General features: G+C 41.5%; 1 protein-coding gene and 1 pseudogene across 1 annotated transcript; one reads left to right on the top strand and one right to left on the bottom strand.

The window, feature by feature from the left end:
- Positions 1-13,544: 13,544 nt before the first annotated feature.
- Positions 13,545-23,407, top strand: LOC109730290 (synaptonemal complex protein 3-like). Its single transcript, XM_020285229.2, has 9 exons — positions 13,545-13,890; positions 14,566-14,694; positions 15,176-15,245; positions 15,416-15,450; positions 16,994-17,111; positions 17,962-18,061; positions 19,279-19,377; positions 22,970-23,074; positions 23,219-23,407. Exons 1-9 carry the CDS (start codon positions 13,545-13,547, stop codon positions 23,273-23,275), a joined length of 1,059 nt encoding a protein of 352 aa, XP_020140818.2. The 3' UTR covers positions 23,276-23,407.
- Positions 23,408-26,926: 3,519 nt separating this feature from the next.
- On the bottom strand, positions 26,927-36,032 carry LOC105877255 (tubulin gamma-2 chain-like; annotated as a pseudogene).
- Positions 36,033-55,919: the final 19,887 nt, after the last annotated feature.

Below are 55,919 nucleotides of genomic sequence, written 5' to 3'. Positions count from 1 at the left end.
GAATTGGCCCTTACAATCTGACACGCCCCCTCTTCCGCGATATAACCTGGGCCTAGAGGGAGGATATTTGAACAAGGCTTTGGCAGATTCCATGGTTCTAAGGTCCCAGACATCAGGTAAACTTGTTATATACTTAAAATTTGTCAGGACTCTGGAAAACAAAACAAAAGAATTAGTAATGCTTTAAATAAAGAGTCATTTTGTGAAAATTTAGTTTGGTCTTATGAGGTTGAGTTACCTATACTCATGGTCATATCAGTCTTTTAATTAAAGTTAAAGTCCTGGAAGTTTTTTTTGTTTTTGTCTAATGGTATATAATCTCCAAAGTTATCAGAAACCAGTATTCAAGTGGATCTGTCAGTCCTTTCCATGACCGTTACTTGAAGAAGCCAACTTTGGACTTAGCCAGAAAGAATCACTTTCTGAGATGAATCAAAGTAAAATAATAATTTTGACAAGATGGTAGAACTTGGACCAGCCATGGTTAGAGACAGTTGAAAAACCAAATTGGTTATTTCGTGACATACAGCAATTTACATAATAAACATAATTATTACTGATAACACACACCAAGACATGTCAATATTTTACAATACTAGAATATCTATTAATAACATACTTATCCAAGTACAGCCCAAAGAAAGTTAAACGCCATTTCATATTTGACAATGTTCCCTGGATGGTTTTGACACACCAAATAAATCTAATGTCTGTCTTAGACTTTTAGTGATCCTAATGTATAAAAAGCTAGTTTAAGGTCAAAAGGCTGGATTTAGAATTTAAGTTTTGGAAAGGTTGTCAAATATCAAAGGCTTAAAACATTTGTTCATATATAATCACAAACCACTATAAAATAATTTATTTAACCAAGAGAGATAGCCATCAAAAGATTCTAAAGGTGATAAAGTTATATGGGTATAAATCTTAACCCTTTTAAAGTTTAGTTTTTCTAGTTAGTCAAAACCTAATAAAGAGAGCACAGGGATTATTTGATAAAGCATAAAATCTTTGTTTCTTTTAGGTCAATTATCAAAATTAAACAAAAACCTTTTGTAGTATGTTATTTTTATATTAAAAAGGAAACAAACATGTTATAGAATCAAAATGAGTACATCATGTCATTTCATTAAGAGTAAATTAATATTGACAGAAATCTTTGTTTTAGCCAAAATGCTTTAATAAATTTTACCCCAACCTGCATGTACCACACACTATCTACAAAACATGCCTTAAAACTTTCGATTTTGTCCTAACATTCCCTTTTTCTGAATAACCAGTCATTTTAGGACAAAAAATTCCATGCAAGATCCTTTCTTTACATTACTTTTTCTGTTTAACCTTTTTTACCAAAAGTATATTTCTATATTCATTGCCTTTTTACATCTTTTTCTTACTCACAAGTGGAATTTTGTTTTATTTTCTTTCTAAATTTATTTTGACTTAACTTTTAAATAACCTCTCGATTAGAAAAAGTTATATATTTTAATAAGAACACATTCTGCTTTATAATTTTTTATTAAAAAAATCTCATTCTTTGGTACACCTTACATATAGAATTACATGCATTGACTAGAATTCTTATTTTTAGTAATTTTAAATTTTAGTGAAAGCTTGAAAAGTAGGAAGTCATGAATTGTTCATCATAAGACACTTGTCGTCATGAAGCAAGATTGCAGGTTACTGTAAAATTGTAGCCAAACTGATATTTAAAAAAAAAAAATATATATATATATATATATATGTGTGTGTGTGTGTGTGTGTGTGTATGTACGTATGTATGTATGTATTTTAAATGCAAAGATCCTATTCTTTGAGAGGAGACTCAGTTTCTCAAACAAGTATAAGACCTAATAGACAGACTGAAGTACAAGTTAATAAAAGGAGGCTGAATCTGTCTTCCTTTTCTTCCCTTCCTTTTTGCAGTTTATTAAAAGGTGAATAAAAATCTTTTGTTATTCCTATTAATATCATATGACAATCTAGTTTAAAAGAGAAAACCAAATTTCATCGTATTAGTGTATTAATGATAAAGTTAATTTAAAAAAAATCTTATAAACAAAGCCATCTAATTTTAACCAATTTGACTTTTATAAACCTATAACCTTTAACTTTTACATCCACTTAATTTTTAATGATCATTTACATATCGAATAAGTAGTTTCAAAAACCAATAAATTAAACAAAATTATCTTTTAACAAAACTAATACTTACGTCTTATAACATTTTTATTAAAAATTTTTATATAGAATTTCTTTTATCTAGAAGTTTTGTAATCTCAACTCTTAGAAATACCTAGGAAGTTAAAGTAACTTTGATCTGTTAGTCACCAACTTTATTAGCATTTTTAAATATAAAGATAAGGTATAAGCTTAAACTTATGTTTAAGAACTAATGTTTTGGCCGGGCGTGGTGGCTCACGCCTGTAATCCTAGCTCTCTGGGAGGCCGAGGCGGGCGGATTGCTCAAGGTCAGGAGTTCAAAACCAGCCTGAGCAAGAGCAAGACCCCGTCTCTACTATAAATCGAAAGAAATTAATTGGCCAACTGATATATATATAAAAAAAAAAAAAATTAGCCGGGCATGGTGGCGCATGCCTGTAGTCCCAGCTACTCGGGAGGCTGAGGCAGAAGGATCGCTCGAGCCCAGGAGTTTGAGGTTGCTGTGAGCTAGGCTGACGCCATGGCGCTCACTCTAGCCTGGACAACAAAGTGAGACTCTGTCTCAAAAAAAAAAAAAGAACTAATGTTTTAGTATTTTACCTTATAAATGATCCAGACATTTTATGATTACCTTTTTTTAACTTAATGACTTTAAGATTTTAAATTACATGAAAATTTTATTTGTATTTATTTTGTTTATATTTACCTAATTTATCTTTTATTTCAATAAGACTTGTTATTTTAAACAAATATAACATCACTTTTAAGTTTTATAAACATAGTAGACATTTTAGAACATCCCGTTTAAAGGTATTAGTTAATTAGATCCTTCCAAAACATTACATCCCAAACAAAATCTATTGACATTGTAAGGCTCAAAGTGTCTCTGGCCCCAAAAGCTTGGGAACAAAGGCCACTGTTTCCATAAAGGCTTGCTGAAAATTTACTGACATGAATATTAGTAGGATTGATAGGAGCAAGGATTAAAACTTATACATGGACACCTTTAGAAATATAACACTCAAAGATGCAGGGGAAATTGTCCATTTTTTCAATGTTTAAAGTGTGGACAGCCGTGTAGAAATATGATTGGACAAAAAGTGTGTAAGCTAATTGTAACTAACAGGCTGAGTGGCAGAATCCAACATGGCTTTTATATTTAGATTTTTTTTTTTTTTTTTTTTTTTGGTCTCTGAGTGTGTATTCTTCTTTTCTGGGTATAGGGCAAGGCCCTTTCTGGTATGGGGTTTTATAGTAAAACAAAGTAAAAACAAAGTAGGTCAGATAATTACTTTATGGCCATTTTACATAGAATAATTTTAGGTTTTATGGCTAGTTTCAGGGAAGAATTGGTACAAGAGGTAGGCAAGGTCAGAAAATTTTGCTTTTGAAGCCTTCATTTTAAGTTAGTTTTCTGAATCTCATCAACATAAGATCACCTGACTGTAGACTGAGGAAAAAAAAATCCTTAGCACCTCAAACAATGATACAAAGTGGTAACATGCTTTTTACATGAGGATCAAGATTCAGCTGTTTTTTTTTAAAAAAAAACAATCTAAATAGTCTCAAAACAATTTTGGGGGGTGTAAACTTGAGTACATGCAATATTTATAAAGAGTAAGACTGCTTTGAGAGTCTTGTGGATTTTAACCATCATTCACTTTTTATCTTAAAATAAATTACTATATAAAAATTAATAATTTAGAAATTTTTTCTAGGCAAAAACTTTGTTACAGTAACATAATGTACATATAACCGGCTAGCTTGTAAAGAGTAGGACAAAAATGGACAAGACCAAGGGAAAACTAAAGCTTCTAATTTAAGTTCTTCCAACTATAACTTCTAGGACAACTTTGAATCCTTAACAGTACTGTTAATATTAGATGATAGTGAGTTAGAAACGCCTTTTGTGTACCTGTCTACAGGCATTAAATTGGTGGAAGTAAACTATATCTATAGGTAGGATTAAAAGATCAAAACCAAAATGTTTTCATAAACCTTTGGCCATTAAGTTTGTTTTTTTGCTCTACTTAGTGTTTTATTTATTCTAATTTGCTGACACTTAGGCACATTTGCATTTTTACCTTAAAGTTAAACACACAGGTATTTTTGTTGGTAACTCAGATTTAGTGATTATCATTAGACCAAATATTAAATTTACTTTACTTATCAAAAATCACACATTATTTTGTCATTGGCTGAGTTTATATTTTTATAACCTTTATATCAAATCTTGACACCTCGAGAACTTAAAAATGTCCAGTAAAACCCAGGCAAAAACAAATGTATGCTGACAACTTAAAAGCATTTTTACTATTACTTTACTAATAACACCTTTTTATTTTTTAATAATAACACAGCTTATTTACCAAAGATTACTAAATTCACGTGAAGCATTTGGGTTTAATTTATGAGCGCTCCCTTATTTTTTAGCCAGTCCGGAACCATATAAGCACAAACACGTAATACATGGACATACACAAAACATATCTAAACATATACACTCACACACATACACACACAGTTCTAATAGATTTTACCCTAGAACTCTAGCTATGAGATGGTAACACAAACTCACCAGTCTGTAAAAGACAGCTGCATTCAAATTTCTTCTGATGAGACTGGAACTTGTTCACATGGCAAACTTCAGTTGCCCTGATAGGTAACCTAATTAGGCCTGTGGATCAAAGTTTTGGGGTAAAGCAGTTTCCATGACAGTTTGATTTTTAAAAAACTTTCCGCCCCTCTTTTTTTCTTCAGTTCAAAATGAGTTTTCAATGTTTGCATTTTAGCTAGAACTGGCTGCAGGGTCTCCAGGTAGCCTTTCAATTGTAAATACCGTAAACAATGAGTTATCTTAACATCAATAGAAAAAGTTAGCAGGTTTTAGAGTAGCCAGAAAAGAAGAGAGGGAAATAGCTTGAAACATTTTAACTCTATAGTGGTAGGTCGACCATTTCAGCTCTGAATTTTTCTTGATGTGATTTGCCCTTTTGTAAAAACTTGTGCACAAGAATTAGCTATAACCAGCTGGAGCCCTAGAAAACCTGGCATGCGTGTAATTTTTTCATTTACAAAAAATACCTGCAAGTAGAGGCCCCACAAACCAACTGGGGTGCCCAATGGGGGTCATTCTCCTTGTCTTTCTCATTTTTAAAAGGATTTCCCATTTTTCTTACAGAAAAGCCAAATGAGATTAATTTTAGGATAAAAAGACAATAGAGAAGACCCTTTAGAATGCACCTCCAAACCTAAGTTAGCATCCCAAACAACAATGCCTAGGAAAAGAACCAGCTCAGAGTAAACCAAGACCATCAACCGAAAACGGGAGGGAGGTCCGGAGCTCAGGAGGACTTACCAGTTCCCACCGGAGGAGCAGCTCGAAGCCTGGGGGCATCAATGGGCCCTTGATGGTACCTTAGCTCCGAGTTCGGGCGACTCCTTCGGGGGTCCTGAGTCTTCTCTGAGATCCTGCCGACTACGCCAAAATTGCGGACAGAAAAAAATCCAAACTCTGAAATATTTGAAAGAAGTTTATTCTGAGCCAAATTTGAGGACCATGACCCGGAGCCACTCCCAAGAAGCCTTGAGCAAGTGGACTTGCTGTGGTTAGGTTGCAGTTTGGTTTTATACATTTTAGGGAGACAGGGGTTACAGGTAAAGTCACAAATCAATACGTGAGAGGCATACATTGGTTTGGCCCAAAGAGGTGGGCCATCTCGAAGCGGGGGGCAGGGGGGTGCTTCCAGGTTATAGGTGGGTTTAAAGATTCTTTGGCTTGTAATTGGTTAAAGACATGAAGCTTTGTTTAAAGGTTTGGAATGTTTTAACTTAAGGAGCTGTTTTCAGAGATGTGTCACTGGGACATAGATATTTGTTGTGTAAATTGAGGACCTGTAGGATTGTCTTGCATACCCTTAGGCCTGTTAATGGGTTACAAAGGATGTCCCCAAGAAGGGAGGGGGACATAATAAGACCTGTCTGACCTCCTTCCTCCTGGCAGGCAGTTTAGTTTTAGGATATTCCTTTGGCCAGGAGGGGGTCCATTCAGTCAGCCAGGGGGTGGGGGGTGGGGTGGGGGGGTGGTGAGCCTTAAAATTTTATTTTAGTTCACATAAAGAAAATGCGGTCTTGCCTATTCTTGCACCTTTCTTTTGCCAGAGGAATTCATCATAAACTCTCACACATACTTTTTGGGAAAAAAAAAACAAAAGAAGGTTTACGGTTTCATCAGGTTTGCAGTGCACTGGTAGACGCACTGGGTGAGAATTCGTATGTTTAAAATTCTCTCCTTATTTTGTTCATTAATTCTATGAATTAATAGAGGTCACGTCTACTTGGGGAGTGGGGCTGCTGTGTGCACAGCGTGTGAAAGGTAACTATTACAAACTACAGAGTCATGAATTGCCCTCCATTTGCTCATAGAAACAAAGAATGAGACTTGTTTGTCAACTTCCATATGATGAGCAAACACAAGCACCAAATACAAGCACACACATGTGAATGACTGAAGCTGTGCCTCCCAAGTTCCCTGAAAGGAATCAGCAGTCACAGCCCCTGTGCTTGCAGGCACATGCCTTCAAAGCCACCTGCTACTCAGAGCAGGAGACTCTGGACATTCGGACACGGAACTATAGAACGATCATGGTTTCCTGTCAGAGCCTTGTTTTAAAAAGACTAGAGGATACACTCTCCCGTGGAAAGCCCGCTCCTACTGCAAAGTCAGGGGGCTCCTCCCGCCCAGAAGGCCAAGTTTCCCTCAAAGGCGCTGCATTACTCCCCAATCCCTATTGCCTGCCACAGGGGAGAGAGACACCCGTAACATCACGCATGGGGTTTAGGGCCACAAAGTCAAGGGTAGCCTCCTCTGTCCTGCTCTTTCCTCTTTTCCTACAGTTCCCTCAAAATTCAACCGGCAAAAGGCAGATTAAGAGGGGAAAAGGCATGCAGGTTGGTGAATGCACACGGGGACCGTTCCATGTTTTCTCCTGTTCATCTGCCTTTTATCAGTTGAGTTCTCAGCAAACCTTCCCGAGGGCCAAGGAGAAGTTTTCCCTTGGCCCCTACACCTCCTTTCCTTCTACTTACTAACCTCTAGGGAGGCGAACAAGATGTGTCTTTCAGAACCCATGGATGGCCCTCCGTTTTGCATAAGGACAAAGAGTTGCCTGGTTCACAAGGTAAGTCATTGCATTGTAGCTCATCATAGCAACAAACCTGGGTGATATCCGCAGGGAGAGGCTAACAAATCTATCGTCCAAGCCAAAGATCTTATGTTATGTACCCAACACAAGGCTGATGCAGACCTGAATGTACTGACGGGAAAAATTCAGTGGAAAAATCTGGTTAGCAGCCAATTAAGTACAAATCATATAGTTTACGTCAAATACACGTTCACCTGGACAACAACGCTATCTATCTTGTCATAGGGTAAAGGAAGACATTTAAAGGGAAGAGAGAAGTCTGGAAAGATAAATAGAAATCTCATGCCCTGGGTACACTGCAAAAAGAAGAGGCAGGAGGTTTGTCAGGATAGATGGTATTTTTCAAGTCATGTTTAAAATGCTACACGGAGGACACCTGTATTTATATGTTCACGTGCCCCAACGTATTACGGCAAAGACGCTAAGGAGATATGGAATGAAATATCGGACAGAAGGAAAGCAAAGGAAGCGAGTTTAGTGGAACCGTGCCATCCGAAATAGAATTGAGTGAGAATAGATTTGAAATGTTCTTCGAGGGATATTTTTAATTGAGCAAAGGCTATATTCATTGTTAAAGTTTGTACACCCAGGCACATAAGACATTTAGTCACTGGCAGTCTGAAAAGAGAGAGAGGAAGCCACAGTGGGGAAGTTTGCACAATAAGGGAAAGTATTGAGTGGCATATGCACACGTGCCGACCCCCAAGTGTAATGCGCCCTCTCTCTCTCTCTCTTTCTCTCACCACACACACACACACACACACACACACACACACACACCGGCCTAGGTTAATCATGTAAAACTACCAGAAACCAAAGTGAAAAGAGCACCTTCAAGGGAAAGAGAAAAACAAACGCCATTATTAAGCAGGGTCCTCTGTTGTTGTTTTTTTTTTTTTAAATAAAGGAGAAGTTGGTAAAATGATGTGGAGACCAAAAAATGGTAAAAGGGAATGACGTGCTACCGAAGAAAGTGCAACGGTGTGAAGCCGCAGGCCCTCCCAGGTGCGGAGAAAGCAAGGGACCACATGGATCCTGCGAACTCTCACACCGGGAGCAGGCCCTCAGAGCCTGGGCCTGGACTTCGGTGGAGAGGGGGCTGCCCTCTCCTCTCTAGAAAGACGTTTCTAGAGAAGGTCAGGGAAGGGACCCGTGGAACCTGAGACCCTTGGCGAAGGCGCCTGCCCAGGAGATGAGCAGCTCCTGCCGCAGTGGCAGGGTCCCAGAGGCAGCCTCCCTTGGCCCGATCTCTTCGGAGAGAGCACACCAGAAATGACCCCACCGGCGCTGGTCTTTCCACAGGGACAAGACCAAGGGCATGCTTGGAGTTTGAGGACACTCTGTCTCTCCCTACAGCAAAGACACGGCCCTATTGTGTGAAGGAACTTTGTTGGGGTGACACCGAGAGGAATAGCTGCAGAGCGGAAGGCACAGCCAGTCCTCCTCCCTCCTGACCGCCTGCCCCCTGTGAAGACCCCAGCCGGCTGACCCACACAAGGAGCCAGGTGGTGAAGGGACAGTGGGATGGGCAGGTCCCAGTCCCACAACCACTGAGCAGCACCTAGGACTAGAGTCCAGAGACGTAGATACCCTGGACATGGCACCTGCTTCTTCTGAGACGCAACAGCAGGTCCCATAGAGGCTGGGCTGCTCTTCACAAACACAGGAAACACAGACAGAGCCATGTCAGCAGCATCCACTTTCAAACACACAGCCACATGTCTCAGAGCTTTGGTGAAGGGCCTTGCACTTTCTGTTCATATAATAAAGAAGGGGCCCTTGCTGGGTTAAACTTCATTTACCCAATGGTCATTACCGTGGCTCAATAACAGGAATTTGTCTTCTAGAGAAGATGGTTCTTAGCTCACGTGTCAGCTGCCCAGATGAGCACATCACCCCCCCCCCACCCCGCATCGCTCGAGGTTACATCGGCCCTTCCAGTCCTCCCTGTCTTGTCTCTGTCTATTGACCGCTAGTGTCTCACTCCCAATGGACACATAATAACGGTTTATGAGGAGGAGGGGTAAATGAGTAAATTTACATTACTAAGGGAACGTGTGACAACCATTTCAGTTCCGAAATACTTGAGTATTGGTGCTTTACAGAGCTCAGATGACAGTCCTCTCACCAAACAGGTGTCACCTCGGGACAATGAGCTGTGGCTGGCGGATGACGTGCCACTCAACCTCCTCACCCTCCCTTTCATTAGCAGCTGCCAGCCTCACTAATAAACATGAGGGATTAGAGCCCTGAATGGCCAACTAAAAGCCATGCGCTCCCAACACACACACACACACACACACACACACACACACACACACACACACACACACACTCACACACACGGATTGATCGCAGACACCTACTAGTCCTGATGTTTCTACAGTTACTCCATCCCTCCGGTCTGAAAATATCCTTGTGAAATGTGTCTGCCACCAGGAAAGGATGGCTTACTCCGGTTGTCATGGAGACCAGAATGTCATCAAAAACGTTCTCCTTGACGTTAGCTTTCTATGGAAACCAGGAAGTACAAATGTATCCTCAGAGGCACAGTGTTGATCTCGATCTCAGTCAGTTACACCCCGCCCCATCCAAAGCATGAATGAATGAATGACGTGCCAGGGACCTTGCTCAAAATCCTCCACGGAATAGGCGTTGGGGGCAGGGGGACGGTCACAAAATGAGCCCCTTCCCTATGGGGGAAGGCAAGTAAAAGGATAACAGCATCTGTTCCCCCTCGAGACACACAGGCTCAGGATGCAGGTCCCATGAAGGATCACCCTCCACGCTGCTAGAACACACAGGGCCAGGGACATTTGTGCAGGTGGGATTAGGGACCCTTGCTCACTTCAAAATGACCTGCAGAGGAGAAAGCCTGTGAGGATAAGGCACCCGCAGGCCAGAGGAAGGCAAAGCCAAACCTCAGGCTGTGGCAGGAACAAAGGACCCTGGGTCTACACTTGGGTTGGCAGCACACAAAGGTGCCTGTGAAGAAAAATGACCCCACAAAGTACCCGTGACCTGGGACGGTAGGCGAGTAGAGATGACCTGTCACATGTGCTCGGCATGTACTGCTCAAACCACAGGCCAATGCTCAATATGCTCAGAGGCAGGTGTCTTACCACCAGGTACACAGCACACATGTCCTGTCTCACAGCCAGCCACTCCTAGCACAGAGACGGAGCTGCCCTCTGACGCAGCTCTTCCTCCTGCTGAGGAGCTAGAGCCGACCCTGCCGTGGTCAGTCCTGGGCAGTGATGCGCTCCACACGGGCCCTCGGGGGTGGTGGGGAGAGGTGCGGTTCTGATTTCCAGGGTTTTCCCATTTCCGTGGTGAAAATACTCCCCTCACGGCCGATTTCAGGTCCCCAACGTCAGGTCCCTGAGTGCTGAGTTGGCAGGGGGTACCCAGAATCAGCTCTCATGAGATGAAGCCCGAGACAGCCCAGCACAGCACGGGACCGGAGACTCCAGTCTAGAGCAAGCACAGCCATGCCAGTCCACGGGCCACAAGGAAGGGCCAAGCCAGACTCCATTTATACCTGCGCGCCAGCTGAATGAAGGGTTCCACCAGGTTCTTAGTGTGGAGGAAACACGGATACCTCTCCAGACCTACCATCTGGCCTATCTACTTCCTCAGGCAGGGCAAACAGTGGGCTGCATTCACCGAGATCTTTTCAAATCAGAGACTTTCTGAAAGACAGATGTTGGTCTGACTCTGAGCTCTGCCGCTCACCAGCCTTGTGACTTTCACAATGTGCCCCAGCGACTCTGTTCCCTAGCTTCCACTTTGGTCAAATAAACTGTTAATGGAGCTACCCTCAAAGGGTTGATTAAAGATCACCAAAGAAAACTGATCTTGAGCAGCTCCTAAATGGTCAGTTCAGGAACCCCGTTGGGGGATCAGCGAGGTCTTCCTTTCCCAACTTGGTATCTGTGAGTCCAGATGGCCTCACACACTTCATCAGTACACAAGACACATTGCAAGAGGTTGAATGAGGAAGCAGGTAGGAAAATCCAGCTCTTTCCGCTTCTGGCACACATTAAAGAGACTTGCCAAAATGTCAAACAATGTCACGCTTTTCAACATTTGCTTTGTTTTCAAAAGATAGATTTATTTTTCACATACTATATTTATACGTAAGCATCAATGGGCTAAATACTATTTTTAAGTGAAAAAATTAAAAAATTGATTGCTTAGGTTTTTTTCAAAACACTCGACGATTCCATTACATTGGTCTAACAACTGTTATGTGTCTTAAATTAAACATTGTTTATTGAAGTGAAATTCGCATAATATGAAATGAACCATTCATTTAAAGCATAGCACTCAGAGGCATTAAGGAAATTCAGAATATTGTGCAATCATCACCTCTGTCTACTTACCCAACATTTGCACCCATCCCAAAGGAAGCCCTGTGCCCACCCAGCAGTCACTCCTGAGTCCTACCTTCCCACAGTCCCCGGCAACCACCAATCTGGATACTTGGGTTGTTTCCATCTTTTGCTGTTGTGAGTAGGCATGCCAAGAACATTCGTGCACATGTATTTTTTGAGTACCTGTTTGTAATTTATTGAGGTATATAATGAGGAGTGGAATGACTTTGTCATGTGTTAACTATATACTTAACTTTTTGAGGACTCACCAATCTGCTTTCCACACTGGCTGTACTCCTTTAAATTCCCACCAGCAATGTACAAACAAGGCTTCCAATTTCTCTACATTCTCAACAACAATTATTATTTTTCTTTTTACTTTTAGAAATTATAGACATGGTAATTGAGGGTAACTACTATTCCTGATATTGATTTGCATTTCCCTAATGACTAGTGACGGTGAGCATATGAGCATGTGATCGTCAGCCATTTGTGTATCTTCTTTGGAGCAATGTGTAGTCAGATCCTTTACCCACTCTCATTGGTTTTTCTTAGTGTCCTTTGCTTTGGAATTGTCAGAGTTCTTTATATATTCTGTATACTAGACGCTCACCAGATATGTATATCACTTGCCTTCATTTCTTCCCATTCTCTAGGGTATCTTTTCTTTCTCTTGATAATGTCACTTGAGGCACAAACTGTTTTAAAATACTCAAATTGATGACGTCAGAAAGCAAGGTGGTGGCTGCCAGGGGATGGGGAGGAGGGAATGGAGACTTAGTGTTTCATGGGTACAGAGTTTCCATTAGCCAAGGTGGAAAAGTTCTGCTGAAGGTTGGTGGTGATGGTGGCACAAGAATCAGAATATACTTAGTGCTAATTAAACACACCCTTAAAAATGGTAACTTGTATTTTATCTATATCTTATTACAATAAAAAAGCACCAGAAAGCACAAGCGTAAATATTGTTATTCAGCATATATAAAGCACTTCAAAAATCTGTAAGAAAGTCATCCAAAGCAATTGAAAACACTCAAGACACTCACAAAGTTATTTCAATGCAAAGCAAAAGCAAATGGCCAATATGAAAGAACTCAATTGGAGAAACACAAAGGAAGACCCCACATAAATGTTAATTTACACTCACTAAAATGGCAGCCTTAAGAAATCTACTAAAGCAAGTGTTGGTGGTGAGTGTACCTAACAACGGGAACTCAATCTACCCTTGGGGCTGTAACTTGGAAACAATAGGGAAATAGGGAATGTTCCCCCAGCCCATGATTGAGCAACTGCACTCCATCATACTTTGTAAAGCCTTGGGAACCTATGCCAGACATTAGAGTACTCAAAGCATCATTGCTTAGAAAGGGTCTAAACTGCAAACAATCGAGACGTCCATGGGCAAAAATTGGATGCATATTTTGTGGACTGGCCCCACAACGGTACAGGATCCAGTAGGGAAAGCGAAAGCCCTATGTCTACAGGGAGCGGACATTCGCTCTCAACGAGAGCAGCCCAGGCACTGCAAGAGCCCTGCCCAGAGGTCAACAGGCCAGGAACCGCCCCATGCCAGGTGGAGGAGCCCCAGGGTGGTCCACACCAGGGCAGGGGAAGGAAAGCAGGCTCTGTAGGGGACACACTGTAGAGTCAGCCAGCAAGTGGCGGAATCCTACCTAGAACAGGAGACCATCCCAGCGAGGTCCGGACGCGTGGGACACCAAGCCATGGCGGGTAAGGGTACAGGCTCTTGTGCAGAAAGCACACAGCCATGGGAGCGGGTGACTGAGCCACCATCTTCAGGGTGATGGATGCTCCTCGAGCAGGGCCAGGGCCGGTTGGAAGGAGCCCAGAGGCAAGGCACTGGGGAGAGGCCCTTTCGCCTGCCTCACGGCCCCTAGTGTCCGTCGTCGCTGCCCAGGACCAGGACCTGCTGAGCCCTTGCTCAGGGTCCAGCTACACTGAGCAGTCCCGCAGGTGGACGGCTTCCCGGCAGGGGGCGTGGCTCTTCGCGGCTCGACCTCCCGAAGGCGTGCATGCCGGCCAATCAGCGAAGCCGGCTGCTATCGCGTGGACGCAGGCCCTTGGAGGAGCGTCGTCGCGGTACCGGGGTCGCCCTCGTCCTCTGAGGGGGCACTGTTGGCATCCGTCAGGTGAGGCGCGACTGGGTGGAGGGGCGGGGAAGGTATGCCCCGTGGCCCTTGGGGACGTGGGTGCGGAGCCCGGCAGGGCCGGAGCTGACTTCTGACAAAATGTCTCCAGTGTCGCCTGGGACCCGGATCAGGGCGAGGCCCCTGAGGGTGGGCCGGGGGAGGGCCTGAGGGTCTCCAGGTCCTCTGAGGCTCCCTCTCCCAGCCGGGAGCTGTCCCTCCTGCCTGGCTACGGTCATGACCCGACACTCGGGTCCCGTGGGGTCGCCCTGGTGTCCGAGATGGCGAGTGGGCAGTGCCCGCACCTGAGTGTCCCGAACAGGTGCAGATCGGTTCATTTCCCATCCAGAGGGCTGGAAGGATACGGAGTCACTCCATGGTCAGTGCCCCTCAGACTGACTGGCAGACAGGGCGTTCCTGGGGCCCCACTTTGGCCCAAGGGCGCGGTGAGGGGCAGGCAGAGGGGACTGAAGTGCGGAGCAGGGACGCGCTGTGTGGCCACAGCCCGGATTGGACGGGAACAGGTGCTGGCACCATCTTCCTCGTCCCCTCCTGCTGTGACAAGAGGCACAAGGGCCCGCCAGCCCCACCCTTGTTGAACCCGAAGAGCCTCGCCCTCACCCGCGGGTTCTCACTTAACCAGTCCCCGTTTCTGTAGTGTGTCTTTGTGCTCACAAGGGTCAGGAGTCATCTCTAGCGTCCGAAGACAGCCAGCCATGGCACTCCCGGGAAGGAAGCACATCGGGAGGGCTGCCAAGGACCTGCTGGAGGCTCAGGTTATGGCAGCCTATGACGTTCAGTATGGAGGTAAAAGCGCACCAAGAGGTGAGGGGCAAGGGGCGAGGGGCGAGGGCATGGTCTGTCTCATCTCTTGGCAGGCTGAGCACGTGGGTGGCCCGGGGCCCGGTCGTTGCTTTGGATTCCGCGATGCAAATGCCCCAGAGCCCTAGGTTTTTTCTAAAGCAGGTTCATGCTCCCACCCCATAACAGAGTTACAGAAGCTCTTAGCCCAGCTCTTGTGGACTGGTGCAGCCCTTGCCTCCAACGTGTCTGATAGGCAGTACACGGTTTGCTGTGCCTGTAACCCCCAAAGGCTTGCAGAAGGGCCTCGCCTCGGTGAAATGGTCTGGGACCCTGGCCTCACTTGACGCGACCTGCACCTAAATGGTTCCACCTGTAGGTCTGCTTTGCATCTCTTTGGTGGCCAAGAGCCCAGGAATTCCACCAATACCACATGCCTCCTGCGTCCTTCCTTTAAACATCTTTGTCTTTCTTGCTTTCAATGCAGCAAACAATCCAGGAATTGGTGACGGTGGAGAAAACAGCCCCTTTTCAGGCACACCTCAGCAAGATGTGCGGTAACGTGTTTAGAGTCATTTTTGTCTGGTAGTAAAGTAACTAAGGAAAATCAGCTTCCACTCATGTGGCACATGTTGTATGTAAAGCACTTGGCAGAAGACATTTCTTCTAATGCACACATGGCATTTCACTGACCAACAATGTAAAAGTGAATGTAATTTCTTCACAGGAATGAGTTACAGAATATGCTGGAGAGATTTGAAGGTATGTTTTAGGAGATATTTGTAGGTGTAGACACTTTTCATAAGCCATATAACTTTTGCAGCAGGAACTGTCAATCAGTGTGTGGCACTGCTGTTATTTACTGCCTTGTTCTCAGGTACAGGATGTTACATAAGTCTTGAGTGTGATTCAGCTCCATAGATTACTTACCCCTTTGAATTGTGGATGTGAAGAGAATGGTACTAACAATGGTACCATCACTGGTGAGAGAGATGCTTTTATTTGATGCACTGTGGAATACTGGAAGAAATTGATGAAATAATCTCTTCCACATTGTACCACATGGCGAGTCATAGATCCAGTTTTAACGGCAATGTTTCATTTCCCCGTGTCGGTTATTTCCTTTAACTTCCCAATTTCTTTTCCTTGGGTGGCAGCAGTGCCGGTGGAGACCTCTGAAATATCTGCTTATCATTATATTTACCTTAATAACCCCTGTAGTGGAGAACAAAACACAACATGGCTACCAATGGAGTGATGTATGATCAGAGTCAATGGCAAGTTTTAAATGAACATGTCAGATATCAGTTACCTTAACTGTGTTAAAGGACATAGTCTTAAGTGTCAGAGTCAATTTTTGACTCCTCTGTGTGGATAATTCATACAAACAGGCACGTTTTGATAACGTTGCTCAATTTGGTTGTGACAATGTGCTTGATTTATGAGCTGTCTTATAATTTCATTAATGTACATGATAAACTATATTTACAAAGTATTTGTAGAATGATGCAGTCCATTCATGATTACTGGAAAATAAGTATTGATGGTAGATCTGTAACAGAGAGTCAGTCATAGGCTTAGCAAAGCATTATTTGAAGTATTCAAAATGTTTATAATTTCAGTAAATTTGAGTTTTACAAAATGCAACCTTTTGATGACAATGATATGCAAAAACCTCCATGAAATGATGCGGAAACTGTTCTTGAATAAATTTTCTCATTTCCTTGTCTTTTAGTCTAATTTATTTAAAAGGGTCACTGGCTAAATTAAATTTTGTATTTATTTTTCATGAAATTATCTGTATCTTTTTGAAGCCCTGTTAATTGGAATCATTTTCTGTGTTTCATGTAACAAGTTCTAACAATCATTCATGTAACTCTGTCCTTTCAGTTGGGGAATATTTCATAAAATGTTACAAACCAGCCTTTGTAGCTGTTATCTCATGACAAAATAAAGGGGTCAGTGTCTCCCTTTTCTCACATTTTGGAAAACAGAAACTTTCGATCTTTAGCTGTATTTTCATCCTAAATTAAAAAGTGATGTGCCGTTAAGGCATGCTGAATTAAAGGAGTAGTAGCTGGAAGCTTTCACAAAAGAGAGAGAGAGAGAGAGAGAGAGAGAGAGAGAGAGAGAGAGAGAGAGAGAGAAGGAAGCAAAGTATCTTGCTTTTTGAAATCATGCCTATTGATTAATGCTAAGTGTCTTTCCAATACTGCTGAACCAACATTGCCCGAATTGACTTGAACATGTGGGAGGAGAATAGTTTCCAAGAGTATATTTCAATGGGTATCTATTTGCAATGCAGGGGACATGAACAAGGTTCTTTATGCAAAGAGAAAACGTTTCAAAATGAATACCGATGCTTCTGTCAACACCATGCAGCAGACAATTGCGCATGCTTGGAAAACCCATCAAGAGCAAAGGTAAGGTTTTTGGAAATTTAGAGCAAAACCATTTGTCTCATTTCTTAGCATTCTTCATGAGTAGAAACTACGTAAGAAACATACTACGTGTTCTATTTCGAGGATGCTCAAGTTGAAAATATATCTGGCTTGATTTTCCTCTAAGGAATTAATTCCTTTAGTCCTCTGACATCACCCCATAATGGAAATGAGATGTATTTCCTCAAGGTCAATAAAGATGACCTATTTTGCTCTTGCCAATCACAGTTGATGTGCTTACCCTAAAGAAGTTTTTATTCCTTCCATGAATGTGCTTCCTGAATTAAGAGTTAAGTGTCTCAACACTTAAGACTGTGCTCAAGCATATAAAGAAAGGTTAGTCTTATGTTGTAAATAATTTGTAAGTTTTACTGAATTAGTCTCACTACTTTTTCTGTACAAAATCATTCCTGTGACAACATGGGGAAAAATGAAGTGCTTCTGGTGAGAGATCACATGATAAATGGGTACAATATCCTCATGGAATTTATTTGTGACATCACAACCTACGTGTTATTCAGAAAGAGAAAAGGAAAAAAGAAAGCCATGTCGATAAAATACGTTTTCCTGGAAAATTTATAACACAATAAATCTTCCATGGTTTTGAAGAGCTAAGGTATGTGAGGTAGCTTCTCTCTTAGCCAGTAACAAACAAATGTTCTTGTCATGAGAGTGAATCCTCCGTTTTATATTCCCATCAGAGGACTGCAGCTGATGACATCACCTTCTCCCTTCACGGCATAAGTCGTGACGAAATAATTTTGTTTTGAAAGTGTTTTACCTTTTTGTTATTGGTAGGAAGTGTCACAGAATCCATTATTCTGTGCTGCAGGCAGAAGCTTTGTCTGGAGTATTCTCAGCGGTTGCGGGCTTTGATTCGGGAGTTGGATCTGGCTATGAAGAAACTCAAAGAAGAGGAAGAAAAACTAGCTGTTGGTATCAGGCTTAGCTTTCTAATTAATCGGTCCCTTGTCTCAAGCTGTCAGGGAGCAATAATTCATGCAAAACTTCCAGGAGAGAAGGTAGAATCCATGAGTACAGATGGACGAGGTGGGTGGGAGGTGTGGTGACGGGAGCCTGGACGTCCTCTTTGGACTGGTCCTGTCCCTTTAGAGAGACAGTAAGGTCCTCAGTTAGAGGTAGGGGCAGGAGAGGAGGTGTTGCCTTTAGGGCAGGGGAGAAGGCCTGGAATTGTTTCCTGAGAGTGGGCCAGTGAATGGACCAGGGGAATGTAAATGCCAAGTGGCATTAGGGGGTCCATCTTAGGTTAGTGTCATAGCGATCATGAATTTACAATGAGACCAGTCAGCTTGGTTGAGTCAGAGCAGCTGTGGAATTGGCTTTTTCTGGGCTGGGCTTTAGCTGAGCATGTTACCCGAGAGAGAGGTGTGGGGTATAGCAGCAAGGACAGAGGTATGATGACTGACCGTGGAATTGAAGCTGGAACTGAGGAAAGTGAGGACGTGGGAGTGGGGTGTTGGACAGTGAAAAGCACTCTACCCAGTGGGTGTTAGGTCCTATGGGCTACTAGGCTGTAGTACTGAAGTGACTGACCTGCAAAGGGTGGGAAGTAGTGGCTGGATGTTGGGAAAAATGGAGAAACAGTACAGTACAGTGGTCCAGAGTGTGGCCTCTCGAACCGCACTGATTGAGGTCCAACTTTGATTTCACCATTGGTAACTGTGAAGCCTGAGCACGTTCTTTCTGTGCCTCAATTCCCTCAGCTATGGTGGGGACATGATAAGAGAACCTCTGTCGTGGAGTTGCTTTGAGCATCAAGTGAGCTACTACATAATAAGTTTGTTTAACGTGCTTCAGAAGTATATCCACGACGTGGTTCCTATGTAAGAGATTTTGGTATCTTTTATATTGTGTCGATGTTGCAGTTATTGGGACTGACCAAATGTAGGGTGTGACCTTGAGAGTGGCTAAGTTCAGAGGTGTGTTCTGTGGAGGAACATAAAGTCCAGCATTGTTGAAAAGAGCATGTGTGTGCATTTTGAAATCATCAAGAATAAAATATATGTACATACTGTTGTTGAAAGAGAAAATTTTCTCTTCTGCTGAAATTTAATATAGAATTATTTTTTCCCCGAATCTTAAATTTTACTCAAAGCACTATTACAACTTTTCCCTTTTACACTTGCAGAGTATACTTCTACAGCTACAAAAGGCTTGCGAATACTCTAGGATTGTTCAGAGCCGGAGAATGAGACAATTTAAAGTGTTACATGTGGAATTCCTAAAGGTCTGTTGTATTTGGCAACGCAATATATCTTTCATAACACATAATTTGTATATTTAAGATAAAAATACTGTTTTTCTTTGCAAACTCATATTAACATTGTGATTGTATCTTTAAAATCCTTTTTAAAAAATTTATTCAGGATATTATGGGGATACAAACATTTTGGTTACGTGTAATGCTGTTTGCCTCGCCCAAGCCGAACAACCCAGATGCCCATCGATACATGAGTGGATTAGTAAAATGTGGTATATGCATAGCATGGAGTACTGCTCAACTACAAAAAAACATTGGTGATCTAGCACCTCTTACATTATTCTGGATAGAGATTGAGCCCATTCTTCAACGTGAGGTATCACAAGGATGGAAAAACATGCACCACATGTCCTTCCTCTCTTTAAAATTCTTAAGCATTTTCCACTTTGATATCATTGGTCCCGTTTTAAGAAAAGTAGTACAGGTAGTTTTTACTTTTTGGATTTATTGGTGGTAGTGGGTGATAGTCATGACAGGAAATGGTAAGTCAGCAGTTTTACCCAAAACATGCATATGGTGCAGGAAATTCATAGATTACTAAGAGTCATCATGGCTCTTTGTTCCACAATCAGTCTTGTAGCAGAGTAGCTATAGATGAATGTGGGAGGAGTAGGTCATTTGTACATGTCACTTCATTGTCTGTCTACTGCCAATGTTTCTCAAAGAGCAACGACCCAATTGTAAGGAATGAGTATTTCTTTTATTTCAAGCTGATTTCCTGAGTAGTTCATGGCGTATTTGCTTTCAGTATTATTGATGCGACGACAAATTGCTTTTAATTTTTTTGTGGGTACCTAATAGTTGTCTATATTTATGAGGTACATGTGACGTTTTGATACAGGTATGCAATGTGCAGTCATCAAATCAGGGTAACTGGGCTACCCATCACCTCAAGCATTTCTCGTTTCTCTGTGTTAGGAGCATTCCAATTTCACCCTTTTAAATCGTTAATTTAAAATATACGATAACTTGTTGTTGACTGTAGTCGCCCTGTTGTGCTGTCTTATGCTAGTTTTGTGCATCCTGTCTAACTATATAATTGCACCCGTTAGCCGTTCCCACTGTATCCCCGCTCTCTGCTACCCTTCCCAGCCTGTAGTACTATCATTCTACTCTCTATCACCATGAGATCGATTGTTTTAATGTTTAGCTCCCACATCGGAGTGAGACCATGGGAAGTCTGTCTTTCACTGCTTGGCTTATTTCACTTAACATAATGTTCTCCAGTTCCATCCGTGTTGCTGCAAATGACAGGATTTCATTCTTTGTATGGCTGAATAATATTCCATTGTGTGTATGTACCACATTTCCTCTATCCATTCATCAGTTGATGGGCACTTAGGTTGATCCCAAATCTTGGCTATTGTGCCTAGTGCTGCAGAGTGCAGATGTCTTTTCCATACACTGATTTCATTTCTTTGGATATATACCTAGCAGTAGGATGGCTGGGTCATGCGATAGCTCCATATTTCGTTTATCGAGGAACCACTTACTGTTCTTCATAATAGTTGTATTTGTTTTACATGGCTCCTATATTAATATAAAATGCTTTATGTCAACTTATAAAATCATAAGACAGGGCTCAGATATAAAACACAATGACAAGGCCGGGCGCTGTGGCTCACGCCTGTAATCCTAGCTCTTGGGAGGCCGAGGCGGGCGGATTGCTCAACGTCAGGAGTTCAAAACCAGCCTGAGCAAGAGCGAGACCCCGTCTCTACTATAAATAGAAAGAAATTAATTGGCCAACTGATATATATATATAAAATTAGCCGGGCATGGTGGCACATGCCTGTAGCCCCAGCTACTCGGGAGGCTGAGGCAGAAGGATCACTTGAGCCCAGAAGTTTGAGGTTGCTGTGAGCTAGGCTGACGCCATGGCACTCACTCTAGCCTGGACAACAAAGACAGACTCTGTCTCAAAAAAAAAAAAAAAAAAAAAAAAAAAAACACAATGACAAACCAGGGGTGGATTAACAGTTGGTGAATTGAGAATTATCCACTGTCATATTGGCAGCTTAGCAAGTTTTCCTCAGTGACATTGACCTCTTCTTCAAGCAAGTATAAACTTAGTGCAAATCGTTTGTTGTATATTCCACCCCCTTTTTCTTCATTGTGGTGTGTTTCTAAACTATTTTGTTTGAATTCATTTTAAAATTTTACCTTTCTATGCTAATTAGGAAGATACAAAATAAGTATTTTAAAAATAGTCATTCTGTAAATAATTTTAGAGTAATTCATACAGAGACACACATCCACACATGAGTTATTTTTAAAATATTTCTAAATGGAGGACATGTTCTTCTAATGGTCCCTGAGAACCATTTATTAATGGGTGTGCCTGTTTGAGAAATGACTTTTCTAAATGTTAGTGCTAAATTTTACCACTTAGGGTGGGAACTTTATTATTATTTTATCTCTTGCATTTCCTTATCCTTTTCACCCAGTTATCAATAGGCCCTGAAATTTTTTATCTCTGCTGTGATATTTAATTTCTTTCTCCCAATTTCCTGTGCTGCCACCCTAGGTGAGGACCTCACCCTTCCTTGCTCATACTATTAAACTCATCTGTGTTCTCTTTTCTTCTCTGATTAATCCTTCAAAAGTCTGCAATGTTATCTTTCTAATACATACCCCTTCTCTCTTCCCAACCTGTTAGTAGCTTCCTGTTCTAAATTCTTAGGTATTCATAGACCAGCCCCACAACTAGGACTACCTTTTACAGCTTCATGTGCTGCATTCTTTCTTTCCTCTCATCCCCCCATAGGTATCCTTCTCTGACGTAACTCACTATTTATTCCATGCTTTGCTATGCTCTTCCTCCGCAATACTCTTAACTCCTTTTTCTTTACCTATCAAAATCTTACTCTTTTGCCAACTAAGTATGTGTTAATCTCCATTTTCAGCTACACACCTGAGGAAGTTGCCCTTCCATACCAAATATAAAATTTTTGTATTATGTCTGTTTGTATGTTTGCTCATGTCATGGGTTTATGGAAGAGATCCTGTATTCATCTTTTAATTCCTCCATAGCACTGGACACATTAACTTTTACATAGTATGTACTATTTTACTATTTGTTGAATGAAGAGTAAATATTTACATCATAAATTTTATTTTTCATAATTTGAAGAAGTCATGCTAAAAATCATTTTATTCCTTCCTAGGAAATCATGTTACATTGAGTAATAGTGATAATAAAGGTTAATATCTAGTGTTTTGAAAACTTATTGAATTTCAAAATTATGGCATTGATTGACATTGGAACTTATCATCTTTTTCCTTTTTTGCTTCATCTTGACTTTAATAATTTATTATCCTATTATTTCTAGCAAAGTGTACTATTTTTGTGCCTCCTAATATCATAATATTTGACTCTAATCTCACATTAAGTTTCCCTAGTGGGTATTTTGCTTATTATGTACTACTTAGAATATTTTTTATTTGGAATAATGATCATCACTTGGATTTTAATATTTACTAATATTTAAATGTAGTTGTACAGTTATAACATGATGAAAAGTGGAGGTTTAGAACTAAACTAACATTTTTGTTTTAGCGTATGGAGGACCTAGAGGAAAATCATGGAAATCTTTTTACTTGTGAGCAAAGTGAATTGAGAAAAGAAATGGCCAAGTTGCAAACTGAACTCATGATGGAAGCTGTAAGTGTAGTATATATTAATATTTATACTGTAAGTAGTGTAAATTTAAACTAAGGATTCATTTAAGAGTAAAATATTTTATCTCCTGAATTATGCATAATAGTTACCTAATATTAACAATTTATATTTCTTTTCATCTAACAGCAGCAGCATGAGGCAGCCAGTGTTCGAAAATCTCTCATTGCCTTGTTATTCTCATAACACTGTGAAGAACGAAGCTGAACCTAAGTTATGTGATACAGTCATAAAATTAGCTACATGAAGCCAGTATGGCTTAAAAATTCTAGTTCAAATTATCATATCTTCTTTATTATCTTGTTAATTGCCAGTCCTCCTTTCTATTAAAACCCAAATAAATTCTAAACAGTTATGTGAGTAGCAGCAATTCCAAACTGATACATATCAAGCTTCCAGCCCTTTGGTAGTAATAGTGACTTTTTCTCCCTGACACTGTCAATTAACTTTTATCAGTAAACATGATTTAGTATTATGTTTGGCTTCAGTGAATCTGTGTCAGTCCCCAAAGGTAGAAAACACAGTTATGGAAAATTACATTGTTTTTTCTTAAGGAAAATAATTCTAGAAGAGACAGTCTATCTTATGTAAATAGTTTTGGATGTATGCATTGTTACATAAAGAACCTATTCTAATAAAACTAAGGTTTCAAAAGAATTATATTCTATAGACTTAAAAATTTATTAAAAACAATATAAGTTTATGCCCTTTAATAAATTAAACTGCTAAAAGTCATTAAGACAGCTGAATAAGATATGTGAGTATCAGTTGTGAGATGTGAATTTGTCATTTCTGCAAAAAAATGAAAATATCATTCAGTTGATTTTGGTCTATTAATTTTCAGGAGTATATTCTTTTCCTTTTAAGGAGTATAAACTCTCAATTTTTGTTCAATATTGCTTTTCCTTGCTTAAGATAGATATAGTAGATGTTCATTAGTCTATGATTTTTCTGATAATTTCATTATGTAGCATATGATCTATAGAACTGTTGGATAAAATTAAAAATACGTTCAAATGGGAGTACTGATATCTCACTGAATAGTCTACTGATCATAGTGTTATGTGACATCTATTAAAATATCTTTAAAAACTTAGAAATTTGCATACTTAAGATTACCATCAATAGAAAAACATTATCTACAAAATTAGTAAACTTCTGGTCAAAAAATAAAACAGTAAACAGTGGCTTCAAGATACAGCTCACTTTTAGTTCTATGAGATACCTATAAAGAAGTAAAATTACATATTTATGGAGCCCTATTTATGTAATTAGATTTGAAAAGTCACTCCATCTTTTATTATTAAATTTTAACTGTTTTAGCTTTTGAGGAGTCAGAATTAGTTACAGCTTTATTTGAAAGCAGATAAAAATAGAGAGAAAAATTACTAGCACACTTGATATGATACTTTCAAACCTCTCAAATTCATGACTGAGTAACTGATTACAACTTCAATATCTAAATTGTTTATTTTCAAAATTATAATGGACCATAATAGTTACACTAATTGTAAGGAACTTACCCTATAGGTGACAGTCAGTGTCTGTGAACACAACCTTCACTCACATCGCAGTCTCACAGTGTCCGTGGAGCACAGGCAGCTGACCATTTATCCTGTGATGGCACCACAGAGGAAAGCCATCCATTGGATGAGGAGTTGGCAGCCCCGTGTGAGAGGATCAAGTCCTTTATTTACACCAGGAATCATCAATTAAAAGAATGCCTTACCACCAATTGTGTGAGACTTTAGCAGAGACAAACTCAGACATTGGGGTGTAAAGGCAAGAAGGCTTTGCAAACACAGTGGTTGATGACTTCCTGTAGCTCTTTCATGGCAGAAGGACCATTAATCCGTGGATTGAAGGTGACACGACACTGGGGCCCCAGGGAATACAGCAGAAAGCATCATGTTGTCACATTGCATCTATCATGCAACACACTGGGGACCTGAGGAAGGGTATGCTATAGCTCATGGCCTAGAGGAGAGTCCAGAGCAGGGCTGTGCTCTTCAAACTCTCACAGGGCCTAAGGTTACACACGAAGGTGATACGGTGCCACCGAGGTTTGACTCCACTTTTTATACACCTGATGTTTTTCACTAGTGACCAGCTAACAAATACCCATGAGATTTCTTCTATGCAAAATTTGCTGTGTCGAAATCTATCAACATTTGAATGGCCAGGTTAATATTTTGTGCAGATATCTAAATTAAGCTCATCCGTCTGAAGCTGCAAACACCTTCATCACTGCTTAGGAGGAGCTCGAGGTTGCCCTGGCATCTGTGCACACGCCCCCTTTATTGCACTCAGACTGCAAATGCTCTGAGATGTAAGGTTGAACCAGGCAGCCAGTTGCATTTTTGGCCGGAAGAATGAGGATCCTCTCAGTGCTGGTCATCCAAAACACATTGACACCAATTAGGTAGTAAGGCTTCTCAATCTGGAACCCTCAATGCATACGTCTGTCCCTTAAAACAGATTTGTTCTCATTTCATTGTAAAACAGAATGATGCCATTATCTACATCACAGGATTATCCTGAGGGTCAGTGTGGCAGAAATGGGAGGCATCAGGCTCCTGTCTCCCCAGTCTTCCTCCTCACACCAGGCCATGCAGCTGGGAGTCACTGAGCCAGGCCTGTGACCTCAGAATGGCTTGTGTCTTCCTAAGATTTCCTAGTATGCTAAGCTTGAATTGAACAGTGACCTTCTAAGAACCAACTTCTATCGAAATACTGGGAGGTCCCCAACCAAGCAGACAGCAAAAACACTCCTCAAGGTAAGAATCTCCACCTCCTGTAGTATAGAGAATATGCAAATTAGCAACTTTCTGTCCTGATCTTGTGTTGCAAGTTTCAAGTGTAGTATATTGTGTGCATTTATTTGTTTTAATATTTAATGTAAGAGATAACATTTAACCTGCGAAAGGTATCAACTGATGTATTTAATTGTGTTTTAGGAAAATGGGGTTTTCTATGTGGGGATATATTCATGCATAGGGGAAAATGCCATAATGTTGTATACGAGATAATGAAATGTTAATATAATATTAATAAATATAGTAAAATGAAAGATATAAAATGAAGAAAAATAGGTACAGAGGTGGCACTACCATTAAGTCCAGGGCAGAACATTTTTTAAAAATCAGGAGTGTAATATTGTTCTCCTGAATATTTCAAAAGTGCTTAAATTAAGTATAAATTTGTATACTCAAATTTACCATACAAACCCACATTAGTGTTCTTCAAAATGAGGACTTCAGAAAGGTGATGACTGGGGCATCTGAATGTCAGTTACATCAGGTTTAATGAAGGAGGACAGCCAGTGGACAAGAGGTCTGTGAATAAAATTCCTGAATGGGGAAGACTGCTAATTCTGTGTCAAGCACCAAAGGTATAGACATGTCTATTGGCTTAGTTTATTTTTACTGTCAGTTGTGTGACTGAATCATCATTTGCCTACATGGTTAAGTTACCAATGCTGGAGAGCAACATAAGTTCACATATTTGTGAGGTCTCCATTAGTGTACAGATGGGGGGAAGGGACTCTGCAATAGCATATGTTAAATTGCTGAGGAAAGTTATTCACTGAGGTGACAGAGACTGTTACTCTCTCTGTTATGTGCTTCTACAAGGTTTGAATATTTTTATACAATCTTGGATTACTTTTATAATCAAGAAAAAATTATAGTAATATAAGCCAACTGACTTAAATTCTTTTTTATATTCACAACCAAGCCTTATTACTTTATTAGAGCTAAAGAAGCATATCAAAGATTAGGGAATGGAAGGGAGAAATCAGGACCAGTTCATGGGCTGGAGATGAACCTGGAAAACTTGTCAATGAAGTAAGGTTGGCTCAGAGGTACCAGGCATGGTGGAGGCTGTGCTTCCATCCAGGGGAAGTGGTGGAGAGGGAAATAACTGCTCCTGGCTGCCCCAGGAGATGTAATCCAGCTGTGTGCCTGCATGGTACTCATCGATGAACTCCTGAACAACCTTCCTGGACCTGTCCATCTCATCAAAATTGTCCTTGAACATAGGCTCCTTGAAGAACTCCTCCAGGAAGGTATCCCACTTCTGTAGCTTGTCGAACTGCTGGCAGGAACTTTCAAAGAGTGAAGAGATGCTGGTGTGGTTGGCCATTATAATCCTACTGGTCCATTGAGCTGAGGGCAGGTAGGAACACCTCCTCAACAGTGCTACCTGGATGCTGGCTGGGCCCCAGGGGGATGAAGTTGGCCAGCTTTCCTTCCTGGATCCTCTGCAGGCTTTTGTGGACCTGGGTGGGGTCTACCTCTCCCTGGATGATGGTGAGGATAGTAATGTAGCAGTGGCTGGTCTGGCAGTCCCGGCCTGTGAGCACCATCATGCTCTTGCGCTGAAGCAGCCACCTCATGACCTCCAGGACTGTGGTCTTCCTCATGTTGGCCACTGACTGGTCCATAGTCAGTGTAGGGGGGTGTAGTCAGTTGTGAGGAAGTAGAACTGTGGGGTCAGAATGAGCGAGGCAATGAGTCCAATGAGGTCATTTGTTCATGAAGCTGAGGTAACACAGGATAGTGGTACTGGCCAATGTGATGGTGGACACCAGCTGGTTGATCTGGGAGAAGGACAGATTCTGGATGTGCATGCAGTCTGTTGCGATCCAGTTCAGAGCCATGTCATCCAGCACCACCACACAGTCTGCCTTCTGGGTCAGCCTCTTGAGCATGAGGAGAGAATTGTTGGGCTGGCACACCATGTGACTCATCTCATTCTGATAGGGAAACACTGAGTACGTCTGCACCAGCTTCATGGGGTACCTGTCATTCAGTCACTCCAGGAGGTAGGAGCCCAGACCAGAACCTGTCCCCCAGGCAATGGAGTAATGCAGCACAAAGCCCCTTTGACTGTCACTTCCATCTGCTTCTTCATCTATGATGTCAAGGATGTCTTCATGGATTTTCTCACCCTGGGAAAATCTGCTGATCCAGTTGTTTCCAGATCCTCCTCCATGCTTGGACAGGTAGATGTTCTTTGGTTTGTCCCAACTGATTTAAATTCTTAAACACTCCCTATCAATTTTACTTAAAAAGAAATCTAGGATTTGCTTTAATCCAGTGGCTCCAGGGCCCACATCAAAGAAAGGGTATATATGAAACAGAATCAGCTGTCCATAGTTAATTTTTGAAGATGGATGATCAATACATACGGTCTCTACACTTTTGTGCATGTTTAACAAGTTTCAAGCACCATTCCTGTTCTGGAAGAGTGTCAAAAATCACTCCTATATAATGGATGGACTTGAGAACATTATGCTAAGTTAAACAAGCCAGTTACAGAAGGACAAATACTGCACAGTTCCACTATTATAAGATATCTAATGTAGTCAAACTCATACAAGCAGAAAGTATAGCGGTTATTGCTGGAGCTGGGGAAAATGGAGAATTGAGCAAGCAGCATAGAGGTTCAGTCATACAAGATGAAAAAGTTCTAGAGTTCCACTGTTGAACAATGTATGTAAAGTTAACAACACTGTACAGTGCAACTAAAAATTTAAGAGCATATATTTCCTGTAATGTGCCTTTGACAACCATAAAAAAGAAACTCCTAATTTCCTCATTCAATATACTCAAAACCTCAGACAATCTCTTAGTGTTTCCCTGCTTTTTTTTTTTTTTTTTTTGGCTGCACATTGTAGTAGGGAATGTGTGGGCTTTGGAGTCACACAAACTCCTGCTCAAATACTAGGTCATCTGGAACGAATTACTTAACCTGGCTGGTCCTCAGAATCATGTTTTGTAAAATAAGGATAAAATAGCCCCATCTATCTTGCAGAATTGTTAGGATTAGATATACATGTTGTTCAATAATGACAGATATTATTATCCTTTAATTATCACATAGCTAGTGCCCGGACCAAGATAAATGTCTAATAAATACATGTTGAATAAATATATTAATTCATTATAAATACACTTTTATTGGAATTTACACTCAATTCACACTTTCTTCTTCATTTCTTGTTGCTATTACACTAATCTAATTTTAGATTACAGCCAAAGGTCTCAGTATAGATAAAAAAATTCAAAATTATCTATCAGTATACTAATTTAGCACTTTTTCTTTAAACACTCCCTAAAGTAGTCTCAACTTTGTTCCTGTTCTTACTGAAAACTCATCCCCAATTCCCTGGATCTGTGTCTGTTTAACCTCCCAAAGGCCCTTCTACTACTTAATCCCATGTACCACTCCCTTCTGCCAATAATATTCCTTCATTTCTTTAGGAATTGGCTAAAGACTAACAGTTTTCATAAAAACATCCCTATACTCATTGAGTCTACAATTGCCTTGCCCTTACTTAGGCTTTCTTCAGAGCTTATGGAAACCTAAAGCATTTCAATTCACATTTGGTTATGGAATGAATGTATTAGCAGAGTCACAGAAATAAGTCTCCTGTTTTAATACAAGGAAGTATGTGGTCCCTAAAGTACGGGATGTATCTTGAATGTCCTTTGTATTCTTCCACAGTATCTAGTACAGTTCTGTTCCCACAGCATTGAGCAACAGTCCTGAGGAGGTGGAGTTTGGAACTTGATGTTTGCATACTTCAGTTTTAATCCTGGGTCTATAACCTATAAGCACTATAAGTTACCAAAACTCCCAGCCTCATTTGTACAATTAAGGTAATACCCACTTTATAGGGGCAATGCCAGGGAAAAATGAGATAATGCATGTGAAGCATGGGACATGCTTGTGTCCACTGGGCTGTAGCTGCAATTATTCCAGAATTGAGAATCAATGTTAAAAATGGTCTAAGGCCCTCCCTCTGCTCACTAGCCATGATTTTGAGCTTCTCTTGTCATTTATAAATTCCGGACATTTTTGTTAAGAGCCACTCTTTGCCCTATGCAAAACTGACATGGGCTAAAAAGATTCAGTGGGCACGGAAGCCAAAGGTGGGAACAAGGAAAAGGCAGAAAGTTCTTAAGGAATGAGGAGCAGAGGAAGCTACATGGGCAAGGGAAATAGAGATTAGTCTTCCTACCATGTGTGCTGTTTTCTGAGGCATAATCTAACACACACATACTCTCACACATGCACACTCACACACATATCTGTATATGATTAATGAGTAATGATTGCTCTTTAATATTTATAAGATGTTTCCATATTGTCTCACCAATAGTCCATGACAGCTGAGAGTCTCATGAATTACCTGTTGTTGGTGACCATTATCAAGGGGGTCCTCCCGTTTGGGGCACAGGAAGATTTGCCTGAAAAGATCATGAAGCTTTGATATCCATTATTTTATTTTAAAAGTCAACTGCTGCATATTTAAACACTGCATGCCCTTTTGTTCTATGTTATTTCAGGACCTTAACACTCATATATTTCATTAGAAAATAAAAGTGATACCCAAGTTACTCCTGCCTAATTCCTATTTAACAAAAACTGTCAAAACAACTAAAAGACATCTACAAAGGATTTATAGATATCATGCTTTTCACTATATATTTATTGCTGATCTCCTAAAAACTGATTGTTGAACATAAAATCTCCAATATTGTGTTAATGAAGTATCAATTTTATACACTATATGCATACTTCACAATTCGCCTTTTGCTATTGTACATAAACCCCACAAAACTATTCAAGAACCCTCAAAATAAAAATATACTTACTAACTATATTAAATCTGGAAGAAGAAATTTAAAATTAAGCCAATTAACAATTTAAAATGTATAACCAAAATGTTTTTTCCGATAAATTTGCAAATAAACTGTCTTCAACTTCTATATATGCAGGGTATTTTATAAGAGCATATTTTGTTACAAAAGGCAATAGAAGTTAAAGAATTGCTCATATAAATTTTTAAATTTTTTTGGTTTCTGCCTCTGAACAATTCTAGCTTGTAGAAAAATCTTGCATTGCTCTCTAAACACATTCTACAAGCATAAACAAAAAGTGATAAAAATTAGGCAAATTTTAATATGAAGGAAACATAATTCTACATTAAAGTTAAAGGAATAGTCTTTAAATCTATACTTGTTGACATTGTTTAACAACTTTTATGACCAATCTTAAATAATTGTGTTCACCGCTAACATGCGAAAACAATATAATAATCCTTTCCATCAGACATTGATTAGGAAATTTTCCTTCTTACGAATATTTAAAATGTCTTAATTCTGGATTTCAAAACCCACAGATGATCTTTTCAATAATTTGTTCTCCACAAACAGGTAAGATCTATGTAATAATTCTACCTAACATAAAATTAAGGAAGAAATATTCTTTCTTACCAATATTCAAAATATGTATTAATTCTTCATCATTTGTACCTGCATACAAATGAACCTTCTGATAACACTTGTCTTTCTGTTCCTTGACCTACTCTCCAGCAATAACTTTGTCCTCTCCTCTTCTTGCCACTCACTTACATAGTCATCTTCTAGATTGTGCCACATCTACATAACACTAATTCTAGCAATCATATGGAGGAACCATACAGCAGATACTGTTCTGAACATTTTAAATAAACTTATATAGGAACTCTTTAATATTCAAAACAACACCGAGGTAGGTACTCTTAGTATGTCCCCTCTCAAACAAAAGGAAACTGAGGCCCACAAATAATTTGCTCATGATTTCACAGTTAACAATGGTAGAATCAGAGCTAGATCCCAAGTAGTGTGATTCCAAAGTCCAGGCCCTTGACCACTGCACTATAATGTTTCTCCACTTTTCCCAACATCCAGCCACTACCTTCCTGCCTTTGTAGGTTAGGTCACTCACTTCAGTACTACAGCTCAGTAGTCTACAGCTGTGGTCCCCAACCCCCGGGCTGTGAACTGGTACTGATCTATGGCCTATTAGGAACCAGGTGGCACAGCAGATAATCTGTATTTACAGCTGCTCCCCATCACTCACATCACTGCCTGAGCTCTGCCTCCTGTCAGATCGGCAGTGACCTTAGATTCTCATAAGTGTTCGAACCCTACTGTAAACTGCATGTATGAGGGATCTAGGTTGTGCACTCCTTATGAGAATCTAATGCCTGATGATCTGAGGCAGAGCTGAGGTGGTGATACTAGCACTGGGGAGCAGCTGCAAATACAGATTATCATTAGCAGAGAGGTTTGACTGCACAAAGACCATAAGATATCAATTGCTTGCAGACTCATATCAAAATCCTATCAGTGGCCGGGCATGGTGGCTCACGCCTGTAATCCTAGCACTCTGGGAGGTCAAGGTGGGCAGATCATTTGAGCTCAGGAATTCGAGACCAGCCTGAGCAAGAGACCCTGTCTCTATTAAAAAAATAGAAAGAAATTAGCTGGAAAACTGAAAAAAAAAAAAAAGAAATTATATATATATATATATATATATATATATATATATATATTAGGTGGGCATGGTGGCACATGCCTGTAGTCACAGTTACTCAGGAGGCTGAGGCAGGAGGATCGCTTGAGCCCAGGAGTTTGAGGTTGCTGTGAGCTAGGCTGACACCACGGCACTCTAGTCCGGGCAACAGAGTGAGATTCTGTCTCAAAAAAAAAAAAAAAAAAAAAAGCCCTATCAATGGCAAGTGACAGTTAAGCTGCATCTGGTGGCAGGCTTTATAGTGGCAAGTGAGTATCCCCCCACTCCCACTGCATGGAAAAATTGTCTTCCATGAAACTGGTCCCTGGTGCCAAAAAGATTGGGGACCGCTGGTCTATAGGACCTAACATCTATTGAATGGAATGCTTTTCACTGTCCAACACCCCACCCCCACGTCCTCACTTTTTTCAGTTCCAGCTTCAATTCCACGGTCAGTCATCATACCTCTGTCCTTGCTGCTATACCCCACACCTCTCTCTCGGGTAACATGCTCAGCTAAAGCCCAGCCTAGAAAAAGCCAATTCCACAGCTGCTCTGACTCAACCAAGCTGACTGGTCTCATTGTAAATTCATGATTGCTATGACACTAACCTAAGATGGACCCCCTAATGCCACTTGGCATTTACATTCCCCTGGTCCATTCACTGGCCCACTCTCAGGAAACAATTCCAGGCCTTCTCCCCTGCCCTAAAGGCAACACCTCCTCTCCTGCCCCTATCTCTAACTGAGGACCTTACTGTCTCTCTAAAGGGACAGGACCAGTCCAAAGAGGACGTCCAGGCTCCCGTCACCACACCTCCCACCCACCTCGTCCATCTGTACTCATGGACTCTACCTTCTCTCCTGGAAGTTTCGCATGAATGATTGCTACTTCAGAGTCTGGCGAAAAAGATTGATTAATTAGAAAGCTAAGCCTGATACCAACAGAGTTTTTTTCTTTTTGTTCCTCAGCTTTCTGAATATCTATATTCCACTGTTGAAACAAAGTCAGAAATTTCTGAGAATATGTGTAATGAAGAGTCTGCCTGCAATGCATAATAAGGAACACAGTCATACTTCATAAAAATATAGAAAAAGTAAGCATAGTCAAAACATTTGATTTGGCATAACATATCACAAAATGAGAAGGGAGTATCAGCAGCTGACATTTTCTCATGGGAAAAAGATCAAATGATTTACTTTAATTCTAAATGTATTTCTTCCTGACTGACTGCCAGATAAGCTATCTTAACATTCTTTACCTCTTGAAAATAAAGGAAGATGTACTGTAGTAAAAATTTTCCAGAAATATTCATTTTATCTAAGAGCAGTTTACTTTTCATTTCCTCTCATTGACTAACATGTGAGTTTGACATGCTAGGTAGATTCAATGAGGACATCATATCCATTCATCCTATACTGTTCTGGCAAGTGTACAGCAAGTGTTAACAGCGACTGACCAGGGAAGGTAGCAAGCAGCACACGGAGAGTCAGAGAATCACCCTTTATTCCACTAGCAGGCTCAGAGGGGCTCTGAGCCCCGCTTCCTTGTTCTTCTCCAGTTTTATACCCTTGGTGGGATTCAAAAAGCGTCCAATCAGCAACAAGGTTTAACATCCAATCGGCAACAAGTTTTACATCCAATCAGCAACAAGCTTTAACATTCAATCAGCAACAAGCTTTACATCCAATCAGTAATGAGTTCAGCCATGGGGCCCCAGGGTGGGTGTTTTTCCCTATTATTCCCCCCTTTTGATGTCCTTATCAGTTTATACAGTGGCATCAACCTCTCTATGAATCTAATAACTGCATTGAGCAAGCAGGGTCCCATGGTTACCATCAGGAGGATAGAGGCCTGGCTAGGGGCAATAGCTAAGCCCCAAGCCTGTTCTAACTCCTGTTTTCTCTTGTGGATTCTTTCTTTTAGCCCTTTGACTTTGGTAGTTATAATTCCTGATTGGTTTACATAGTAACAGCATTCTTCCCCCAGAGAGCCCCAACCAAGAACAACACAGAGGCACCCCATGTAGACCCAGAAAAAGATTACCAAGAAGCAAGTTAGTCCAGTCTCTTGGGGCAGAGGCCCCGAGTCCAATTCCCAAGAAAACTGTCAGTATTCCTATAAGAGTCCAGGCCAGTGGTCCCATTCAGTCCAGCCAGATTCAGGGGCAATCCATATACATTGGCCTTTTTGTCTTGGGCATACCTGAGGGCTTGGATGAGCGCCCATAACTCTGCCCTCTGGGCTGACCATCCCTGAGGCAGAGGGGCTGACATGACTTCACTCCCTGTGATGACTGCATAGCCAGCCAACCGTTTGTCATCCTGGATGTAACTGCTGCCGTCCGTGTAGAGCTCCAGGTCGGGCTCCGGCAATGGACTATCTTTCAAGTCTGGCTGGCTTGCATAGACCTCCTCCACAGCCTCAGCACAGTCATGGTCCAGGGGCCTTGGCCTGGTAGGAAGAAAGGTGGCAGGGTTTAAGTCCTCACAGTCTCGATGGTGACTCGTGGGTTTTCACACAGCAGTCTCTGGTACTGCACCAGCCGAATGCTAGAAAGCCAATGGTACCCTGATGTGTTCATTAAATCCACTACTGCATGCGGGACTTGTACACGAATATTTTGCCCAAGCATAAGCTTGTCCGCCTCCTTGATTATCAAGACGGTTGCTGCCAGTGCTTGCAGACGAGGTGGCCATCCCAATGCTACCGAGTCCAGCCGTTTGGACAGATAGGCTACTGGCCTCTGCCAGGGGCCCACAGTCTGCGTCAGTACCCCCATAGCTACCTGCTTCTTCTCACCTCTGAGGGCACCCTGTTCAGCCTCCTCAAGCCGGGCCTGGAGCTCCTGCACCGTCTGTTCCAGTGTCTCTTCATCTGTTCCAGGTGTGCACTTGTGTCCTGCTCCTTCTTCAGCTCCTCAGCCATCATGACGGCATCAGTGATGGCCTTTTTGGCCTTCTCTGCCTTCCACCTCTCCTGGGCAGCCTCCTCCACCTCCCCACTCAGCTGGACCAAATCCGCCTCGAGCTTCTTCTTCTGGTTCAGAAGGCCTGTGTTCTGCAAATGCAGGAGGTTGAGGCACTCAGTGGCCTCCAACAGCTCCTGCTCCGCCAGCCGCCAGCTGTGCTCACCCTGCTCCAGTGTAGCCCACAGGTCCTCCAGCTCAGAAGCCAGCAGAGCAGCCCGGCACTCCAGGGCCTGCGCCTGCTCTTGGAGCTCAGCTGCCAGCTGCTGCTCCTTATCCCGCCCTGCCTGCTCCTCCTTCAGCTGGGCCTGCACCAGCCGTGTGGCCACCTGGGCCTCAATGGCCTGATGGGTAGCATGGCCTAGCTGCAGCTCCAGGTCATTGAGGTCACCCTCTATCTTCTTCTTGAGTCTCAGTGCTTCGTTGTGGGCCTGGGTCTCAGTATCCAGGGAGGCCTACAGGGACTCCACTGCCCGTTGGTGGTTGCGCCTCAGGTTAGTGTACTCCTTATCTTTCTCCGCCAGCTTCTTTTTGGCCTCCTCCAACTCCTCAGTCCTCTGGATGGCGTCTGCCTCATACTTGCTCAGCAAGTCCCATCCCAAGAGAGGCACCGGACAGTCTGGCATGTAGACGGTCTCGTGCCTTATCTGATGGCCCCCTATTTGGCATACCCAGGACTGGCAGAAGGGTCTGGCTACCCGAGTCCCAGTAGCTCTGACTATAGTTGTTTCCTACTTTGTAATCAGACCACAGAGGTTGTCACAACTGAGTGTTCTGCTCCAGTGTCCACCATGAATGTCATTTGTTGGCCCCCTACTTTCATCTTGACCGTAGGTTCCCGAAGGCCAAGATTGAAGGAACCTGGTAGGCCCAACTTGGAATCAATGCCAGCAAGCCCCACTAGCTCTTGGGCTTCTAGTTTCTCTTGGATAGTCCCAAACGGGGCCCTCCCTTGTGACAGGTGACTTCTCTTGTGGGGGCATTTATTCTTCCAGTGGCGGAACCCCTTGCAATTGGCACACTGGTCTCTTGCCAGGGATGCTCATCCTCTGGTTCCCCCCTTTTGTGGGGGTCCAGGCCGCTTGGATGGGTCGGGTCTACTGAGGGCAGCAGCCAGGAGAGTGGCCTTTTTCTTCATCCTCTGATCTTTCTACAGAGGAGCAGACCGATCCCGGTTGATGTACACCTTCTGGGCCACCTCCATTAACCGTGTGATGCTCATGCCTGCGAATCCTTCGAGTTTCTGCAGCTTCCTCCGGATGTCGGGGGCCGATTGCCCAACGAATGCTGCATTCGCCATTCTCTGGTTTTCAGCTACCTCCGAGTCAATAGGTGTGTATATTCGGTATGCCTCACAGAGGCGCTCGTAGAAGTCATAGGGTGACTCCTCTGGCTTTTGGGTAATTAGGGCAACCTTGTTCATGTTGGTCGGCTTTTTGGCCCCTTCCCGCACTCCTTGGAGAAGAGCCTCTCGGTACCACTTGAGTGCCGCTTGTCCTTCTGGTGCGTTGAAATCCCACTCTGGGTTGGTCTCGGGCACCGCTCGTGATGCCCATCATTCCACATCCAAGGTGCTCGCAGGCGCCCGTTCCTGCAGCCACTTCCAAGTTCCAGTCATGATCCGATGCTGTTCTTTGGTACTGAAAAAGGTCAGTAGGAGTTGTCGGCAATCTTCCCACGTGGGACGGTGAGTCTGGAAGATAGACTCCAGGAGGTCGACGAGGGCCTGCGGTTTCTCCGAGTAGAATGGTATGGTGTTTCCAATTCAATAGGTCAGTGGTGGAGAAAGGCTGAAAATACAGGGCAGTTTGCCCCAGCTGGACAGTTCCGTCATCCTGAACCTGCAGCAGACCTCACATTTCACGCAGAGGCATCTGGAAGGCCGGGGTAAGAGGGTTAGGCAGACCGCAACCAGCAGACGAGTGGTGGAGACTTCAGCGGTGGAGAAACCGATGGTGGTGGGTGTCAGGTACAGTCCCAGTCACCACTCTCCATACTGAACGTATGAAATTTATCAGCATGCACCCTAGAACTGTTGGCTTAGATTCGGACCCTCCCATGTTTTAACTGGTTTAACCAGCCCTCCTGTTCCCTACACCACCGACAACACGCCTTTTCTGAACCTTGTCCCTGCCCAGACTCTAGTCCCCGCTCCAGCTCCTCCCCTTTCTCTTTCGTTGCAAGACAGACAAGGGGTAGGAGCTTCTTTCAGGTGTCCGCCTGGCTGTGTCCCTTGCGGGAACTTAGACACGTCTTGGCTAAGGCATACTCGTATAAAGCCCAAGCCTGGTCACTCCCTATCATGGGGAGTGAATCGTCATTATGCTGTATGACGTCACCACAGAACCGCAGGTTAGGCCCCACTCAAACCCCATAGCCGAAGCCATGGGGCCACAGACACAATGACCGCAAGCAGTCACTGTGTTCCTTCCACTCACACATTCACACAGAGGTTACACATTCCCTCCCCTGGGGGATCCCTGTCCTTAGGAAGTGATCAAGCTCCTCTTCTGTCTCACTGACGGGTCTACCCTTAGGAGGTGATAGGGCTCCTCTTCCGTCTCGCTGACGAGCCTACCCTGGGCGGGTCCCGGGACTCTACCTTGTCCAATGTCCTGGCCTTGGTCTGACTGGTCCTTCCCTCCAGAGTGTCCGGGTGAGTCCAAGGCTCTGCGGCCTGCAGGAGCTCCTGAGGAGAGAGGATTCCCACAAATGGTGGTTCGGCACCCACTCATCTCAATTGTAGAGGTCCCGCTGTCTGCTGTGCTCGTCCCTGTTCTGGTGGCTTCAAGGGGCCAGCGCGGTCAGCTTTCCAGGTCAGGGAACCAAAATGTTCTGGCAAGTGTACAACAAGTGTAACAGCAAGTGTTAACAGCGACTGACCAGGGAAAGAAGCCAGTGGCGGAGAATCAGCCTTTATTCCACCAGCGGGGCCCCACCTCCGTCTTCTCCTCCAGTTTTATACCCTTGGTGGGATTCAAAAAGTGTCCAGTCAGCAACAAGCTTTAACATCCAATCAGTCACAAGCTTTAACATCCAATCAGCAACAAGCTTTACATCTAATCAGTAGTGAGTTCAGCCATGGGGCCCCAGGGTGGGGTTTTTTCCCTATCAATAAGACTTCCAAACAGGAATATTTCATTTGATATGTCCTCACTTTGGCACAACAATGATTTTGTAAACAGAATAGTGAACACAACTAAAATATGTAATGTATTTACAATGTTACCCTTTTCTATGTAACTGATTATTAACTATCACAAGACTAAAGGTTTAAGAGATTTACCTTATACTCAACAAGCATATTCCTAGAAATGTATATTAAATTAATTTTACAGGAAAACCCTATTGTTACATGAAAGGGGAAAATAGGTCACCTTTATTGGCTTCTAGCTAATATATTTCAATTTGATTAAACTGAGTTTATAGAACTAAAGAAATTTATCTGCTTAGAGGAAAATCACATGAAATATATTGTTCACTGGAGACTCTGATAAATACAAGATAGTGTTTGTCTAAAGTTATCTGCACCAAATGAATACTAAGAATGACACAAATATTATGGTTCAAAGAAGCCAGCAACCTTACCCCTGCTCTTGCTGTGTTTTTCAAACATGCTCAATGTTTTCATTAGTGGTGTTGATAGAAGCATTTGTGTTCATTACAAACCTTTTTCTGTTTGCAAGAAGAGCCTGTTTAATGTCAGGTACGTAGAAAATAAATATTCATTAAAAGCCAATATTGGGCCGGGCGCGGTGGCTCACGCCTGTAATCCTAGCTCTCTGGGAGGCCGAGGCGGGCGGATTGCTCGAGGTCAGGAGTTCGAAACCAGCCTGAGCAAGAGTGAGACCCCGTCTCTACTATAAATAGAAAGAAATTAATTGGCCAACTAATATATATATACAAAAAATTAGCCGGGCATGGTGGCGAATGCCTGTAGTCCCAGCTACTTGGGAGGCTGAGGCAGGAGGATTGCTTGAGCCAGGAGTTTGAGGTTGCTGTGAGCTAGACTGACACCACGGCACTCACTCTAGCCTGGGCAATAAAGTGAGACTCTGTCTCAAAAAAAAAAAAAAAAAAAAAAGCCAATATTGAAAAGTATTTTGTTACCTTATATTCAGAGCAATATGGAAAATTTTGCTTCAAAAATATTAGAAAGACAAAATTTATAATATAAGTATCATTTCAAAAAACAAGATTTGCTCACTTATTTTCTGTGAAAACTTTCAGGTATTAGTATTCCAATTCTAGTTGTTTTGACTACAGATCACTTTTAACTTAAAGATGATAAAAAAGCCAATAATCAAAATAGTTTGTATCTTTAAAATGTGTATAAAAGGTCTCCAAGACAAACTTTAATTTCCACACTTATGAAATATCCCCCAATTCAAAGGACAGGTTTAGATGGAATATTGTCACAGCTCATTATATAAAATACACAAAGGTATTTTATTTAACAATGCCACCAAAAGGATAGAAATTATTTAATATATAAGAAGAAAATTATTTTTAAACAATCTAGTGAGTGATGCTTTTAACTGTATTTTACTAAAAGAGACAATATCCATGGGTGTAAAAATGTTAGTTTAAGTAGATAAATAAATAAATTCAAGAACACTTTTAAAATATTTTATTGGAGCTTTTTATATGATGTTTTTATCCATATGTGTTATGTTTAAGAAAATCTTACTACTATAAGTAATGTCTCACTAAACATATGATTTAACATCAGAGATCTACCATCAATTGTTAGATTTCAAGTAATCATAAAGGATCTGTACCATAATACAAGTATTTTATACCTACAGTATCATCTGTAACAATCAGTTTATTAGATAGCTCACAAACCAGCACTTTGTCACCACCAAGTAGAACAAAGCTTTCAAAATATACTGCTTATATAAATTATCTCTTTAAGAGCCAAAAATTGAATAGGACTCTTTTATAAGAATATAGTTTCCATAGAAGTGCCAGGAAATTAGTAAGACTTTTTAAAGAGTATGGTCCTACAATACAGTTAGTGCAGCTAGCATTTAACATGACAATATAACATTTATGAGTTTTTGGACCCAAGTACATGTTTCTCATTAGCTAGAAAAGTTGTCTTAAGTTTTCCCCTACACAGTTTACTCATAAAAATAACAATAAAAATTCAATTTTTACTGCTACTCCAAAGAAAACAACATCAGAAAGCTGTAAAAACAGAATAACTAAATTAAGAACTTGAAAAACTGATGTTAAAAAACTGATATATCATTTAATCTGTGTACACTAAAAGGGGGAGAGAGGTGTCTCATCAAATTTCCTCTAGTATGTCACAATCCAGTAAATTTCCATGTGGACAAAACAAAAGGAGCACTTTTACCTCACCATTGTTAGAAGCATTCTCACTTTCCCCATCAATAGTTAAAAAGGTCACTAAGGAAATCCATGAAGGAGATCACAATAAGTTAAATCCAATATATGAGAAGGAGGCATTTAACAGTCTAGTAGTCTAGTAATTAACATTTCTTTTGTAAAAGTTGCATAGTTGAAAGCAATTTTCTTTAACTACAAATAGCCCCCAAAACATACCTCTGAAATCTTGTAACATCTTCTGTACATCATCCCTGTGAGTTATATCAAGACTGTAAAATAATGCTACATAAATTAATGTTTGTTGGAGAAGAAATGTCTCAGGTGAAATGTTTACATAGCATAGTCATTACCTGAGCCAAAGGAGACTCCCTAAAGTACCTTATCCAACAGGCAAAAATTATGTTAAACACATTACCCATGTTTATCAGTTCCTGGATCCTTTCCGGTATTGAAATAAAATGGAGAAACACGTTAGATGAACGATGCTATTCTGCAAAGGTTTCATGGAGAAATGTAATCTTGGTGAAATTATTGGGCTCCTTGCCATGAAGAGCTGCAAAGCAGACCTATACGTGGGACCATTTAGGTGGAAGTCACGGGAAATGAGGTCAGGGTCCGAGACCATTTCACTGAGGCACTTCTGCAAACCTGTGGGGGTTGCAGTCACAGAAAACCATATACTGCCTATCAGACACCTTAGAGGTAAGAGCTGCACTCATCCAGAAGAGCTAGGCTATGTATGATAAGGGTCCAGTTTCGTTCTTTCTCATGTAGATATTCAGTCTCCCCCACACAATTTATTGAAGACACTATTCTTTTCCCGTTGTCTATTCTCGCTGGGCTTGTCAGAAACCAGTTAATTGTATATGCTCGGGTTTATGTCTCTTCCATTCTTCTATGTGTCTGTTTTGATGTGTCTACTCTACTCTACATCTCTAACTCTAGAGCACCCATTTTAGTTTCTAGCTACTGGAACTGCTAGGCTGCCATATATATTTGAGATTCAAGACTACAACCTCAAGTCTTTCCTGAATTTCCAGCATCACAGCCTGCTTGGCATATTTTGTCTCAGGAGCTCCAGCAATGTGTGAGCCAATTCCTTAATTTAAATCAGATTACACATATATAGTATTCATATACAAATACTATACAATACAAAATAGACATATAAGCTATATACCATTATACACACACACACACACACACACGTGCTGTTGGTTCTGTTTGTCCTTCTCTGAAGAAGCCAGCTTGAGGCAGAGGCCCAGCTGATGTGATTACTCAGTGCTACTGACAGCCTGAAGCCAGTAATTTCAAGCATGAAAACAGAAAACCCAGGCGACATTAAGTAGACACTGAGAAAGGGAGGTGAGACGAAAAAGCCAAGAAGTGAATGGTTTTCAAAGTACATGAGAAGAATTTGTAGGAGGAAGGGACGATTCACATCTCCATATAAATCTTAAAGAGGGCCAGGTTAGCATGGGGAGATTTTAGGTAAGAGATACAAAAACTAAGTAATGGTGGAAGGTGAGAGAGAACAGAATGTACCACTGTATGGGATGTCCATGTGAAACGTGGGGAAGAGACACATGATCTGTGCCATGAGACCCACCAAAAGTGAAACTGAAGAGATGAGGAGTGGCATTGTCAGTATGGGAAAGTTCCTAAGGGTTGCTAAGGAAATCCTTTTCTCCCACCAGAGCGTCTTGGCCTTCCCAGCATCCCCCTCCCTCACCCTGATGTCGAGCTGGTGCCTTGTGATGTCAAAGCCCCTCACCCCCAAGGCTCCCATTGGCTGGGTAGTGGCTCGGTGACCAAACAAAGCTCAGGGGCGTGGCCAGACCCTATCCTGGGGAGAGTATATATAGGGAAGCCAAGCGGCCTGGGTAGACCCCTGGGAAGCGCTGACATAGCAAAGATGACTGGGAAATCACAAGTGAGGATGACCAGGAAACCACAAACCTCCCGTGGCACAGGCATTAAACAACAAACCACAAACGTCAAAGTGGGGAAGAAGAGGAAGGCCCCTCGTCAACCCAGGTCCAGAGGCAGCTTCAAGGCGAGCGACCCACCCAAGCCCCTCCCCGCCTTCCCGTCGAGTCCTCCCCCCCCAGACTCCTCCCCTGCCCTCGCCTGGCACAAACCCCCCTCAGCCCGCACCCCTTCCCATGCTCCCACCCCCTCCACCCTCTTCCCCCAAACCATTGCTCTTCTGTGATCTCCCTGTTGTCCTTGCAGGTGCCCAAGGTAACCAGGAAGGCAAAAGAACCCCTTCGAGGGACTTTGAGGAGAAAGGCTTCTCCCAAAACGACCACCCCTTCGATTAAACCCAAGGAGGGGAGAGGGCCAACACTGTTCGACCCTAGTCACCGGCTGAACGAGGAGCTCAGTCAAAATGAGCCAGAGCAGGCCCCAGAGAGCGGGGGGAGCTCCACCACCTCAAGTGTCACCCTCAGCAGTCAGTAACTTCGGAGTGAGGCCAACGACCTCAGACCTATCTGCGAAGTCTCCGGAAGTCTGGCTGCTGGGACATGGCCAACCATGTGGAGGAAGAATTTTTCACTAACCGGGTACACCGTGGCGATGAAAATAAAATCAACCACTTGTGAAATGATGTGTGTGTCCCTGCGTGTTCTGTGACGGTGGGGAGGGAAGAAGGAGGGAAGAGGAGGGTGTGTGGGAAGCGAGGGGGTGGGTCCTGTGGGGTTGGGATCAGACCAGCTGGTCCACAGAGAGCCAGACACGGAGGATAAACCCTGGGGCAGGGCTGAGCACTGGACGCAAACTTCCTCAACAATATGACATGGCTTCTTGTGAGGTTTCTTGCTTCGTGGAAGCCTGGTAACACTTAAACCAAGTACCAAGAACTGGAGTCTATCTACCTATGTTTGATTGCTAAAATAACTACTGTAAACCAGTAGAATTGTTTAAATCATTCCTTTCAGATTCTTCCCTGAAAAATGACATATATATATATATATATAAAATTAAGGAAAGAAAAAATATAAAGCAGAGTAAAACTCATCTACTTGATTAAAGATGTTTATTTTTACAACAGAGGAGAGGTAGTACATTTCATATTTCCATAGGGTGGAAACACAGTTCTCTTCTAACACATATATATAATCATTTATTTTAGTAACCAACATGTTTACTGTTGAAGCGTGGTTTACAGGTAAAAGGAGAAAGGGAATTATCATTTTTTTTTATTTTATTTTTTTTTTAATTTTTTTTTTTATTTTGGCATATTATGGGGGTACAGATTTTAAGGTTTCAATAAATGCCCATTTCCCCCCCTCCCCCCAAAAGTCTGAGTCTCCATCATGACCATCCCCCAGATGGTGCCCATCTCACTCATTATGTATGTATATACCCACCCCCCTCCCCCCTCCCACCTGCCCAATACCCTATTACTGTAGTACCTATGTGTCCACTTAGGTGCTAGTCAGTTAATACCAGTTTTCTGGAGAATATATCTGGTGCTTGTTTTTCCATTCTTGGGATACTTCACTTAGTAGTATGGGTTCCAGCTCTAACCAGGAAAATATAAGATGTGCTATATCACCATTGTTTCTTAGAGCTGAATAGTACTCCATGGTATACATATACCACATTTTATTAATCCATTCTTGGATTGATGGGCACTTGGGCTGTTTCCACAGCCTTGCAATTATGAATTGTGCTGCTATAAACATTCGAGTGCAGGTGTCTTTTTTGTAGAGTGTCACTGGATCATTTGGGTAGATGCCCAGCAATGGGATTGCTGGATCAAATGGTAGATTCACTTGTATCGCTTTAAGGTATCTCCATATTGCTTTCCACAGAGGTTGAACTAGTTTGCAGTCCCACCAGCAGTGTAGGAGTGTTCCTCTCTCTCCGCAACCACGCCAGCATTTATTGTTTGGAGATTTTTTGATAAAGGCCATTCTCACTGGGGTTAAGTGATATCTCATTGTGGTTTTGATTTGCATTTCCCTGATGATTAGAGATGTTGAGCATTTCTTCATATGTTTGTTGGCCATTCTTCTGTCTTCTTTAGAAAAATTTCTGTTCAAGTCTTTTGCCCACTTTTTAATGGGGTTATTTGATTTTTTCTTCCTAATTTTCGTGAGTTCTAAGTATATTCTAGTTATCAGTCCCTTATCGGATGCATAGGATGCAAAAATTTTCTCCCATTCTGTAGGTTGTCTGTTTACTTTCATGACTATTTCTTTGGCTGTGCAGAAGCTTTGTAGTTTGATCATGTCCCATTTATTTATTTTTGTTGCTGCTGTGATTGCCTTTGGGGACTTCTTCATAAAGTCTTTGCCTAGGCCGATGTCTAGGAGAGTGTTTCCAACTTTTTCCTCTAGAGTTCTAATAGTTTCATACCTTAGGTTTAAGTCTGTTATCAAGCGTGAGTTGATTTTTGTGAGAGGTGAAAGGTGTGTGTCTTGCTTTAGCCTTCTACAAGTGGCTATCCGGTTTTCCCAGCACCATTTATTGAAAAGGAATTCTTTTCCCCAGCATATGTTTTTGTCTGCTTTGTCAAAGATGAGATGGCTATATGAGGATGGTTTTATATCAGGATTCTCACATCTGTTCCACTGGTCAATATTCCTGTTTTTGTGCCAATACCATATTGTTTTAATGACTACAGCTTTGTAGTATAGTTTGATATCTGGCATATTAATGCCTCCCATTTTGTTTTTGTTGCCTAGAATTGCTCTTGATATTCGGGGTCTTCTTTGGTTCCATACGAAGCGTAAAATTATTTTTTCTATATCTGTGAAGAATGCTGATGGGATTTTAATAGGTATTGCATTGAATCTGTAGATCAGTTTGGGTAGTATAGACATTTTGATGATATTGAGTCTGCCGATCCACGAGCATGGTATGGATTTCCATCTGTTTACATCCTCTGCTATTTCCTTCCTCAGTGTTTCATAGTTCTCCCTGTAGAGGTCTTTTACCTCTTTGGTTAAATATATTCCTAGGTACTTTAATTTCTTTGTTGGTATTGTGAAGGGAATTGAGTCTTTGATTTGGTTCTCAATTAGATTGTTGTTGGCGTATAAGAATGCCTCTGATTTCTGTGTATTGATTTTGTATCCTGAGACTTTACTAAATTCATTGATCAGTTCCAGGAGTTTCTTGGTTGAATTCTTGGGGTTTTCTAGATACAATATCATATCATCAGCAAACAGTGAAAGTTTGATCTCTTCTGCCCCTATTTGGATACCTTTGATTCCATTTTCCTGTCTGATTGCTGTAGCCAAGACTTCCAGCACTATGTTGAACAGAAGTGGAGATAGTGGGCAGCCTTGTCTGGTTCACCAGTTCTAAGTGGGAATGATTTCAATCTTTCCCCATTCAGTATGATGTTGGCTATGGGTCTGTCATATATGGCTTGTATCATTTTTAGGTATGTCCCTTCTATGCCTATTTTCTTAAGTGTTCGTATCATGAAGGGGTGTTGAATTTTGTCAAAAGCTTTTTCTGCATCTATTGAAAGAATCATGTGGTCTTTGTTTTTGCTTCTGTTGATGTGGTGAATTCCATTTATAGATTTGTGTATGTTGAACCATCCCTGCATCCCTGGGATGAAGCCCACTTGGTCGTGGTGGATTATTTTTTTGATAAGTGTCTGGATTCGGTTAGCTAAGATTTTGTTGAAAATTTTTGCATCTATATTCATTAGGGATATTGGCCTGTAGTTTTCTTTTTTTGTTGCATCCTTTCCTGGTTTTGGTATCAGAGTAATATTCGCTTCATAAAAGGTGTCGGGGAGGTTTCCGTTCTTCTCGATGTTGTGGAATAGTTTCTGCAAGATAGGTACTAGTTCTTCTTTGTAAGTATGGTAAAATTCAGGTGTGAAGCCATCTGGACCGGGACTTTTCTTTTTAGGGAGATTTTTAATTGCTGTTTCTATTTCAGCTGTTGAGATTGGTCTGTTCAGGGAATCTATTTCTTCCTGATTGAGCCTAGGGAGGCTGTGTGTTTCTAGAAATTTGTCCATTTCCTCCACATTTTCCAGTTTGTGTGCATAAAGATTTTTGTAGTATTCATAAATTGTATCTTGTATCTCTTTGGGATCAGTTGTGATATCTCCTTTTTTATTCCTGATGGAGCTTATTAGAGATTTCTCTTTTCTGCTTTTCGTTAGCTTAGCCAATGGTGTGTCAATTTTGTTTATTTTTTCAAAGAACCAACTTTTTGTTTTATTAATCTCCTGAATAGCTTTCCTGTTTTCAATTTCGTTTAGTTCTGATTTGATCTTGTTGATTTCACTTCTTCTGCTGGGTTTGGGGTTGGTCTGTTCTTCTTTTTCCAGCTCTTTGAGTCGTTTCATTAGATTGTCTATTTGTGATCTTCTTGCCTTTTGGTTATAGGCATTTATGGAGATAAACTTTCCTCTCAGAACTGCTTTAGGTGTGTCCCAGAGGAGTTGATAACTTGTCTCTCCGTTGTCGTTTTCTTCATAGAAGTTTTTTATTTCTGTCTTGATTTCTTCATTTACGAAGTAATCATTTAGTAGGAGGTTGTTTAATTTCCACGTTTTTGTGTAGAAATGTGAGTTTCTGTTAGGGTTGATTTCTAGTTTTATTCCACTGTGATCTGAGAAGGTACATGGTATGATTTCTATTTTTTAAAATTTCTTGAGGTTTACTTTGTGTCCTAGGATATGGTCAATCTTTGAGAATGTCCCGTGAGCTGATGAGAAGAACGTATATTCAGTGGATTGTGAGTAGAATGTCCTGTAAATGTCAGTCAGACCCAATTGTTCTAGAGTTTTGTTTAAGTCCATTATTTCTTTATAAATTTTCTGTTTGGAGGATCCGTCTTGTGCCGTCAGTGGGGTGTTGAAATCTCCGGTGATTATGGAGTTGCTATTAATCCATTTGCTTAGATCCAGTAAGGTGTGATTTATGAATCTGGGTGCACCTAAGTTGGGTGAATATATATTTAAAATTGTTATCTCTTCCTGTTGAAGTGTGCCCTTCACCATTATATAATGACCCTCTTTGTCTTTCACTACTTTTGTTGTTTTAAAAACTAAGTCGTCTGAAATTAGAACTGCTATGCCAGCCTCCTTTTGGCTTCCACTTGCTTGGAATACTGATCTCCACCCTTTTACTTTTAGTCTATATGCATCCTTGCAGGTTAGATGTGTTTCCTGAAGACAGCATATACTTGGCCTGTATTTTCTTATCCATTCAGCCAGCCTATGTCTCTTGAGTGGAGAGTTTAAGCCATTCACATTTATTGAGAGAACTGATAGGTAAGGTAGATTGCTGTTCATTCTGTTGGGTTGGATGTTGTTGCTTTGATTTCTCTCTTGAGCCATTGTAATATCTGGCCTTTAATCTTTGGGTTTTGGTTGTTTTTATATTCGTGAGTTTTTATTATGGTGTTCTGTGCGTAACACTGTTCTGAGTACTTCTTGTAGGGCTGGTCTTGTCTTGGTGAATTCTCTGAGACTTTACTCATCTGAGAATGTCTTTATTTCTCCTTCATATATGAAGCTTAGTTTTGCAGGGAATAAGATTCTAGGCTGGGCATTGTTTTGTTTCAAAAGAGTGAGAATGGGGCCCCAGTCTCTCCTTGCTTGTAAAGTCTCATTAGAGAAGTCTGATGTTATTCGAATTGGCTTTCCCTTGTATGTTACTTGCTTCTTTTGTCTTACAGCTCTTAGAAGGGCCTCTTTAGTTGATATTTTGGTCAGTCTGATGACTGCATGTCGTGACGTCTTCCTGTTTGCGTTGAATCTCCCAGGGGTCCTCTGAGCTTCTTGAACTTGTATATCAAGATTTTGAGCGAGGCCTGGGAAATTTTCCTCTATTATATCTTCAAACAGCTTGTCCAACCCTTGAGTGTTGTCTTCTTCCCCTTCCTGTAACCCTATGACCCTCATGTTAGGTTTCTTCACATAATCCCACAGCTCTTGTAGGCTTTGCTCTTTTCTCTTGTTTCTCTGCTCTATTTCTGTGACTGATTTATTTAATTGGAGGGTGTTATCTTCAAGCTCTGAGATTCTTTCTTCTGCTTCATCTACCCTGTTCTTGAGACTTTCCACTGTATTTTGTAGTTCCTTGAATTGATTCTTCATTTCCAGGAGTTCGGTTACACTTTTCTTCAATGTGTCTATTTCTTTTCTCATATCCTGGAGACTTTTTGTGGTTTCTTGGTGTTGGTTGTTGAGTTGTTGTTGCAGCTGGGTGAGTGTTCTTATGTTCCACATACGAAATTCCTCTTCTGTCATATTGGTTGCCTGATTTTGGTCGGTGTCCGTTTCTAGGGGGCTGGTGCTCCTCTTTGGGGGTGTGTTTTCCGTTTGGTTCTTCATATTTCCTGAGTTCTTTCGCTGATTTCTTCCCATGTCGATCAGTTGTTGTTTCTTTCCTTAGGTTATTGTTTGGGTATTCACACACCTTGTTTAGTTTCTGAGGCGTTAGGTGGTGCCTGTGGGTGAAATTGGACCACTCCCTGTATATTGAGTCAGTGGGTGCCGTGGAAAGGCTGTGCAAGATGCCGTCCCTGTCAGTAGGTGGCGTTTGCTTGGAGGAACAGGCTATGGTGTTGATTTTGAGTCCTGTTATCAGCTCTCGTTCTGGGCGGAGCTGGGTTGGGTAAGCCTGCCCTCAGGCCGTTAGCAGGGGTCAAAGTTCTGTTCTCTGCTGTCAGGGCGGGGCTGGAATGGTCCCGCTCAGCCAGAAAGTCTGGGTGTGGGGGTGGGGCTGTCTGAGACCCGCAGTCTGCAGCAGGCCTCGCTTCTTTCCACCCTCCCCAACTCTTCAGCTACTCCTGGGCCTCTGCCAGCAGGCCAGACCACAAGCTACCAGGCCTCCCGGGACTGTGATGCCGGCGGGGAGGTTCCCTGCAGAGGAACGCCACCTGGGTTGGGCGCACGGCCTCCTCCTGGGAGGAGGGTTGCCCTCTAGGATGCCGATCCGCCCCTGGAGGCACAGAGCCCTCAGTAGGCTGTTCAGGTATAACCCTTCTGTGCCCCGGGCAATGCTAGCCCTCGGTGCAGGGGATCTGGTCTGCAGGTCCGACCTCTGGGTCCCAGAGTTCAAACTGTATTCCCACCAGGGAGAGGATTTCCGGTCCTAATTAACCCACAGGGAGCCCAAGCTGGGTCTATGTCTCTCAGCCTCTGAGTCGGCACCGTTTTCCTGGGAACACGGTGCCAGCAGCACCTGGGAGGGCGGGCGGGGTCCCAAACGGGAAGGTCCCGTTCCCTGGAGGTGCCTCCGGCTGGTGGCTGTATTGTCTCTCTGGGCAGCCGCGGGTAGGGTCGGCGGAGGGGAGGAGGAGGCAATATGGCGCCTGCCGCGCGGCTCGGGTCTGTGCACACGGAGGTGCCCGGAGGAAGTTGGGAACCTGGTGCCACGTCTGCTACAGGCTCACCGTTGGCAGGCGGCGGCAGTCTCTGGGCTGGTGTCCGCAGGTCTCTCCACCCGCTGGGGAGCCCACCAGCAGTCCCGAATGCAGGGGAGGGGAAACAGCAGATCCACCTACCCTTGCCGCTGGTCTCCGGGCTGCTCCGGTGGTCTCAGCCTCCTGTTCTCCTCCGCAGCCTCCTCCCGCGGAGTCTCCCGGGGTCTCAGGTACCCCTCCTTCTGGCCCTTGTCCGCTGTATGCTCGTCTTCTTGCTTCTTTCCTCTAGTTTCTGCTAGAATCTGTCTTTTTGCAGAGACCCTCTGTCTGGCGGTGTTATTCGTCCGCCATCTTGCTCCGCCCGGGAATTATCATTTTAAAAGGAATGAAAGAGAATATTACCATGATTCCATTTCCAGTTATTAATAACTGATAGAGTAATGCATGTCCTTTAATCTTATCCTGAATAGTATCTGAAACTTTTATGTCCTTATGAAGATATGACATAAGGAGGGCTTGAGGTGGAAAGCACTCATTTACAGGCATTTTCCACTTGTTTCTGCTCATTTCAGTGATAGATTGAAAGATGTCCTAGTTCATGCCAGTTTTGAAGAAATGGTAGCTTCATTTGTGAAACAGTATATGGGTTATGATGCATCCCTTCCCTTGGTGAAGTCAGGGATTCAATTAATTGACCAGGAATGGATTTCAGAGCTTTGCATACTTAACTTGTAACTGCCTCCCATGGAACTCCGTAAAACCTGGGACATTGCACCACAGAAACAGGATGTTAGCACATGTCATAAACACTGTCATTATGTAGTATCTCATATTTCTTGTATATTTCTTATATGGAGATGCCAATGATCTAATGGGCATGCTGGGTAGAACTGAAAGCCTGTTTATTTGCAAAGGGTGCATTAACCCCGAACAGTAAGTATTTGTACATTATCGATGGGGAACAAGTAAGTCAGAAGAACAAATTCTTGTTCTCTTTTAGGGAAGCACTTTGGCCATGTTGTGTATTTCTTTCCAAAGGTAAATCAGTGAACTTTCTGCTACTTTTTTTTTTCTTTTTCATAACGTAGACTTAAAAACTGAAATGAACTGGGTTGTTTCTGTGGTCAATTTTTGGACAGGTGTACATTCAGGAGCAATTTTGCACAGTGTGTTTAAAAATCAATTTCAAGGATTAATTTAGATAGGTGCACCTTATTTTAATGCCATGACATTTCCATTAAAACTCTATATGTCAAAATAGTATATGATAATTCTTTTGGTATTGAAAAAATTATGCATGGTTCTTCATGTCATTTTATATATTTCTCTCTTTATTGTGGTCACATAAGAAAAATCAAATAATATTCAATTTAAATATGTTCTTCCCTTTTCTTCAGTGTAAAATATTCTACTGAAAATATTCAATTATTTTTATTAATAATAACTTGGGCATATGATATCTCTTAGATGAAATTATTTTTTAAAAAGATCTTTAGCATATTAAATTTGGTAACTTGAAAATATATTTCTTTTTTTATTTCAAAATATTAGGGGGTTACAAAGGTTTTTGTTACATAGATACCTTGTATAATGCTTAAGTCAGGGCTTATAGTGTGCCCATCACTACAACACTGTTCGTTGCACCCAACAGGTCAGATTTTATCCCTCACCGCCTCCCTGCCTCCTCCCTTCTTGGTTTCCAATGTTCTTTACATCTCTCTTTGCTTGTGTGTGCCCATTGTTTAGATTCCAATTATTAGAGAGTACATGTGGTGTTTGTTTTTCCATTCCTAAGATACTTCACGTAGGTTAATGGCCTCCAGCTCCATCCAAGTTGCTGCAAAAGACATTACTTCATTCTTTTTGTGGCTGAGTAGTACTCCATTGTATATACAAACCACATTTTCTTTAACCACTTGTGAATTGATGGGCACTTAGGTTGATTCCATATCGTTGCAACTGTATTGCAATAAACATTTGAGAGCAGGTGTCTTTTTCATAAAATGATTTCTTTTCCTTTGGGTAGAGACCTAGGAGTGGGATTTCTGGGTCAAACAGTAAGTCTACATTTATTTCTTTGAGGAATCTCCATACTGTTTCCATTGAGGTTGCACTAATTTGCAGTCCCATTGACAGTGTATGAGCATTCCTCTTTCTCTGCATCCATGCCAGCATCTATTGTTTTCTACCTGTTTAATAATGGCCCTTCTGACAGGGGTAAGGTGGCATCTTGTTGTGGTTTTCATTTGCATTTCCGTGATGATTAGTGATGCTGAACATTTTTTCATATGTTCGCTGGCCATTTGTCTATCTTCTCTTGAAAAACTTCTGTTCTTTTGCCCACTTTTTAATAGTGTTGTTTGTTTTCTTCTTACAGATTTGTTTGAGTTCTTTAGTTGGTGAATATCTTCTCCAATTCTGCAGGTTGTCTATTTACTCTGCTGGTTATTTCCTTTGCTGTGCAGAAGCTTTTTAATTCAATTAAGTCCCATTTATTTATTCATTTTTGTTATTGCTGTATTTTCCTTTGGGGTCTTAGTCATAAGTGTTTTGCCTAGGCTGATGTCCAAAAGAGTTTTTGTCCTATTTTCTTCCAGAATTTGTATGCTTTCATACCTTGCATTTTAGTCTTTTGTCTATTTTAAATTAAGTTTTGTATATGGTGTGAGATAGTGGTCCTGTTCCATCCTTCTACATGGGGCTATCATATCATAAGGAAACAGGGATACCCGATTAATATACCCTTTATTTCTTTCTCTATCCTGATTACTCTGGCTAGGAATTCCAGTGCTGTGTGTGTTGAATAGAAGTGGTGACAGTGGGCACGCTTGTCTTGTTCCAGTTCTTAAGGGGAGTGCTGTCAACTCCTCCCCGTTCAGTGTGATGTTGGCTGTGCATTTGTCATGTATTGCTTTTATAATTTAGCGGTATGCTCACTCTGTGTGTACTTTGTTGAGGGTTTTTCTCAAGAAAGGGTGCTGGATTTTATGGAATGCTTTTTCTGCATCAATTCAGATGATCATGTGGTCTTTGTTTCTGCTTCTTTTTATGTGATGAATCATGTTTATTGATTTGCTTATCTCAAGCCATCCTTGCATCCCTGTGATGAAACCCACTTGGACATGGTGAATTATCTTTTTGATCTGCTGTTGGATTCGGTTTTCTAGTATTTTGTTGAGGATTTTTGAACCTATGTTCATAAGGGATATTGGTCTATAGTTTTCATATTTTGTTGTGTCCTTTCCTGGCATTGGTATCAAGGTGATACTGGCTTCATGGAGTGAGTTAGGGAGGATTCCCTCCTTCTCCATGCTATGGAATAATTTCTGCAGCATAGGAACCAGTTCTTCTTAGTAGATCTAGTAGAATTCAGCTGTTAATCTGTGTGGTACAGGGCTTTGTTGTTTTTGTTGTTGGGAGACTTTTATTACTGCTTTAATATTGCTGTTCCTTATTGATTTCTTCAGGATTTCTATTTCTCCTGATTCAGGCTTGGGAGGTTGTGCATTTCCAGGACTGTATCCACTTCCTCTACGTTTTCTACTTTGGGCGCATAGGGATTTTCTTAGTATTCATGGATGATATTTTGTATTTCTGTGGTATCATTTGTAATGTCTCCTTTTTCATTTCTGATTGAGCTTATCTGAGTCCTTTCTCTTCCATTTCCGGTTAATCTAGCTAGAGATCTATGGACTTTGTTTATCTTTTCAAAGAACCAACTTTTTGTTTCATTGATCCTTTTTTTCGTTTCCATTTCCTTTAGTTCTGCTCTGAGCTTTGTTATTTCTTGCCTTCTGTTGGCTTTAGGTTTTGCTTGTTCTTCTCCTTCTAGTTCCTTGAGGTGTTACATAAGGTTGTTAATTTTTTATTCTTCTGTCTTTTCAGTGGAAGCATTTACAGCTACAAATTTCCCTCTTGACACTGCTTTTACTGTATCCCATAGAGTTGAGGATGCTTGTGTCATGATTGATGTTCGGGTCAAAAAAATTTGTGATTTCCATCTTAATTTTGTCATTGATGCAAGAATCATTCAGCAGCAGTTCGTTTCATTCAGACAATTTTGTGTAGATTTGAGAGTTCCTCTTCAAGTTGATTTCTAGTTTTATTCTACTGTGATCTGAGAAGATAGGTGGAATGATTTAGATTTTTCTGAATTTTCTGAGACCTGTTTTGTGGGCTAACATATGTTCTATCTTGGAAAATGTCCCAGGTGCTGATGAGAAGAATGTATATTCTGCAGTTTGGGGTAGAATGTTCTATAGATGTCTGTTAGGTCAATTTTTTTCTAGAATCCCATTTAAGTCCAGTGCTTCTGTTTTGATCTTCCACCTCGATGATGTGTCCAGTTCTGACAGGGAAGTGCTGAGGTCTCCAGCAATTATGGTGTTGCTATTTATTTCTTTGCTTAGATCAAGTGGTATTGTATTTGTGAATCTGGGAGCTCCTGTGTTAAGTGTATATGTATTTAGCATTGTGATATCTTCTTTCCGAATTTCTCTCTTTATCATTGTATAATGACCATCTTTGTCTTTTTTTGTTTTTTACTGCTACTGATTTAAAGTCTATTTATTCTGATACGTTAATAGCTACTCCTGCTTGCTTTTCATTTCCACTCAAGTGGAATATTTTTTTTCCATTCCTTTACCTTGAGTCTATGAGTATCCTTGGGAGTGAGATAGGTTTCTTGGAGACAGCAGATACTTGGGGTGGGTTTTCTCATCCATTCAGCCAGTCTATGTCTTTTAAAAACAGCATTAAGAACATTTATGTTCAACGTTGGTATGGGAATGTGAGATACTGTTCAGCTCATTGTGTTGAATGATACCTAGTTGCTTTGTTTTCACCCTCATGTTACTGTTTTATAATAATGGTGAGCTTTATCTTTCAGGTGTTTTGACATTGTTGCGTATCACCTATTCTTTTCCATTATCCGTGGCTCCTAAACCGTGGTTCTATCATCATTTATGGCAGGTGGAGCTTCAACTGCTGTTTGTTTGGGACACAATGCTGACTGGCTGATTTCAGCTCTTTCATACGGGTTTCGTGTTTCATTGTGATGATTGGCAGACTTATGTTTCAGGCATGTTCAGCTTTGAAAGGGTACTATGCTGTTGAGATTGTACATGGAAACATGTAATTGAGCATACTTCCACAATCTGTTACACTCCATTATCCATAATAAAGGAGGGAAAACTGTGATCAATAATTTATTAATATTTTAAAATTTATCAGAGCATGCATAATGCTGCACCTTCATTAAGTTTTTATTTATTATACATTTTATATACATAGTAAAATTAGTTGATAAGCGTTTTAATTATTGCTCTCCATCTCTGATTTATCCACAAGCTCAAGCTTAAAATGAACAGCAGAATGAGAAAGTAAGGCCCTGAAATAACGTAGAACAAAATGGCATGCAGTGCTTAAATAAGCAGCAGTTGACCTTTAAAATGAAATAATGGATATCAAAGCTTCATGATCTTTTCAGGCAAATCTTCCTGTGCCCCAAAAGGGAGGACCCCCTTGATATCGATCACAAAGGACAGGTAACTATGAGGCTTTCAGCAGTCATGGAGTATTGGTGAGACAATATGGAAACACCTTATAAATATAAACACCTTATTAAAGAGCAATCATTACTTTTTTAATCATATACAGATACGTGTGGGTGTGCAAGTGCATGTGTGTGTGTGTGTGTGTTAGATTATGCCTCAGAAAACAGCACACATGATAGGAAGACTAATCTCTATTTCCCTTGCCCATGTAGCTTCCTCTGCTCCTCATTCCTTAAGAACTTT

This window comes from Microcebus murinus, unplaced genomic scaffold, assembly GCF_040939455.1.
Source record: "Microcebus murinus isolate Inina unplaced genomic scaffold, M.murinus_Inina_mat1.0 scaf053_hap2_Mmur4.0, whole genome shotgun sequence".
Classification (NCBI taxonomy): Eukaryota; Metazoa; Chordata; class Mammalia; order Primates; family Cheirogaleidae; genus Microcebus; species Microcebus murinus.
The sequence above is the reverse complement of the archived record's forward strand: the minus strand, read 5'-3'. Positions and strand labels throughout refer to the sequence as shown.

Coding starts and splice junctions, on each gene's coding strand:
- LOC109730290 (XM_020285229.2), top strand. CDS start 13,545: ATGGATGCTCCTCGAGCAGGGCCAGGGCCGGTTGGAAGGAGCCCAGAG. Junction 14,695..15,175: donor CTATGACGTTCAGTATGGAG/GTAAAAGCGCAC, acceptor CTTTCAATGCAG/CAAACAATCCAGGAATTGGT. Junction 17,112..17,961: donor AAAACCCATCAAGAGCAAAG/GTAAGGTTTTTG, acceptor TCTGTGCTGCAG/GCAGAAGCTTTGTCTGGAGT.